The sequence below is a fragment of the Lynx canadensis genome, chromosome C1 (genome assembly GCF_007474595.2).
Source record: "Lynx canadensis isolate LIC74 chromosome C1, mLynCan4.pri.v2, whole genome shotgun sequence".
NCBI classification, from domain to species: domain Eukaryota; kingdom Metazoa; phylum Chordata; class Mammalia; order Carnivora; family Felidae; genus Lynx; species Lynx canadensis.
In genome coordinates this window covers 213,863,471-213,919,236 of record NC_044310.1, presented here as the reverse complement: position 1 = coordinate 213,919,236, position 55,766 = coordinate 213,863,471, and the positions used below count along the sequence as shown (strand labels likewise).

At 49.8% G+C, this 55,766-nt stretch overlaps 1 protein-coding gene across 1 annotated transcript; it reads right to left on the bottom strand.

The window, feature by feature from the left end:
- Positions 1–3,178: 3,178 nt before the first annotated feature.
- On the bottom strand, positions 3,179–44,939 carry EFHD1 (EF-hand domain family member D1). Its single transcript, XM_030327412.1, has 4 exons — positions 44,635–44,939; positions 21,778–21,925; positions 13,179–13,313; positions 3,179–4,390 (listed from the first exon to the last, which is right to left on the bottom strand). The coding sequence occupies exons 1-4, from the start codon at positions 44,922–44,924 to the stop codon at positions 4,256–4,258; spliced, it is 708 nt and encodes a 235-aa protein (XP_030183272.1). The 5' UTR covers positions 44,925–44,939; the 3' UTR covers positions 3,179–4,255.
- Positions 44,940–55,766: the final 10,827 nt, after the last annotated feature.

Below are 55,766 nucleotides of genomic sequence, written 5' to 3'. Positions count from 1 at the left end.
GTTGACTTATCACTTTTCCAGTGAGAAGAATGTCCCTATAATCTCCGCTATCCTCACTTTCAGAGCTGTTCCCTCAGGCCAGGCTTCCAGGTCAGGGTGCCTAGAAGTCACCTGTTGGTGACAGAGGTCCTCCCTTACCCATCTCTCGTGCAACAAACCTGGCTTGTTCTTGTGAAACAAATCCACAGGGGAGCCTGTCACTGGCTGAGCTGCATGCTAGGGCTACAGCAGTGGGTAAGGCAGAGTTCCTGCCCTTCAAACCGTGCCTTGTCCAGAGGAGGAGAAAGACAAGAGAAGGATACTGCATAATGCAGTGAAACCCTGAGAGGGAGCACCTCACCTCACCTGGGGGCATCAAGAAAGCTTTCTGAAGATAATCTCTGAGCTGAGTCATCAACAATGAGAAGTCTTTTTGGCAGGGAAGGGAGGGAGGGAGTGCCAGGTGGAGGAAACCGCATGTGCAAAGCCCTCAGGAGCTTTCTAGGAACCGGCAGGTATCACCTATACCTGGAGCACAGTTTGGAAGGAAGAGAGGGGAGGGAGGAGGGGCGAGCAAGGCAGGGGACAGGAGAGGTGGGCAGGGACTAGATCCTGAAATGCTGAAGAGATATTAGGAACAAATGTTATTCTAGCTGCAGGGGGACAATCAGGGCAAAGTGAGGGCAGAGAAACTAGTCACGAGGCCACTGTAGAGAGCCAGAAAGAACCAATGAAGTCCACGGCCACAGAGGGGGATGATGGGAGCTGTGGGTGAGAGGCATGAAGGGAACAACATCTATAGGACTCTGTGATCAAGAGGCAGGGGCTCCTGGGTGGCTCCGTCGGCTAAGCGTCCAACTTCGGCTCAGGTCCTGATCTCCCAGTTTGTGGGTTCTAGCCCCGTGTCGGGCTCCGTGCTGACAGCTCAGAGCCTGGAGCCTGCTTCAGATTCTGAGTCTCCCTCTCTTTCTGCCCCTCCCCCATTTGCACTCTGTGTCTCTCCCTCAAAAATAAACATTAAAAGAAAAAAAAAGAAGCAAAGAAGTCCTTTCCCTGGTCTCTAGTTACGTGACCCAATATTTGTCCTTTTTTGTCTTAAGCCCTTCTGTGTTACATTTCCTATCATTTGTAATCATGAGTGTTTAGCTCTTGCATGGGCTTGGTTGTCCAGAGGCAAGTGAATGTTTGAAGTAATTACACTGTTGTCTCCATTCCTTCTTTTTTTCCTTTTTGCTCATAGACTTTCTTTTTAAAAAAAAAAATTTTTTAACATTTATTCATTTTTGAGAGACAGAGAGAGACAAAGCATGTGCGGGGAAGGGGCAGAGAGAGGGAGACACAGAATCTGAGGCAGGCTCCAGGCTCTGAGCTGTCAGCACAGAGCACGACACGGGGCTCAAACTCACAGACTGTGAGATCCTGACCTGAGCCGAAGTCGGACGCTCAACCGACTGAGCCACCCAGGTGCCCCCATAGACTTTCTTTTTTTTGAGGGAGAGGGCACAACTAAGAGGCAGAGAGAGGGAGAGGGAGAAAGAAAGAGAATCCCACAAGGGGCAGAGAGAGGGAGAGAGGAGAGAGAAACAGGGCTCACACAAAACGGGGCTCGAACTCACAATAGTGAGATCACGACCTGAGCCGAAGTCAGATGCTTGACCGACTGAGACAATCAGGAACCCCTGGACTTTATTTTTCTTAGTAGTTTTAGATTTGCAGACTAACTTAGCAGAAAGTACAGAGTCTCCGTATACCTCTCTCCCTGCCGCCTGCCCCTTCCCCGTTTCTAACATCTGGCATTAGCATGCTACGTTTGTTACAACCTATGTACCCATATCAATACCTTATTATTAACTGAAGTCCAGGTTTACATTAGGGTATGCTCTTAGTGTTGTACATTCTGTGTGTCTTGGCAAATGTATAATGACCACTATAGAATCACACAGAGTAAGTTTCACTGCTCTAAACCCCCCTACTCATCCTTCCCTCTCTTCCTCTCAACCCCTGACTTTTTACTTCACAGTCTCGGAGTTTTGCCTTTTCCAGATGTCATAGTTGGAATTAAACGGTGTGAACCCTTTCCAGATTGGCTTCTTTCCCTTAGCAATATGTATTTAAGTTTCCTCCCTGTCTTTTTATGACTTGACAGCTCATTTCTTTTTTATTTTTTTAAATGTTTATTTATTTGAGGTGGGGGGTGGGGGGGTAGGGGCAGAGAGAGAGGGAGACGCAATCCAAAGCAGGCTCCAGACTCAGAGCTGTCAGCACAGAGCGGGACGTGGGGCTCAAACTCACGAACTGGGAGATCAGGACCTGAGCCGAAGTCGGACGCTCAACCGACGGAGCCACCCAGGCGCCCGGACAGCTCATTTTTCATCACTCATACTTCTTTCCATTGCTGAATTAGTATTCCAGTGTATAGATGTACCAGTTTCTTTATTCACTCACCTATTGAAAAATCTTGAGGGGCGCTTGGCTGGCTCAGTCGGTGAGGCATGCGACTCTTGATCTCGGGTTTATAAGTTTGAGCCCCACATTGGGTAGAGAGATTACTTCAAAATAAAATCTTAAAAAAATATCTCGGTTGCTCCCAAGTTTTGGTAATTATCAAATAGCTGCTGTAAACATTCACGTGCAGGTTTTTTGTGTACACGAAGGTCCTCAGCTTGGATGAGAAAATGCCAAGAAGCACGCTTCCTGGATTGCATGGTAAGAGTGTCTCCACCCCTTTTTCTTGTCCGCTTCCTCTGGCGGGGCAGTTGGAGGGTGACCCTACCTGGAAAAACGGTGCCCGAGAATTGTAGGTCTTAGGTTTGTGCGAAACGGAAATGATCCTCCCTGGGGAGCAGTGGGTGTTCCCTTAGGACTGAGGTCCTTACTCCGGTCCCCAAATGCCCGAGAATCCACATGAGAAGGAGGGAGGGGTCACTGGCTCTCCTCAGAGTTTCAAGGGGTCTAGGAAGCAAGAGAAATTAAGGACACATTTTACCTGCAGCTGAGAGAACCCTCAGGGAAGGGAAGGGGAAGAGATACTGACACCCCCAATGCTCAGCATGCCCCCCAGCAAGGCCACAATCTTAGATACCACTTCTGACTCTACTTCTGGGGGGGGATGTCCGACAGGAGCCTGGGCTGGGTGTGGCTCCTGAAAAAACACTCTCCTCTCTCCCCCATTTGAAAGAAGACTAGAAGAACACTGATGTGACGGCAAAGTCCACTTGCACGGTTTATTGGAAAAAAGAGGCAGCTGTGAAGTAGAAATGCAGATGTTCCCCTTGTAAAGACAGCAGTTACAAAAGAGAAGTAATAAATACAATGTTAGGAATTCTTTAAAAAAAAAAAAATACAACAACCCCCTGGTATTCGTGAGCAATCCCAAGAACACCCAACATCTAAAAATTTGTGCTGGGGGTAAGAACAGCTTCACCTCAACATCTTGGGGCAAAAGTTGGAAACTGGCCAGATGAAGATGGTCAGGACTTTTGGGATTTTGGAAGGCTCTGGATTTGTCACTTGGGAATGTAGGGGTCCACGGTAATTTATTTGCATAGTAGGAATTAATAGGGATTCTTCTATGCATTAATATCACTCCTGATTATTCTCTCATTCTTGCAGGTAAGTAGCAGGGTATTTAAGAGTAGGAGGAAATGAGAGGACAAGAATGAAGGGGTGAAGAGGGTGGGGGGGAGGGGGAATGCTAAGTGGACAGGAGAAAGGTGAGAGGAAGGAACGGGGCTTCCTACCTGTCCCCTATTTTGCCATCTCAGCAGCATGCACCCCCAGTGCAGAGGGGGCAGGCACTGGTCCAGCCTGGCTTGCCTTAAACCTCGCTGTCATCAAAGCACAGAAGACACCAAAGCAACGGGCAGAATCAGGCTCAGAATGAAAGCAGGGAAGTTGAACAGGAAACCAAGAGGAGGGGGACCCCCTAGGGGAGAGGTGCGGAGAAGGGGAGAGGTGAATTCCCTGGGAGAATGGGTAACATTAACATCAGAACCCTGCAGGGACAAGGAAAAAGTGCAAGTTGCTGAGTAGAGGCACGATCTGGCTACAGAGGAAAGAGGGCAGGAAGGAGAAGCACCGGGGAGCAGTTGGCTCATCCCAGGACACTTGGGAGGGGCTCCCACCCAGGGTTGAGAGCCACCCCCTGCCACTCCATGAAGCTAAGGAGTTTGCATCGAGTGGTGGGTGTGGAGGCCGGTTGGGGGGGAAGATGCCCAGCCAGCTCTCTTGGGGGCTTCTGTGAGGCACTGTGTGGACGGAGGTCAAGGTTGCCTGACTATGTGCTGAAAGCAGCTTTGAGCTCTCGGAAGGCCGCCTGGCGGAGTCTCCTCTTCTCCTCCTCCTGCTTCCGCTCGTCTTGCTCGGCTTTTAGCTCGGCTTCAAACTTACTGGCACAGGACAAAGCTTGGACCTGCGGACAAAGAGCAAAAGCAAACCACAGACTGAGGGAGGGGAGGAGAAACTTGGAACGACCCATCCGACAGAACTCCGTTGGCTGGAGCCAGGTGACAGGGGAGAACCCTCGCCCCCTGAGAACCAACACTCCTCTTCACAAGTCTGTTTAAACTACAGCGAGGATACGATCTCTTTATTTGCCGCTGTGTTCTACGCCGCTAGGGTTGCTCTTTCTACTTCTTTTCCAGGATACTCTCTAACATCCCCGCCTAGCCTATTACCCACTTCCACTTTCAACCCTTAATTTCACAATAATATGCTTTTGTTCTACGGGGAGAAAACAAAGACAAAACCAAAATGAACTCCTTGCTGGGATGCTGATTGCAATCGCTTCAGTCTGCCTATGGCAAAGGAGTACCTTTACAGTAGATCAATCATTCTGAATTTACTTCCAAATATTACATGGTGTTGTTGATGTTGTGAATGGGATTTGGTGCCATTTCTTTTAAGCCTAGTTTATCTTTAAGAATACTGTATCAGATAAATCCATCTTAAAATCATCTCTTCTAGAACTGATTCCTTTTTTCACCCCCCTCAGTGTCTCATCAGTTTGGTAGAAGTCCCAAACACCCTGGGTGTGCACGCTATTTTAATAAAGATTGCCAAATTGCTCTCCAAAGTAGCTGTTCCAATTAATTTACACCCCCACCATCATGGAATGTGAGTTCTCATTTCCCCACAACGTCCCCAACGTTTATCAGTAACCTTTTTCCTGTTTGCCAATCTGATAGGCAAAACACATACACACATACACACACACACACACACACCAAAAAAAAAAAAAAAACAAAAAACAAAAAAAAACACCCTGGCACCTTCTTTTATTTCCTCTTTGGTAAATTACCCATTTCACTGGGGTTTTTCACTTTGCCATTCTTTATATAATTTAGGCGTAGTCCCTTGTTATATATTTTTTGGTTACTCTTAGTCTTTTGATTGTCTGTTAACTTCAAGGTATCTTGGGCCAGGTGAATCTTTAAATTTGGATGTCATCAGAATTTCCAACCACTTCCATTCTGGCTTTTGTCTCTCTCTCTCTTTTGGTGTTTATTTATTTTTGAGAGAGAAAGAGGGCACGAGCAGGAAAGAGACACAGAGAGAGGGAGAGAGACAGAGAATCCAAAGCAGGATCCATGCTGTCAGTGCAGAGCCCGATGTGGGACTCGAACCCATGAACAGTGAGATCGTGACCTGAGCTGGAGTTGCACGCTCGACCTTTGAGCCACCCCATATTATGTCATGTGTAAGGTCTCCTATACCCCAGGGCTCTAAAACCATTTTCCTCTCATACTTTCCTGGTTTTATTTTCCCATTCAGCTCTTAAAGTCACTTACACTGTATTTTAGTGAAGGAATATATATCATTTAAATGACTTTACTTCATTTTCCTAAGCGGAGAGCCAATTGTCTCAACACCTTTTATTGAATAGCCCATTATTTTTCCACTGACTGGAAAGTTATCTTGTTCATGTACTAAATTCCCACATGAAGGGGATCTGTTTTTACTATTTTCTCTCCCATTCCACTGACCTGTTTATTCCTGCACCCGCACTACATTATTTAATATTACCGCTTTAGAAAACCTTGATATTTATGAGGAAAGTATTCCTTCATTATGTTGACTAAGCACATTGCTTTCATATTTTTAAATGTCTTATTATGAATATTAAACTTCACCAAATGTTCTGAGATGTCTCACTGAAGGGATCACATTTTTCATATTTGATACCTATGAGATATTTATCTATCTATCTATCTATTTATTTATTTATTTATTTATTTATTTAAAGTTTATTTATTTTGAGAGAGTGCACACAGGAGGGGCAGAGAGAGAGACAGAGAGAGAGAGTCCCAAGGAGGCTCCTCACTGTCGGCAGGGAGTCTGACACAGCGCTGGATCTCATGAACCGTGAGATCACGACCTGAGCTGAAACCAAGAGTTGGACACTTAACCGAGGGGGCCACCCAGGCGCCCCATGAGATCTTTAAAATTATCCCTGCAGACTGAACATAAATTTCAAATGTTTTAAGATTCCTACAGCTATATTCATTAGATTGATACAATTTTTTGATGTGTTTTTATCCGATTGTTATCAGAATCATGCCAGCTTTACAGAACGAATGTGATATAATCTTTTCCAATATGTTTGAACTAGTTTGTGACATTGAAAAAAAAAAAAAGTAGAACATTGAAGAATTAATCCCTAAATTCCCCAGCACTTAACTGTTTGTGGGGAGTTCGGAGTTAACCATCTAAATGTCTTTACAATTCATCACAAATCTTCTTCTGTCAAATTTATAGAAAAGCATTACCTTTCCTGTAGTGTTTAAATGATTTTAAATTGAGGTGTCAAACCTCTCACAATTTTTAACTAGCATGTTCCTGGGTCCTTCATCTTTTCTCCATTTCTCCTTTTCCCCGTCGTAAGCGTCCACATTTGGGTGGCTCTTTGTCTACTCTCTGGTTCACTCAGTCACTTCTCTGCCGTGTTGAGGCTAAGATTTACCACCTCCTCCTACCAGGCTCTTTATTCAGTCCATTCTGGTTGTTAATCCATTACATCCTGTGTAGCAAAATGCAGGTTCTCACATCTCAATGAAAAAATTATAATGCCCCTTTCCTAAATTCTTCCTGCACTGCACAGGGTCCATGTCTGAACATAGGACACCTCTGAAAAATGATGCTTTTTTACTCTTTCCCTAGGGCCCAACTCATGCTGACTCTTATGACCCTCTACCCCCTGACTCAGGTTGCAAATTTGGACCCCAGATCCCCTTGTCTAGCCTGAACCCCTCTCTTCCTCACCTTTATCTTTTTTTCCTTGTTGTCTTATTTTATTCAGGAATTTTATGAGCTGGCTGTTAAATATTAGAAGGTAAATTATATAAATCTATAATTAAATTATATTAGAAGCAAAAGTATTAAGTACTAAAAAGTCATCGCTTCCTGATTTATCTTGCTATATATTTTACTCTATCTGTGCTTTGGAGATTATCTGTTTCCGTTATATCTCTAAGGCAGAAATCCTACATGATAATCTGCTGTGAATCTTCCCAAATCCACACTTAGCAACATCCTGTTGGAAGCTTGAAAGCAAGTGGTGGGGGTTTTACACCTTGGAAACCAACAAATGCTACAAACTAGGCCTTGATTTATTGTTTCACTGACTACCTTTTCCTAAGAAAGTGTTGGGAGATGTTAAAGATGCAGATTAAGCTGAAAAATGTGTAGTGTCTGTAGCTTTTGCATTATGAATAGCTCCAAAGAAATTCAGGGAATATTCTTCCAATATTTGAAAAACTATTATCAAATTCAGCAAGGGAAGTTGCTCACTGAAGAATGAATGAAGTTCTGACATATGTCCCTTTACTTTTTTTTTTAATATATCTTTTTAATGTTTATTTATTTCTGAGAGAGAGAGAGAGAGAGAGAGAGAGAGAGAGCGAGCAGGGGAAGGGCAGAGAGAGAGGGAGACAAGAATCTGACAAAGAGCCCGACGCAGGGCCTGAACCCATGAACCATGAGATCACGACCCACTGAGCCACCCAGGCACCCTTTTTTCTTTTTTTAATGTTTATTTTTGAGAGAGAGAGAGAGTGAGAGTGTGAGTGGGGGAGGGGCAGAGAGAGACACACAGAGAATCCCAAGCAGGCTCTGCACTGCCAATGTAGAGCCCAACATAGGCCTGAAACTCATGAACCTCGAGAAGTCAGACACTTAACCAACTGAGTCACCCAGGTGCCCCTCCCTTTACTTTTTCTTTTTTTTTTTTTTAACGTTTATTTATTTTTGAGACAGAGAGAGACAGAGCATGAACAGGGGAGGGGCAGAGAGAGAGGGAGACACAGAATCCGAAACAGGCTCCAGGCTCTGAGCGGTCAGCACAGAGCCCGACGCGGGATCTCACGGACCGTGAGATCATGACCCGAACCGAAGTCGGACGCTCAACCGACCGAGCCACCCAGGCGCCCCTACTTTTTCTTTTAAATCAACTTAAATGCAATATCAACCAACATTCACATCGGAACTAGATTCTGCTGTCAGTTGCAAACATAGGCTAGTGACAGATACAGAGCCCAGCAAAAATCCATGAGCCGTTCTTAGAGAATCAATGGACTGTGTGGAATTTGCAACAGAAGAAACGCATACTTTATTATTTATAAATTGTGTGCTACCTATCCCTTAAAACATTTAAATTTATAATAAACTTATGCATACATGTATATGCACACTTTGTTCAAAGAGCCAGTTGTTAAACATTTACCAACAAACCACTGTCTAAGCCTCAAGGTCCCGCTCCACAGAGTGGGATGCCACCACCTCCCTCCAGAGTGTCTGTGGGGGCAGTGGAGAAGACAAGAACCCGAGACCGCCTGCTCACCACTGCTGGCCAGGCCAGAGCGGGAGGGGCCCTGGCAATTCTCTCACTCTGGGTTCTTGTTCTGCACTACAAAATTCTACCTTTTCCCTCGATTTCATGGAGTCCTGTCTTGCCTATCACCCCACTCTGTGTCTTCGTGTTTCCTTCTCTGTGGACCACTTCCCTGTGACCTAAAAATACCAGCATCTATCCTCTCTAGGTTAAAAACAAACAAACAAAAGTCCTTTCCTGATCCCAAGCTACTATCCCCATTTTGTCCAGGCCTCCTCGGCCAGCCATCTAGACAGAAAAGTAAACCATCACAGCTCTTTCTTCCCAGTGCCCACTCACCTCTCACCCTAGTGCCAAATGCCCTCCACAGGGAAGCTGGTCTCTCAAAAATCTCCACTGACCCACTTGCGAGACCCAAGACCACCTCTCTGGCCTCATCTGACTTCATCTCGTCTCGTCCTCCACAATAGCATTTTCTCCATGGTTTCCTTGTATCTCCAATTCCTTGCTTCCCCACAACCCAGTCACCATTATGTTCTACCATTAGTCACTCAACTCGAATTCTTGAGTTGCTACTCGAATCTTGTGAAGGTAGCTCCTGTGGTCTTTGTAGTCTGGTGTCCCTGAAGCATTCACTTCCTCCCTTCTTCCTCTGAGATGTTCCCCTGGCGCATGGCCCAAGGCTCTGGGGAGGCTGACCCTACCCACGGGCTCCAGGACAGAGCCCAATCAGAGTAATATTATTCCAGCCCTTCCTGTGCTCGGTTCAGCAAGGGACAGGTGTGGAAGAGATTATTCCACGACCCTCAGTATCGAGTGTCCCCATCCTCCCTAGTAGCAGAATTACAGTTGGGCACAGATCTCCAGGAAGAAAGGCATTTTGTATTCTCCCATGCAGCCAGGAGTGGCCAAGTTCTATACAGCATGACATGAATGAAACCATTTGCAACTAGCATTGTGCCCTTCAAATGAAAGGCCACACCATCCCCTTCCTCAAACCATTCCCATTGTTGACGGGGGGCGGGGGGGGGGGGGATTGGTGTCCCTGCCTTGATTTTTTTAAACATCATCCAGCCCTCTCTACACAGCTCCACAAACCTTGTGGCATTTTACCATCCACCTCCAAGCAAGCGGTCATAAACACTGAGAATGCTACTTAGTTTGGGATTCATTACCACCTCCAGCCCAGCCCCACTGTCACTACCCTGTGGGATGGGCCCACAGTAGTTCTCCCGACATCTGTGGAAGCCTCCCTGACTCCAGCTCCTCCTCAGAGAAGCCCATCCCCAGCGCCAGGTCATGTCCAGGCCCCCTGAGGGCCCCCAGCGCCTGCAACCGCACTTCCCAAGCCTGGCTGTGGATTGCAAACACCTGCTGAGCTCTTTCCGCTCCACGCTTCCTGGGCTGTGCCCTGGAAAATCTCAGCTAGGTGTGGGTGGGGCCTGAGAAGCTGGTGTGCAGGTAATTCCGGTGGCTAGCAGGCTGGGGAGGCCTGACCTTCAGGGGAGACCAGAGCTCCCTGTGCAACATCATCCGGTGTGGACGGGGGCCAGCCTCCAAGTACTCTTTACCCTCCGTGCCTCGGAGCCTTTGCTTTTGCTGTTCCCACGGCAGGAACGCCCTCCCTTCCTTGATTACAAGGTGAATCCCCATTCTTCTCTGAACATCTGTCGCAAATGTCAGCTCCTTTATGGCCCTCTTCGAGATCTGAGTGATGATTCCCTACATTCGTCATTCATGCAAACGTTTATTGAAGGCGATTATGTGCCAGGCTCTGTAATTACAAAGATAACACACCTACTCCACCTTTGAGTCTGGGTTGAGGAGGCAGCCATACAACAAGTTCAAAAACTTATGTTGTTATGCTCCTAATCTTTTCTGCTACTTATAAAAATAATGCACACGCATTATAAAACATTCCAAAACTAAAAAATAAGTCCCTCAGACATAACTATTACCAGTACTTTGGTATGTAATTACCCAGGTTGTATTGAATATTTAATAAAATTGAGTTTCATTTTTAAAACTTTTTAATGTTATTGTTTTTTTTTTTAATTTTAATGTTTATTTATTTTTGAGAGAGAGACAGAGACAGACCATGAGCAGGGGAGGGGCAGAGAGAGAGGGAGACACAGAATCCGAAGCAGGCTCTAGGCTCCGAGCTGTCAGCACAGAGCCCGACGCGGGGCTCGAACCCACGAATTGTGAGATCATGACCTAAGCTGAAGTTGAACGCTTAACCAACTGAGCCACCCAGGTGCCCCAATGTTTATTTTTTTTTGAGAGAGCGAGCGAGAGAGAGAGAGTGAGAGAGCGAGAGTGGGCAGGGGAGGGGCAAAGAGAAAGACACACACAGAATCTGAAGCAGGCCCCAGGCTCCCATCAAAACTGAGTTTCAAACATAATGTTTTGGGGCACCTGGATGGCTCAGTCAGTTGGATCTTGACTTCACCTCACATCACGATCTCATGTTTCATGAGTTCGAGCCCCGCGTGGGTCTCTGTGGTAACACCTTGGAGCCTGGAACCTGCTTCAGATTCCATGTCTCCCTCTCTCTCTGCCCTTCTCCCTCTCATGCTCTGTCTCTCTCTGTCTCAAAAATAAAACTTAGCCCCGAACTGCTCTCCAATAAGCTGGGATGATCTGTACTCTTACCAAAGGTGTCTGAGAATGTCCTGAACAGATAAATTATTATTTTTTTGGATGTTTATTTTTTTTGATGTTTATTTTTTTTTGGGGGGGGGCAGGGTAGAGAGAAAGAGAGACACAGAATCCGAGGCAGGCTCCAGGCTCCGAGCTGTCAGCACAGAGCCCAACGCGGGGCTCGAACTCATGAACCACGAGATCATGACCTGAGCCGAAGTTGGACACTTAACCAACTGAGTCACCCAGGCTCCCTGTGCAGACTTTAATAAGAGCATTTGGTATGCTGTGCTACAGGAGTGGGTTGAAGAGCATCGTGCTAATAAACTTGGGTCTCAATCTTAGGCCCCTGCCCGAGGTATCACAAAAGGTCAGCAAGCATTGGCTCAGGTGATGAAATGGAGAGGACCCATCCCTCCAGAAGTAACCTATCCCTCTTCTCTATTCTCTCTCTCTCAAGGCTGAGAGTTTGTTTTCCTCACTAGACTGTGTGTCCTGGGGAGGGCACAAGCTTTGTCTACGACCTCCTTGTAAAGGAGCTGTATTTTCAGAGCTTAACGTGCTGGGCCTTGCCAGAGCTGGTTGAATCAACGTGAAGTCATGAAGGAAGGGCCAAACCACATCCAATTCTGGAGTGGTTGGCCTGTCCCGGAAGTTATCAGACGATGCCGGGAGGACTGCAGGTGTTAGGAGTCCATCATGATTCACAGTTTATATATTGACAGAAAGATGACTGAACCTGTCTCTAAGCAGCATCACAGAGAAGTAAGAACAGAGTCCTATTTAGGGGCCAGAGTGGTCGGGATGTGTTGCCGGGGACACGTTGTCTCTGGGCAAACTCCTAGAATAAGCCAACACTCCCCAAAAGGCTGGCTTCTATCTGGAATGGCTGGGAGTCCCAATAGCTCCTATCATGTATCGAGTGCCAGGTACTTGCTACACACTTTACATACGTGAATTCATGTAGCCTCATGGCAAACTAGTATTGCCTCCATTGTACAGATGAGAGAACTGGGGCACAAGGGTAAGTAAGTGGAGGAGGCAGAATCTGAACCCAGGCAGCCCTACCCGCTGCACTCCCCTGCTCTGGTTGACAGGGGATGTGGAGGGCTCTCTGCTTTCTCTTTCTGCAGGTGTGCTCTGTGGAGATGAAAACGACAGCACCCAGCCAGGGGTAGGGTCTCCATACATGTTTGATGACTCTGTGAACGTGTGCATGAATGGAAGCACCCGGAAAGGCTCTGGGGCCATGCACTGGAGATTGCTTCCCAACTCCCAACCACTGTCAACGGAGCAAACACCGGTTCATTTCGGAACGGGCCACTGAGGCTTCCTCCTCTGACCCCAGCGTTCATTTACACACAGGTGTTTAAGTTGCAAACGTGGAGGCATCTGCTCAAGTAATTCAACTGGGGCTTGGGGTAGAGAGGAGCTCTTTAGGAAGGTCTGGCCAAGCACTGATCTGGGAATGCCGTGCCAGCAAGCCATTTGAATCAGAACCCAGGATGGAACGCGTTTACCGTGTGATTGTTTTTCCATTTTGCTTTTAATTTTCAGATCGTGTGCAGACACGTTCATTCCCCTTCAATCACACATGACAGGCAGACTTATTAAGCTATTGCTGTTCTGATTGTTCTGAGCGAGTGGATGAGGTAGTCACCGCGGGGAAGCCCATGTCGGGTAGAGTGAAGGGAGAAAGAATGGTCCTGTACAAGAAGGAGTCACCTACCTTGGCCTCAAAGAAGTCCTTGGCACCTTTCACGCCCTCCTGGGCCACGTCGATCTCAGAGAGCTTTGCCAACGCCATCAGCCCGCTGTCTTCCTGTAGCTCTCCCGCTGCGGCCTTGTGGAATATGAGTAGGAACTGTAGGAAAGGGTTGAGTAGAGTCCGGGTCAACCTCACTGAGACTTACGGCGGTCCCCTCCAGCCCAAGGGAAAGTCATGCCCGCCAAGCCTACGAAAAGGGTGCAAACGTGTGCGTGTGACCAATTATTTTTTCCCTTATCACACTGTCTGAAATCAACACATGCTCGTTTTCCACAGGAATGTAGGGAAATGGGTACCTTCACATCCAGTGGAAGGGAAGGCAAACCGATTCAAATTTTTTGGAGGCCAGTTTGGAAATATTTACCAAAAAATAAAATGCTTCCAACCATTAATTCCACTGCTGGGCATCTGTCCCTCAGAAACATTTGCACAATAGTTTAAGAAGCATTGTCTATAAAAGCAAAAATCACTGGCAATGTCCTAGTTTGTGGCCATGAAAAAAAAAAAAAAGTCCAATAGACCTATATACACTATTTCTTAAACCTAAATAATTGCCAATGTTTTTAGTCATCCATATTTTCTGTTTGTGTCCCCTTTTTGCATTAGATTACTCTTGCTTTTTTTTCCTTTTAAAGATTTTTTTAACTTATTTTTTTTAATGTTTATTTTTGAGAGAGAGAGAAATGGAGCGCGAGCAGGGGAGGGACAGACAGAGAGGGAGACACAGAATCTGAAGCAGGCTCCAGGCTCTGAGCCGTCAGCACAGTGCCTGATGCAGGGCTCAAACTCATGAACAGTGAGATCATGACCTGAACTGAAGTCGGATGCTTAACCGACTGAGCCACCCTGGTGCCCCTAAAGATTTTATTTTTTAAGTAATCTCTACACCCAGCGTGGGGCTTGAACTCATGACCCCGAGATCGAGTTGCATGCTGTACTGACTGAACCAGCCAGGCACCTCTCCCAAGTGTTTTCTAAAAGATCTTTACAGAACTTGGTATATTTCAAATACTTCCCCTGTCACTTACCTTTTCATTGTGTTTATGATCATTTTTGACTTTCAAAATTTGTATGTATTATTTTTAAGACACAGAGAGACAGAGTGTGAGCGGGGGAGGGGCAGAGAGAGAGGGAGACAGACTCTGAAGTAGGTTCCAGGCTCTGAGCTGTCAGCACAGAGCCCAACGCAGAGCTTGAACTCATGAACCGCGAGATCATGACCTGAGCCAAAGTCGGACGCTTACTCGACTGAGCTACCCAGGCGCCCCCTCAAAAATTGTATATACATTATCAGTCTTTTTCTTCTCTCTCACCAGTGCACCCGTGTTATGCGTAGAGAAACCTTTCTTGCCATCAAGGTTACAGAATCACCTATATTTTCGTCTATCGCTTTTATGACTCCTTTTTTGTTAAACGTGTAAATATTTAATCTCTGAAATTTATTCTGATCTATCCCGTGAGGTTGATCATTAACCCTATTTTCTTCCAAATGGTTAGTTAGGAATCTCCATGTCATTTATTGAATAATCCATTCTTTTCCTGCAGGTTCCAAATGTGGCCTAAATGCATTAATCTTTAAAGCCAATTTGTACCAGGGCCTCCACAGGATATATTTTTAAATGAATAAATAAGCCAAGCTGAAATGGCAGGTCCCCCTTCTTCCAGACTTTCTCCCCCAAAGCGATTTTAGGACTTTTACTTCTTTAAAGAATTCTGGCCAATTTGTTCGTCAAACAACCGCTGCCCAAACTTCTAGAATTTAGTTTTCCAAGTCAGCACAGAAAGGAGCTTCTCCAGGTTTTTAGGTGCTATGTAAAACACATCTGTCTACAGGGAATTTTGAGTTTTCAGGGTATTTTTCATGACCATCCCCTCTAAAGAATGGCTTCCCCAAGGGAAAAGAACATTACCTAAAGTAGACTGAGAGGTCAAACAACATCAACAGGCTTTCCAAATTCCAACCAGGGTATCTTTTCCTGCCAAGACTCTTAATCCCTAGAGGAAAGTGTGTTTCATTAAGTGGGAGTCTCGGCTGTTGCCGCCGCCCCAAAATGCCTTGCTAATGAACCTTCCTTGGTGATTCCTGTTTCAGGGCTCCTGATTCCACTGTGGACTTTGCCCAACGCAAAGCAAGGGAGGAAGCAAGAAGCTCAAAGATCCGTGGCTTTGTGGAGGCTGCCTGCCGTCAGCTTGGCTCCACAGAAGTGCCACGTTCATCCACCTGCAGCTTCAAACTCTCTCACTAGAGGCCAGCAGAGACTCAGTTTCCTGCGGGCTTATGGGAGCCAGGATACTGCCTCCAAGTCTTGGAAAACAAGCGTATTGGAGGTGAGGCTCCCAAGAGTCGGATGGAGGGCAAGGGGGCTTGGGGGGACGGTCGTGGTCGGGCTCTCCTGGAAGAGAAGGTGGCAGCAAAGACACCAGCACTTGCACACGTGAGCCACGTGCAGAGGGCAGAAGTGAAAACACCTGTCCCTCAGCACCCTGCCCACCCTTAAAATATGGACAGCGGTTACAGAACACTCCCGCCTCCCCACCCCTGGCCCCTTAAGGCAAATACAAAACAGGTAGCCCTCCACACCGCGAGGGCAGCTCAAGAAAGATGAGCCTCCCCCCCCCCCCCCCGGCCTCGCAGCCATGCCAGTGACCGTGGTGGGGGTCTCCTCATCCCCGAGAGTCATTTTTCCCATATCTACTGGTGTTTACAGAAGGGCTTAAAGTATTCCTCAGGGATCTTTGCTCACTCTCACTCTGCCGGCTCCCAGATGACCAAGAGCATCCCTATCAAAACTTAGGGGTCTCTGCCCCAGCCAGTTGAAGGAAAAAAAAAAAAAAAAATCCGACCCAACCTGAAAATGTTCAGCCTCCCGTGAAGCATGCCAGGCATTCCCTTTCCATTTTATGATAACCACCAACTCCCGAATGACAATTTCTCCGACTGCCCAGCTTTGTTTGTCTTCCTATTTATAGTCCACAAAGACTGGTATGTTGTGGAGAATTGGAAAGTGTCCTAGCTGTGACTATGAGCAAACAGGGGAGGGGGGAGAGGAGAAGGAGAAAACAAAGAAACAGAGAGAGAACTAACAAAGCCGAAAACAAGCGATTTCAGACACAAGCTATCAAATGCTTTTGGTAAATGTGAAGAATTCTTTTTATAAATACATATTTTTTTATTTTTTAAGTGTTTATTTATTTTTGAGAGACACAGAGTGCGAGCAGGGGAGGGACAGAAAGAGAGAGGGAGACACAGAACCCGAAGCAGGTACCAGGCTCCGAGCTGTCAGCACGGAGCCCGACATGGGGCTCAAAACTCACAAATCGTGAGATCATGACCTGAGCCGAAACCAAGAGTTGGATGCTTAACTGACTGAACCACCCAGGTGCCCCAAATTTAAGAAATTTAAAAGAAAAAAAATTTTTTTAAGTAAATCCTACCCCCAACCTGGGGCTTAAACTCATGACCCTGAGATCAAGAATCTCATGCCCTACTAACTGAGCCAGCAAGGTGCCCCTAAATTTAAGGAAATTTTTAGGGGCACCTGGGTGGCTCAATTGGCTAAGCATCCAACTTCAGCTCGGGTCATGATCTCACAGCTCATGGGTTCGAGCCCCGCGTCAGGCTCTGTGCTGACAGCTCAGAGCCTGGAGCCTGCTTCGCATTCTGTGTCTCCTTCTCTCTCTGCCTCTCCACCGCTCACACTCTGTCTCTCTCTCAAAAATAAATAAAAGTTTTTTTTTTTTTAATTTGTTTTAAATTAAAAAAAAAGAAATTTTTAATTCCATGTCTCTTGGGATGTAAACACCTCCCTGTATTAGTTAGCATTCTAAGATTGTAAGTGACAGAAACAGACATGTTGGCTTAAGCAAAAAGGAGGTATTTGTCATATAAAAAGGATGTCCCAGTCGGTGGAGGGTGCAACTCTTGACCTCAGGGTTGTGAGTTCAAGCCTCATGTTGGGTGCAGAGATTACTTAAAAATAAAATCTGAAAAGAAAAGACAAGAAAAGAAAAGGAAAGAAAATGAAAGGAAATAAAAGAAAAAAAGATGTCCCAAGGGCAAAACGCACTAGCCCAGAAGAGGCCTGGGACTGGGAGAGACAATGCCCTCAGGGCTGGAAGCAACATCTCCTCTAGCTTCGTGTCTGGTCCACGTGGTGGGAATGGCTACCCCACCTAGACTTATTCTTGCAGGAATAGCCACCTGCAGAACCAGTTTGTAGTACTTCACCCCATTTTCAAATTCCCAGGATGGGGGGCATCTGGGTAGCTCTGTCGGTTGAGTGTCCAACTCTCGATTTCAGCTCAGGTCATGATTTCACAGCTCATGAGTTCGAGCCCTGCATCAGGCTCAGTGCTGGCAACGTGGAGCCTGCTTGAGATTCTCTCTCTCCCTCTCTCTCTTCCCTTCCCTGCATGTGCTCCCTCTCTCTCTCTCAAACAAACAAATAAGCAAAGCAATAAACATTTAAAAAAATTCTCAGGATAGGAAATCAAGTGGACCTAGTCTGACCAGCGGCCCATCCATGGTCCAATCAACAATGATGAGGCCGATGGGCAACCCAGCACTGCCAGGGGTGCCAGGGCCCCACCCAAGGGAGGGGGTACAGTAGGAGGAGAAAATGGGACCCACGGGTCCCAGTACTGACAGGTATCCAGTAAGTCCATCACCTGGCCTTTGTGCAAAACCACCGCACATGTGGCCTTAGAGCAGTTCTTCTTTGAGATAGATGTCAGGGGAACTAGAGAGGAGTACAGGAAAAAGAGAGGAGGCTATTAAGGCTTCTCTGCCCACCTCCAAAGGAGAAAGAGGTAGGGAGTGCCTAGGATCTAATTCCAGATCGCTACAGCTACAGGGATCGAACCGCTAACCCTGCTCGTTACGTTGTCTACATTTCCTCTCTGGTCATGAAAACACTGCTGCATCATCATTTTGAACAGCTCCACATAAGCCATTTCCTAAAATGCCCTGAATGTGCATGCACTATTTTCACGATTGGAAAAGAAATGGTTTAAAAGAAAGATCAATTGCTTTGTACACTGGGGAAAAGTAAAAGTAGCAAAATTGTGCTTAACAGAGACATGCCCTCTGTACCAAAGAGCTTTTATGGGGATGTGACTTGCTTTGGCTAGGTTAATCCAAAGAGAAAGAAAGGCAACGCGAAGCACCTACTAAAAGCCAGGGTGCGAGGAAAGAACCGTAGAAGACGGCAGTGTTGTTCACCTGGCAACCTGGCCCCCACGGGACGATGAAGTTGGGAGTGTTAACTAGGGGGCCCTGTGGCACGTGACTTGGACCGAGCCCATCACAGGACCTTGGATGCGCTGGCTGGTCCGGGAGGTGGGCAAGTGTCCCTCATGGGGCCCATCAGAGGCCTTCTGAGACTCGTTTAGTCCCCGCTGGACTGCAGCAACGCACCCTTGAGCTGCTGGCAGCCACCTTGGCAGGGGGCAGGGACCACATGCAGTGGGGGAGGAAAAGGTGAAGTGGACACAGAAGAAAGCCCCGGTCAAGACACGGCAAGAGAGCCCCACGTTGGGTGTAGAGACTACTTAAAAATAAAATCTTGGGGCGCCTGGGTGGCGCAGTCGGTTAAGCGTCCGACTTCAGCCAGGTCACGATCTCGCGGTCCGTGAGTTCGAGCCCCGCGTCAGGCTCTGGGCTGATGGCTCAGAGCCTGGAGCCTGCTTCCGATTCTGTGTCTCCCTCTCTCTCTGCTCCTCCCCCGTTCATGCTCTGTCTCTCTCTGTCCCAAAAATAAATAAACGTTGAAAAAAAAAATTAAAAAAAAAAAATCTTTAGGGGTGCCTGGGTGGCTCAGCTGGCTGAGCAGCCAACTCCTGATTTGGGCTCAGGTCACGATCCCGGGGTCATGGGTTTGAGCCCCACACCGGGCTCCGCACTGGGTACGGAGCCTGCTTAGGATTCTCTCACTTCCTCTCCCTCTGCCCCCCGCCCCCCAATAAACAATCAAACAAACAAACATACGTACATAAACGTTTTTAAAACATAAATAAAACAGCATTAAAAAAATAAAATCTTAAAAAACAAAAATAAAAAAGCTATGACAAGAGAAAGACGCTGCGTTACTGTGCCTGGTGCTTCTCCTTCCTCTCCCAGGCACGTGAACCAACAGTTGTTTGTCCTGTTCTTGTTTCAATTAGCTGGCGTTCTCTGTTGCCTGCGATCAAGAGTTCTAACTGACCCGCGGGTGCGGGAAGAGAGCTTCCTTCTCACAACAGTCCTGAGGGAAAGCTATTAACACCCCCACTGAAAGACAGAAAAACCGAGGCTCTCAGAAGTCAAATAACTTGCTCAAGTTACACAGCTCTGTGTGGAGACCCAGGTCTGTCAGCCTCTTTTTGTCACCTAAGCAGAGCATCGACACCCCGGTGGCTCCCAACACCAGAGGAAACCAGCAGAATGACAAAACAAAAGCAGGAGGTCGGGCGTGGGGCATTAATGGCAACCGCTTCCAAATCCTGTGCGTCTGGGCACAGCTGCGAGAGACGGGACCACAATGGGACTCTGAACCGACAAAGGACAGACACGAAGGTCACTGAAGCTTTGTAAGCGGGGGTGAAAACCAAAGGAACACTTTGGAGATCTCCAAACCTCTGAGGTCTACCATCTGTAGGAAATACCAAACCCGTAGGTAACCAAAAGCTAACCAGGGGTCTTGGATTCCGGGAGAAGCATGCTGGAGTGGCTCCTGGGTGAGACAGCGGACAGGGACTGCATCTTGGCCCGGTTGGTGACCTGCACAGACCTCTCAACACTCTCGATTTCTGTTCCCCACAGGTCACAACTTTGCCACAGAAGCTCTTTCCCCAGTGTTGCCTCCCGGGTTGAAAGAGCCAATGCTGAGCACAAATGATACCAAGGAACCGAATGAGAGGCGAGGGAGCCAGAGGGACACCTGCGAAGGTGAGCGTGGCGGGTGACGGTGGGAGGCCGTGGGCACAGAGGCTGCCTCCCAGGTCCAGCCTTCAGCTGGAGCGTGAGTTCAGGCAAGTGCTGGCTGCTCTGACCCTCTAGCTCCTCAGCTCCGAACTGAGAAGCCTGGCCTAGATTGTCCTGAGGGTTATGCCCAACACAGGTTTTCCGTGATCTTCTCTCCCCGCATCTGCCAGCTTGGGAGAGGAAGAGAAGGGGGGATCTGGAGTTGACTTTGTGGTCAGTGAGAGAGGCAAGGCCAGTTTCATCGTGGCTGGGGAGGGAACTCATTGTTGCCAGTTCAGCCACAGGGACCTCCGGAAGAGTGTCCCAGGGCCCTATCTAGTCTGGAGAGAAGACAGGTACTTGGCCAAAGCTCTCACCATCAGAAACCAGGACGCCAGAACACCACTGTTTCTGGAATAACCAAGGTTATGCACCAGGAAGCAAGTACAGGGCTCTCTATTCCCAGCCCCCGAGGGCCCAGCTGACAGAGAACAAGACCGCAGCAGCTGGGCTAATGCCGAGCTTCTAGCCCGGATGTTGTTCCCAAAGCTGTTCTAACGCCAGGGCGCGCTGACACGTCTAAAGCCCTTACAATAAAACTCAAGCACGTAAGACACGAAACCCTTCTCTGTGGGGCCACATCCTTGCCTTGTAAGAAACACACTGGCCTTGAGACTTCCCTCCAGACAGAAATGGCCTTAAATCACCAAAGTTCTCACACGTTTAGAGATCAGACTTTGAGTCTATTTGCGTCTTCCAGAACGACATCTGTACACACAAAATTTTGCCTGCAATTTTAGGGATTCAAAGGCCAAAAAAGCCCATACTTGGATTGTTATGGGGAGGAGGGGAGATCCATGACCCCAGAGTAAAATCCTTTAATTGTTTTTTACTATTTTTAATTTTTTTTAAGTTTGTTGTATTTATTTTGAGAGAGAAAGGGAGAGAGGAAGAGAGGGAGGGAGGGAGGGAGAAAGAAGAGAGAGAGAGAGAGAGAGAGAGAGAGAGAGAGAGAATGCACATGCATAAGCAGGAAAGGGGCAGAGAGAGAGAGAGAGAGAGAGAGAGAGAAACTCCCAAGCAGGCTCTGTGCTCAGCACAGAGCCTGAAGTGGGCCTCGAACTCACAATCCGTGAGATCATGACCTGAGCCAAAATCCAGAGTCAGACGCTTAACGAACCGAGCCACCCAGGTGCCCCCGTTGTTTTTTTGGGTTTTTTTTTTACTATTTTTAAATACTTAGTATAACAATTTTTAAGTTTTAATGTATAAAAAAGTATAAAATTTTTATAAAAGTACCAGAACTTTGTACCCACAAATATCCACCATGAGTATCTTGGTAAACAACCCTCCCGATTTCTCAGCACTTACCATTTCACCCAAACGAGGCTGTCCCACCCACAGTGACTTTCAATGTGCTTACTGAGCATTTGCCCATGCCAGCACTGGGGTTATTAGCTTCTTAAAGATATTTGTAAAAGAACTCTAGGTTAACTATCCACCAGCACTCTGCAGGGGCCGAAGCCACTTGTGCTCCAGGGGACGGTAAATGTGAGTCTCCTCTCAGGGGGCCACTCCCCGCAGGGACTCAGGGCCAGCAGGACACACATCAGCAGGTACCTCACGGAAGCTGAGCTGGCCGTCAAAGTCCTCGTCCACCTCCTTGATCATACTCTTCAGGCCCAGGTGGGTCTGGGGGGCCCCCAGTTTCTCCATCATCAGCTTCAGCTCCATCAGGTCAATGAAGCCGTCCCGTCCAGCGTCATACCTGCGGGGATCAAAGGAAGGCTGCTGACGAGGGACCGCCATGGCCAGCCAGGACAATAAGACACTTGTCACTCTCCCAAACACTTCATTCTTCTGGCCTCATTTACTGAAAAACAATTCCGTTAGTTACCTGCGGCTTTGCAGTGCCCACCTGGGTCACCGTATCAGAGGGGACCCCCTTCTAGAAACACCTTCTGGATCTGCACAATACGATTCAAAGGGGATCTTGAACTTCATGGATGTTTTCGTGTCTTTTATCTCCTTATCTAAGCCCTAAGTTTCTTGACGATGAAGAACATGCCTGTTTACCTTCACCTCCCCCAGTTTTGGTCTACGAATGCCGGACAACGAAGGAGTGCAGGAGCGAGCCGTGAGCATCCCCTACATTCTCCCGGAGCCGCTGGCAATTCCAGGAGCCTCCTCTTGGGTCTCTGCCTCCCGCACTTCCACAAACCCCTCCGCTCATCCTTCTGGTCTCCTGCCTGTGGGAGCTGGTTCCCACCCTTGCATGCACCTGTGTAGTAGGCTGGCCCCGGCTCTCTGGTTTTAAGCTTTGCCCTCTGGCGTGCTCATCTAGCGTCCAGGTCCGAAAGGTCACGTCCATGCCAGTGACTGCCGAGGGGGGACCTGGCTTTGACCTGTTGGCCGAGCTTTATCACAGAGCCAGCATTTCTGCCGGCTGTCCTTCCAGCCGCCTTTGTCCCCCGCCCCGGTCCCCTGGCTGGGAACCAACCCTGCCTCATCAAGGTGGGAGCATGCTGGCCCCGCCCTCTACTCCTCAGCGCCGGGGTATCTCACAGGAGCCTTCTTCAGCCTTCTGTCCTCTGCTTTCTCCCAACAGCTCTACCCCCCACTTCTTAACACACCTGGGCTGTGACAGACTCCCCCAGCTCTCCTCCCTTCAAGTCCATCCCATTTTCTGCTCCTGAGAGGTCCCTTGTTGCTCAGGTGCGAATGAACATCTTGCTTTAAAAAACAAATCCGGGGCGCCTGAGCGGCTCACTCGGTTGAGTGTCCAACTCTTGATTTGGCTCAGGTCATGATCTCACGGCTCATGAGTTCGAGCCCTGTGTCGGGCTCTGTGCTGACAGCTCAGAGCCTGGAGCCTGCTTCGGATTCTGTGTCTCCGGCTCTCTCTGCCCCTTCCCCCCCCCAAAAAATAAATGAACATTAAATTTTATTTTTAATTTAAGAAATTAAAAATTAAAACAAATTCTGTCTCTCTCTCCCTCTGCTTCCCCTCCCTCGCTCACGTGCACCATCTCTCGAAAATAAAAACAATATTGATAATAAATAAAAAGCAAATCCGTTCGCGACAGCCAAAAGGTGGAAACCACCCAGGTGTCCAGTGACAATGAATGGATAAACAAGATGAAGTAGACCCATACGACGGAATACGGTGTGTTTATGATTCACAGCAAAAAGGAATGAAATTCTGACACGTGCGACAACACAGGACCAACCTTGACAACATTACGGCAGGGCCGAAATAAGCCAGACACAAAAGGACAAACACTATACAGGTGCTCTTGTATGAGGGACCTAGAACAGTCAAGTCACGGAGGCAGAACGGTGGTTGCCAGGGCACAGCAGGGCCGAAATAAGCCAGACACAAAAGGACAAACACTATACAGCTGCTCTTGTATGAGGGACCTAGAACAGTCAAGTCACGGAGGCAGAACGGTGGTTGCCAGGGCCTGGGGAGCGAGTTTCGCGGGTTAGCGTTTCAGTTGGGACGAGGAAAAGGTGCGGAGACAGATGGTGGTGGTGGTGGCAACACAAAGGGGGTGTTTGCACTGAGCTGTGCGCTCACATGGTTAAGGGGGGCAGATTTTACGTGCATCCTACCACAGTAAAAACAGATAAACAAAGCAGGCTCCTGCACTGTCCCCCTCCCCACCCTCCCGACAACAAAAGCCCGCCATTGTTGGCACCCACACCACCACCCACCAAGGAATGCAGCCTGTGGGCAACCAGACATCTAGCCCTGAGGGCTGGTGGTATTTTTGAGGCCCACGTGGTGAGGCTGGAGATGAGGCCCAGGACGCATCTGTTCCAGCCACAGCAGCCGACTCATGCCATTCCTCCCGCCCAGAACACCCCCCCCCCCCCGCCACCACCCTGCTGTCCTCAGTGGCCCTTCTGTCCCCTCAAGCTCAGGGAACTGCCCCCTTCCCTCTCTGATGGCCAACAGCCCCAGTGTCTGCCCTCTGCTCCTCAGCAGTTACCACCTCCCGCTGCTAGATATTTCCTATGGCGGCAGCTCTGGGCTCCCACAGCCCCAAATCCTGAAAGAGCGGAGCCACAGTCCCTCCAGCCTGTGACGCCCTTCTCCTCTCCAGGCCGACCCCACACGTTGGGGGATGTGGGCCTGGTCCGTGGGGGGCCCCCACGAAGGTCGATGGACCATGTCAGAATGGGCGTGGAAGGAGGAACTGGCAGCATCTGGCCCTGGGAGCAGAGCGCCGCCTTCAGATTACGCATTTAAACTTCCCAGGAGCATTCCCAAAGAGCAGCAAGGTCTGTGCGGGGACATGACAGAGCTGGCCTTTAGCCACCACAGGGAAGAACTTCCTGGCAAAAACAGCCAACCAGAATAAGACCTGGGGTAAGAAGAGCTCTTACAAACAGGCTGGAGGGACAGTGTTACAGGGAGTCCTAGTCAAAATAAACAGGCTTCTTTAGGGTGGAACTTTCCAGAGCCTTCCATATGGTCATCTGAAACCTACCAGAGGGAAACAGAGCACACGGGCTCATTTGATCACACAATCCTCTGCCTTCGGGGACTTTCCACTAGAAGGCGGCACTTGTTGGTCGCCGAGCGCTCCAAAGAGCCCACAACAACGCATCTCACGACAATTTGCTGTTAGAAGCACTGGGTTAAACAACCACAATGCTACCTGTCACGCCGAGATTTTGAATATATGTCAATAAGCAATGCACACGGCGCATGTTCCAACACAAAGTCTGCAGAGAGCAGGAGCCCCGAAGTTCTGAAGGCCGGTGCATCTCGGATGTGAATCACTGAGGGCAAAGGCAAAGATGGTTGGGGTCTCTAAAGGGAGCAGCAAAAGCCTAGGTGTGAGTGAGGGGAGGGCCCAGAATGGGAGAGAAGCTGGGAAGGAGGATGGAGGAGAGAAGAACAGGTCAGGGTGAAGGACCGACCAGGGTTCCCTGCTCACATAACCTACAGCAAGCACGACCTCCCCCAGGGGACCCCAGTGGGGCTGGTGCCACGGGCTCATGCACAGGGAGGGGGCTGAGATGTCAGCCTTCTGTTTCTCTTCTGGGGTTCTGACCGACACGAGTCGAGAAGGTTTGGAAAAACTGTTTCAAGCCTGAAACATTCCCCAGGCCTAAGAAAAGGGACAAACATGTCAGAAAGGGCGTCAGCAAAGTCTGGAAACAGGCTAAAGGAATTTAAAGAAATCTTCTTCTTTTTTTTTTTTTTTTAATGTTTATTTTTGATAGAGGGAGAGTGCAAGTCGAGGGGAGAGGCAGAGAGAGAGGAGACACAGAATCTGAAGCAGGTTCCAGGCTCCAAGCTGTCAGTACAGAGCCCAATGCGGGGCTCAAACCCACAAACTGTGAGATCATGACCTGAGCTGAAGTCAGAGCCTTAACCGACTGAGCCACCCAGGCGCCCCTAAAGAAATCTTTAAAGAGGCAGGCAAAGGTGACCACTTTGGTGAGTCAGTGCCAGGAAGAAGCCGACCCAGCACTGCAGCGGGCAAACCCCAGCTGGAGCAAAGGGCCGAAGGTGTATCTAGGCAGGCCTGTCTATGTCGCGCGGGGGGCCATCAGCCTGGCACAGCAACAAAGCCAGCGTGTAGATGTGGAAGGGACATCTCTGAAGCCGAGCAGGGCAGGGAAGAGTGGGGTCACGAGCCGGCTACCACTTTCACTCCCCGGGACTCAGGGAAGGCTGCTTGCTTGCCTTTGTTCCTGCCTGAAGCACTGGCCGGGGGCCATGTATGTAAGTCCAGGCAGGATTAGAAAGTGACACATTAGTGGCGTCCTCACCCCTCCCCGTGTAGCTGGGAAGTGCGTCCTTTCCCTCTTCAAAGTGATCCTCCACGAGGGCTTGTCCACGGTCACTTCCTTCAGGACCTGGGTTTGCGAGACAGGCAGGAAAAACCTCCCAGGGCCCCTTCGTCATCTTTCTGTTTTATCTGTTCCTCTCAAAGCACCCCATGACCACATGAGCGGCGCACACCATGGGATGCAAAGCGCCCAATAACTAAACCTGGCCTGCTCTGCAGCTCACCACACATTGTCTCATAAACTAATCCTTTTCATCTTTACAACAGCACTGTGAAGAATTAATAATAGCCGCCTGTGTTTATGGTTTATTGAGAGCTTACTAAGTGCCAGGCACTGTGCAAAATCACCTCGTTTAATCCAACAGTGCTGTGAAGTGGTAATTAGTCACCCCATTGGATAGATGGTGATAGAAGTATGCAGTGAAGCCACTTCCTGGGGATGAGAACTAACCTGGGACTTCCAAGCAGGTCCTTGGCTTTACATGGAGCAGAGAAGGCCGGGATGATCATTAACTGAGTTTATACTATGTGCCCCACGACCCCGTGAGAGCTCAGGGGCCAGAGAGGTCACTCAGTGTCCCAACAAAGAGACCGCTATTGTAACTGTAAGATGCATACCGTCTGCAATTGATGCCCAAAGGCTTTGGCAGAAATGATCGGAGCCACGGTGCAGAGTCCCGAATAGGCAAAGTCATTAGTTTTTGACCAAGAGAATTTCAGTGTTGCCATCTTGCAAACATCTGGAGAAACAGTCTCGGCAGCCGAGCCCTTCGAATACATTTCATCTGATTTGACCCGCCCTTCTGTGAGGGGTGTAGGACTGATGAAGAAACTGGGACCCATGGAGGTCAACCAGCCCCAGGTCACTAGATCTGCTGAAGTTAAGCCGGTGGACCCCTAGCCTGATGCCCAAGCTCTCACCCCAAACCCTGGGCAGGGCCACCCAGTCACCGGGGATAATTTGGGGGGAAATAAAACTTGATATTCAGGCAGTCCTAACAGAATGCCAAGGTTGCCCTCCAGTGACAGCAAAGGCAGAGACTAGTCAAAGCTAAGGTAGAGAGAAGATTCCTGGGGAAGTAAGGTATTTAAAAAAAAAAAAAAAAAAAAAGGCCTTTATCTTCAGAAGGTTCTAGGACTACATTATCACATCTCCACGTGGGGGTGGCTGCAGGAAGCTGAGGTGACAAGGAAGCAGAGGTCCTCAAGGCTGGGCCAGGAGGCAAAACCGTCATCTACTCTGCTCAGAGCCCCTGGGGAGAGGCTAGTATGGAAGCAGCTAGTGTGGAAGCACCTTTAGACAAGGCCTTCTGCAAACTGGCTATCTCACACCAACGTTCAGACCTGTGGGAAAGTGCATGCAGTTGGATTTGTTTTCTGCGTTCCGGAAACCTCCTTTGCCTCCCCCCCCCCCCAAAATGCTATCACCTTCCTTTTGATTTGGAATCCAGCCCCGCGGTAAGGGAACAGCACCTACCCAGGTCAGGCCCACCTGCACAAAACAGCTGGCAGGGCCACCCACTAAGACACCCCCACGCCCCCAACCCCTGCCACCAGGGACAGAAGGCCTTTCCCAGGCTGGGGGTGTGGGGCCAAGCTTCAGGGGAAAGCATGGAGCTCTAGCCCCAGGCCCATCTGGGGCTTTCTTTCTCCCTGCAAGCCCAGCCTAAACCTGCATTCCCCTCCCCCTATTTCAAACCATGGAAATATTCCCTCTCCTCTCCACAGTTTCTGTCTTTCAAATGCTTGGCAGGCTTGTTGGGAGTCCCCTGAAGCCCTCAGCTCCTCCCCTACCAACATCTTAGCTCCTTGTACCAGTTTCTTTTCAAGAATTTAAATTTTAACCCCTATTTTTCTTATTGAAGGCAACCCAGGATATCAAAGAAAAACCACCCATCAACTCAAGACCCTGATGCTTGTTCACTTCCTGGGATTTCCTTCTAGCCCTCCCCCCCCCCCACCCCCACTCTGAGTTGCTGAACTTTTCCCATGGTTTTTGCTTTCAAAGGCCCTCAGTCCCGGTCATCTTTATACTCTCCGGGATCTGCCCGGGAGAGACTCTGGTCCCATCAGCACTGGAGACAGCCCTGGAGACACAGGCCGGCCTTGACACCCAGTGCTGCCACTGGCTTGGGAGACACTCAGGCTGGTGAGCCCTCTGCAGACTGAGTACAAGGAGAAGAGCTGTTTGTGCCCTGCAGGGAGATAACAGGCCTGCACTCAGCCCCTGGCACCCAGTAAGCAGCCAAGGAGAGGGAGCTATTTTTAAAAGTAGTACCTGTCTGCAGCCATGAAGAGGAAGACAGCTTCCAGGGCGCCTGCTCTGAAGAGCTGCCCACTCTCAAACGGACCTCGAACAGCTGTCGCCATCTTTAGCATTCTGGGGGAAACCCGAATCCACAGCCTGCCGAGGTCCCTTATTCAGACTCTCCGTGAAGCCCGTGCTCAGTGGCAGCCCAGCCCAGCCTGTGTGAGAGGGTCAGGTCTCTTGCCAGGGGTCACTCAGAAAGGCTCTTTACTGACTGGGGCCGGCACTACATGCTGGGGTGGGGTGGGGTGGGGCGGGGTGTGGCAGGCTGGGATCCCTCACCGGCATGCCCACAGCCGTGGGCCGATGACCTGGGAAAGCCCCTGGCCTGGCCAAAAGGGTCCCGGTAACCCCTAACTTCAACCCCACCAAAGTCCACTAGGGACGGGACGAGGGGACAGTGGCAAGGGTGCAGGGTTAGGTGTCCAGTGTCCATCCAGTGCTCAGCCCCTCCTGGTTCCGTGAATCACTTGCTCTCTCAGCTTCCACCGTGCAGAGCCCCTGGGTTTTCTTGGTTTTCACCTCGCCAGAATAACCCTGCCATTAGGAAGAAAGAAGCCAGGCGGCCTTTGTCTGTCTGAGGCTCAGCCATGAGAAACTCCCCCAGGGACCCTGGCGGGGGAGGGGGTGGTTCTCGGGAGGATGGCAGTGCCCCAGAAAATGTCTTGGTGTGGGAGGGTGGCATCCGCTCCAGCACCCTGGGGCTCCCCTGCTTTTCTTTATAGCGAAAGGCCTTGTATGGAAATCAGGCACTGCCTTTTCAAACAGGCAGGCACCGGCTGCTCCGAGTGTGGTCCCTAGATCAGTGCCATCGTGGTCACCCAGGATTGTTAGAAACGCAGAATCTCAGGCCCTGCCCCAGACCTGCTGAATCAGAACCTCCATTTTCACAACACCTGTGGTGCCCAGGCACTTCCAAGTCAGAGAAGGGCACCGTGCCAGACTGTCCCCAAAGCCAATGGCCTTTCCAGGGATGCTCCTGGCTCTCCGTGGATGTCCCTAACGGTGCCTATCCAGATGAGTCTCAGGACGCCCCAAGGTCACAGGACAGTTGTTTCTCCTCCATAGCCCGGATGCCCAGGTCTCTGAGTTTCTGGTTTCCTATCTTTATTTTTTTTATTTTTTTATTTTTTTATTTTTTTATTTTTTTTTTCAACGTTTTTTATTTATTTTTGGGACAGAGAGAGACAGAGCATGAACAGGGGAGGGGCAGAGAGAGAGGGAGACACAGAATCGGAAACAGGCTCCAGGCTCTGAGCCATCAGCCCAGAGCCTGACGCGGGGCTCGAACTCACGGACCGCGAGATCATGACCTGGCTGAAGGACGCTTAGCCGACTGCGCCACCCAGGCGCCCCTGGTTTCCTATCTTTAAAGGGTCCTCCCTAGCTGTCAAATCATCTGCTCCTCCCTCTCTCCCTGGACAGAAACTTCCTTCCTCCATTCTTCCCTCCCTCCTTCCTTCCCTCCAATTTGCCTCAGGCTGGGAGCAGGCCCGGAAACCAGATCTCCAAGTGTGTTACAACTGCGTGCAAAGTAAGAGGAAGCAGACTCTGAAGGGGGGGGGGCAGGGGGGATGTACAACAGTGACACAGGGACTGAGGAGTTAAGTTAAAGCTCGAGCCCAGAGTCTTTGATTTCCAATCAGTTCCTGGCTCGCCCTGATTCCATTCATCTGCTCACTCACCACCTGGCTCCCGTCTACCTGGGGCCTCTCCAGAGCTGAAGCAAAGCACAAAGACCAGTCCCGGCGGGCAGGCAGATGTACAAAGAGGCTGTTGAGCGGCGATAAGGCCGGAACTTGGGCAGAGCTGGAGGGGAGGGAGGCGGCTGGCTGGGACTGCAGAGCAGGAACGACAGGGGAGCACAAGTGCAGAGGCCAGGGAGGGAGCCACTGTCACCAGTCCAGTCCAGAGGTGCGGGGATGTCCCAGAGGGAGGGAGTGGAGTCTGCTCCCACAAGGCATTCTGGGAGATTTGTGTGCTCCCCAGGGCAATGGGGGTGGGGAGGCTACCTGGGTTCTTCTCCCCAGGAATGTCAAATTGAGCAAGGTCAGTCCTTTGCTGGGAAGGTGCGGCATGGGGTGCCTCCCCAACACTTCCTATAAAAGCCATGAGGGGCCAGGAAACAAGGCCAGAGGTGCCCCCCCTGGAAACCTGACTCTCCAGGACGTTCCCAGGAGCCTTGTGGATCTGAGGAGATAGCTTCCCCCAAACAACCCGAGGCTTCCACACCAACTCGGTCAGGACTGCGGCAGCCCTAGCAGTGCCCCCACTGCTCCTCAGCCCTCAAACCCAGGAGTCAGAGAGACAAAGAGCAGGGGAAGGCCCCGAAGACGGGGAGGCCAGGGGCCCCAGGCCCAACTCAAGTGGCCTGTGGGAGGGACTCGGCCGTCCCTCCAAACAGGAAGGAAAAGCACCCGGGGCCGCAGCCTCTGGGCCCTCGGTCTCCATCTCCGTCCCACTACTTCACTGCCAGCCAGTCCTTTTCCCGCATCCCCCGCTCTGGGCCGGCACCACCTCAAACCCAGCAGTTCGGCTGGGGGCCACGGGACCTGCAGGTCCGTAGTGGAAAAAACATGGGGCTGGAACCAGAGGGACCTAATTAAGGCTCTGACTGCATGCCGAGCGGTCACACGATATGGGGGACAACCTGAGAAGGTGGACATTTACCTGTGTCCACATCTCACTTACAGGCCTGTGCCTGCATGGCGTGTGGTCAGTGGCACCACTAGAGGGAACCGCATGGCCCGCACGATGGCCCCCCTTTCCTCTGACAGCCTGTGAGCTGCGAAGCTCCCCAGAGGCAGTCACCGGGGCCACAGTGCAGCTCCAGAGGCAGAGCTCAGCCCCTCCACAGGGGTCAAGTCACCCTACCCTGGCCCTGGGGTGGGCATGGGGACTGGGGAAGAAGTTAGCCCCACTCAAGCATAAAGACCTGTGCCTGCGTTCCCAGGACAAACCCTATGGAGGGAGGGGAACGTCACAAGAATCAACAATACTAAGTGCGATCCATTAGAAATTGGAGAGTATGGAGAGTCGGGGTGAGGGGACGGGCAACAGCCCAGTAAGAGCAGGGCCAGGCCGGTGCAACTGGTAACAGCAGAATGCGACACCCGGCAGGGACCGGTCTCACAGGTTATCATGAGGAGCCTGGACCCTATCCCATGGGCAATGGGGAGCTATGGAATGTTGTATGTTGTCCCCAACCCACAGAGGATTCTGAAGAGGGATGCAAGGTGATGAGACCCGGGCTCTGGCAAGAAGTCACAACATGTAAGATGGATAAGGGGAGGCCAGCTGCCCCAGGCAACCTGCAGGGGCGATTCCAAGGACGGCTGAGATCTGGAGCCTGAGAAGATGGGGGCAATAATGACATTAATGAGGGAGGCTAGGGGCGCCTGGGTGGCTCAGTCGGTTAGGCATCCGACTTCGGCTCAGGTCATGATTTCACGGTTCGTGGGTTCAAGCCCCATGTCTGGCCCCACGCTGACAGCTCAGGGCCTGGAGCTGTGTCTCCCTCTCTCTCTGCCCCTCCCCGACTTGTGCTCTGTCTCTCAAAGATAAATAAATGTTAAAAAAATTTTTTTTAATAAAAAAAAAAAAGAGAGAGGCTAGTGGCACAAGGAACAAGAGTACAGGCCTCCTGGGTTCAAATTCCAGTTCTACCTCTTACGTGATGGGTGACCCTGGGCAAGCTACCTAGCTTCTCTCTGTCCCAGGGTCCCCATCTGTGAAACAGGGTGACAACAGAACCCACCTAATGGTGTTTGAGATGCAAATGCTAACAGCAGTGCCTGCACACAGTAGGTACTCTACAAGTGGTGACTGCTAGGTGTTTTGGAGGAGCGGGGGGAGCCCAGGGCTCAGTAAAGCTGACCATTGTAGGGTGGGGTGGGCAAAGCATGAGGAGGCATTTAGGGAGGGGACAGAGACCCTATCACTGAGGCCAAGCAGGGCAGCGCTGGATCTGGGGACAGCACTTCTCCAAGGCCAAGACACAAGACAGAGTTCGCCAGGTCCCCATGGACACAGAGGTAGGGCGGTCAGCAGCCAGACCTTGTCAGTAGAGGGTTGATGCCAGGACTGCCGTCCCAGGCACAATCAGTGTTCCCTGAGCAGTGCCAGGTGGCCTGGGGGTCCCCCTCGGAGGTGTCTAACCCCAGAGCTGGTGTCAGCTGCAGCCTCAATCCGTCCTCTGTTCCCACCAGGAAGGGGCAGAGGGGCCAGCCCTGGGGACGCAGTTTGAATGTCTTAGACAATGTCCTCCTACTTCCTTCCAATCTGATCCAAGCCTGCAGAAGGTTAAGTCTTTGTCCACCCAGAGGCAGCCACACTATTCACACCATTCACTTCAGAATCAGACCCCGGTGTGGCTGGGAACAGTCCACTGCTCCCCGCCCGTCCCCCTACACTAAGGCTCCGCCTGGCCTGGAACCAGGAACCGGCACAGGGAGGCTGCTGCTGGCACTGGCTCACCTCCAAAACCAAAGACTTTATTTTCATCCCACAACACAGGGGGGCAGTTAGGCTAAGACTGAGAGAAAATAAAATCAGGCCTGGATACCCTTCCACCCATCCCTCCTACAAGAGAGGGGCCCCTCTCAACACAGTACTAGAAGACGCTAAGTGAGATGTGGACACAGGACACATCAACGCATGTGACTGCCAGCCAAGATGGCGGCTGGTCCCATGCACTCACTGCGTATCCACCTGTAGACCCTTCTAAAAGGAGAGGAAATCAGAGAAACAAGAGTCATGATGATAAAGAGGACAAAGGAGGTCTGAGGAGGGGGAGCTTGAGAAAAGGAAGGCATCAGCAAACAATCGTCAAAGACAAAAAGCAGAGGAGGAGTGTAATTGGTGAAATCTGCCCAAGGAAGCCAGTTGGGCCCTCCAATCCTAGAGTTGAGATGGATGGTGTTCGGCCAAACTCTTTGTTAAAATGGAAGGATTACTTGAGGCAAAGTAGGAGCTTTACGGAAAGTTGGCTTAGAGAGGGCAGTTGACACAGACACATCCCCATCCCCAAATACGCAACACTCTTAGCTGCCAGGGATCTACAGCCACAGGCAAAGAGAAAATCAAAGGGGGGGGGGCGGGGCGCCTGGATGGCTCAGTCGGTTAAGGGTCCGACTTCAGCTCAGGTCATGATCTCACAGTTCTTGAGTCAAGCCCCGCGTCGGGCTCTGTGCTGACAGCTAAGAGCCTGGAGCCTGCTTTGGATTCTGTGTCTCCCTCTCTCTCTGCCCCTCCTCTGCTCATGCTCTGTCTCTCTCTCTCAAAAATAAACATTAAAAAAATTAAAAAAGAAAGAAAGAAAGAAAGAAAGAAAGAAAGAAAGAAAGAAAGAAAGAAAGAAAGAAAGAAAGAAAGAAGGAAAGAAAGGAAGAAATCAACGGGACTCTTGATTAAAATGGTGGCAGTGAGTGTCCCAGAGGAAAGACTTCCACATTAGGCATCTAAGAGCTCCCAGTCATGGGCTGCTCCCTGCCTGGTCTTCAGAATCCAAGCCCCTCCTATATATACAAAAACAGAGACGGACACAAGAGAGCCACGGTCCACTGGTCAGGAAAAGACCCAAAAGGAACACTGTTGGGCTCCACCCCTCCTTTTCTCCCTTACAAACCTCCATTTGGCCAGGTTCCTGCCCCTCAGGGAAGGGCAGTCACTGGCCCGGGTGGGCCCTTGACCCAATGCTGGCCAAAGGGATGCCAGAGGCTGGCTTAGGGGATCCATCTGGGAAAGACTTCTCATTTTTTTTTAATGTTTTATTTATTTTTTGAGAGAGCATAAGCAGGGGAAGGGCAGAGAGAGAGAGAGAGAGAGAGAGAGAGAGAGAGAGAGTGTGGGACAGAGGATCTGAAGTGGGCTCTACACTGACAGCAGCAAAGCTGATGTGGGGCTCAAACTCTAGAACTGCAAGATCATGACCTGAGCTGAATTCAGATGCTCAACCGATGGGGCCACCCATGCGCCCCAAGATTTCCTCATTGTTTAGAAGAACTCTAGCTCTTTCCTGCCTCTGATTTTGTCACAGCTGTATGTGACTTGGGGAACTCACCATCTTGCTACCCGCCCCCAGATGAAGGCAACACAAAGACTGGAGGGGTGGGGAGGACCGAACTCGGGTCTCCGACAGCAACCGCCAACTGTGCCCAAGGGCCACCCGGATGCTCTGGACACCCTGTTATACGAGATGATTCTTCACTGTTGGGTTCAGGGCAAGGTTTTCCATGACTTGAGCCAAGGGCCTCCCAACTGATACAAGGCAGAACGGTATATACAGTCTCAACACTCACGTTCAGCAACTGGTACCTAATCTGATGGCAGCCATCCCTTGGAAGAGAAGATCCTGCGGCTTCCACTCTCCACAAGTCGTAAATAGCTCTGCTATTTTACAAGAGATATTGAACAGGGACATCATAATTTTACAACAAAAATGATTAAGTTTTCTTTTAGCTGTGAGATTCTAATCTGTTCCCTCCAAACCAGGGGATCTCAGCTGTGGAGAGATGGGCCTTAAACCCCGCGAGAAGGTGGATGCCCTTAGCAAATGGGTGCCCACAACTCGCTATGTGATTTCAGAGGTTCCGAAGACCTGAGGCAAAGAGCTCTGGGGGCGTGTGAGGGGCTCAGTCGGTTGAGCCCCAGACTCTTGATTTCTGCTCAGGTCATGATCCCAGCCAAGGTTGTGGGCTAGAGCCCTGCATAGGGCGCCAGGCTGAGTGTGGAGCCTGCTTGAAATTCTCTCTCTCCCCCTCTGCCCCTCTCCCCAGCTTGTGCTCTCTGGATAACATAAGCTAAGCTAAGCTAAGCTAAGCTAAGCTAAGCTAAGCTAAGCTAAGCTAAGCTAAGCTAAGCTAAGCTAAACTAAACTAAGCTAGGCTAGGTTAGGATAGGCTAAAACAAGCTCCAGCTATCACCACAGGGCTCAAAGGAAACTTGAAGGTCAATACTCCATCCCCCAGCCTCCCTAAGCCCCGCCGCAAACTTCTCACCCCAAGGAATTGGGCGACCCGCATTCCAGTGAAACCCCAGAGAAAAGGCTTAACACCTTCCAGACAATTCTTTCCATTTCTCAACCACTCCAACCACGAGAAAGTTTTCTTCTCTATACTGAACCAAAGCTATTGACTCCTTTCCTTGTGGCCTCCATGGTCAAGTGGGTCCCCATCACTTCAAGCGGTCAGCTGTCACCCTCCACCCTGAGGACCCTCAGTCCCAGGGCTTCCCTTGCTCGAGGACCTGGATCCCCTCCCAGTCCCGGCTGGCTGCTCTTCCCCGACCACATCCAGAGAGACCAGGACCCCTACCCTGAGTGCAGCAGCCTGAAGTCACAGTGCTCCCCACATCTTCACGGGGGCCGCTAGGCCACATGAAGTGTCTTGCACACGGGTGGTGGCTGGCCTTTCCAGGACTTGCAATCCTCCTGTCCAGCAGCATCATTTATATCCAGCTCACCGTTGGGGCGCCTGGGTGGCTCAGTCGGTTGAGCATCTGACTCTTGGTTTCGGCTGAGACTGTGATGTCACCTCACCGTTTGTGAGTTTGGGCTCCATGTCGGGCTCTGCACTGACAGTGTGGAACCTGCTTGGGATTCTCTCTCTCCCTCTCTCTCTCTCTGCCCCTCCCCTGCTCATGCTCTTTCTCTCTCTCTCAAAATAAACAAACTTAAAAAAAAAAATCCAGCTCACTGTTAAGAGTTTGAGTTTCTCAAGGGCAGTGGCTCCTCTGGTTCAATCTGTGCAATCCCAGCACCCAGCAGGTGCTTAGCTGAATGAATGAATGAATGAATGGCTCACAAACAGTAGATAAGAGGGCTCGTCATCATCATCATTATGGTACCACAGCAGATTATGGTTAGCAAATGTATAGACATTGATGGCTGTGGGACCCCAGAGGTGAGAACACCGGGGAAGGGGTCACAAAGGGTCACGCAGCCTTGGAACCAACAAATCTATGTCCTGGCAGAGCACTGACTACGATCAAGTTTCATCCTGCAGGATAGTGTGGTCCTTGCTCCAACAACTCAGGTGTCCCTGTACCTGGGCCTTCCAAGGATCATCTAGGATTTAGGACCAGTAGTGCCCTTCGATCACTAACACTCAAGGGACACAGGAGCTGAAAGAAAGAGGCTTGTAGAGGCAGGACTATATGATGCGGAGGAGGACAGGCACTGAATGCGTGAGGATGAGAGTGAATGTGAGCACACATGTCACATGTGTGGACACACGAGGGTGCACACGATGCAGATATTCACGAAGCAGGAAACTGAAAGCAAACGTGTGCAAAGCCTGGAGGGTGTGCTGGGCTCCTCCAAAGAGCGTCTCTTCGCCGGGTCTGACGGCCGTGGCTCCCAAGGCCCGACTGAATCAGCACATTTTATTTATTTTTTTTTTTTTAATTTTTTTTTTTCAATGTTTATTTTCATTTTTGGGACAGAGAGAGACAGAGCATGAATGGGGGAGGGGCAGAGAGAGAGGGAGACACAGAATCGGAAACAGGCTCCAGGCTCTGAGCCATCAGCCCAGAGCCCGACGCGGGGCTCGAACTCACGGACCGCGAGATCGTGACCTGGCTGAAGTCGGACGCTTAACCGACTGCGCCACCCAGGCGCCCCTGAATCAGCACATTTTAGAGACCACTGGCTCAGCCACACCATGAGGACCCTCCTCAAATTCAAAGGAAGGAGATATTGCTTTTTTTTTTCCTTTCCTTTTATTTATCTATTTTGAGAGAGAGAAAGGAAGAGGGGCAGAGAGAGAGAGAGAGGGGAAGAGAATCTCAGCGCAGAGCCTGATGCGGGGCTTGATCCTACGAACCGCAAGATCATGACCTGAGCTGAAATCAAGAGTCGGAGGCTTACCCGACTGAGCCACCCAGGCGGCCCTGAAAGGAGGTATTTCTTTCTATTTACTAGTTGGACTATGGGTATGATCCGGCTAGAGTATAAATAGAGCCCCTGAGACCTCACAGCTTTAAAACCAGGCACTTATTAACTAACCTTGCAAGGGATTCATGAAATGAATCATGAAATGTGATTCTCATGAAATGTGAAGGCTCTGTAACGAGGGTGGAGGAGACTTCTCAGAGGGAGTGAGGCGGGGAGAGTGGGGAGCAAGGAAGAGGAAGAAACTCCCTGCAAAGATCTGACCGCCAGGAGCTGGGAGCCCCCTCCCAGTTCCCCTCCGTGGTGGTCAGCACACCTCACTTGGCAAATGGAAACAACCAGTGCTTGAACAGGTCTAAGAAATAGTTCCAAGTCAAGGTGTCTTTCTGCCAGAGACCAGGGCCCCGAAACAGAAGCCAGCCTGAGTTCTGGCTGAACGCCCCCCAGGAATTCAGACTAGCCCAGGGTTCTCTTGCCCCACCCACGGTCGGCAAGGTCAAATGTGCAAAATCCAGTGCGGGTGTGGGAATTTCAAATCTAAGGCAGGTCACCGTGGACTGAAACTCCAATCAGGAGCCAGAAGCTCTCGTCGCCTTTCTCTAAGGCACCTTCCTCATCTTGAAAGTCAATTCGCTCAGAAGATGCACCTGAGAGTGGGTGCGCTGCCTCCCCTCCCCCCTAGTAGCCCTCCCCCCTCTGCACCTCTACTGCAAATGCCTGCCCTCTAAGTCTACACCCTTTCTCCCTCCCTCAAGGAGGAGACTAAGGAGGAGAAAAATAAATGGGATAAGGGTGGGCAACATAAGAAATGAACAGTCCCACAACATCCTCGCCTTTTCTGGGCTTAGTGGTGACGTGGGCGTTGGAGGGGCATCTACGACATCACCATTTCGGATTCTCAATAAAAAGACAACTTTCCCAGAGCCAAATGCTCCTCTCTCCACCCTTTCTTTGGGGGAATGAAAGACAAACTTTTAGTATAGCTACAAAAACACAGCAGCCACATTTTGAGGTACTGCATTTGTTTTTGTTTTTGTTAATGTTTATTTATTTTTGAGAGAGAGAGACAGAGACAGAGTGCGAGCAGAGGAGGGGCAGAGAAAGAAGGAGACGCAGAATCTAAAGCAGGCTCCAGGCTCTGAGCTGTCAGTCAGCCCGGAGTCCAATGTGGGGCTCGAACCCACGAACCATGAGATCATAACCTGAGCCGAAGTAGGACGCTTAACCGACTGAGCCACCCAGGCGCCCCTGAGGTGCTGCATTTGGGTCCTACCCTTAAGTGGCCACCCTCAGTATCTCCTGTTGAAAGAGGCCCCCGGATAAGCCCTGGGTAATTAAAGTTTCCCGTCTAGCCTTGACCTCCACCAGCTTCTGTTACAGCCCTGGACACAAACCCAGAGTCAGTTTCTTCTGGGCCTTCTCACTCTTCGTTTAAAATCAGGCCACTGTTCTCTTGGCTCAGGCTATCCAGTAACACACTTGGAAATGAAGAGGGAGCTTTCTCTGGCCAGGACGATGATGCCTCTGGCTTCCCACACTCACTCGAAAATTCTCTTCCTCCTACAACACAGCATTTGGCAGCCAGGCTCATCTGTGGTAGGCCCCAGGGGTACAAAGACAAGTGACCCCCAGCCCAAGAACCCAACATCCTCACAGCTGGGTCGGGGGGAGGGATCCAGTTCTTTCTCCAAACCTTGACAATGCAAGACATCCCTAAGCAACACTTCCAAATAGAAAAATCAAACTTAAGAGATCAAAGCACATTCGGCAGTACCTGCATGCATTTCTCTAGCTCAGAACAAAAGGAGCAGGCGTACTTTACGCCCGTCAAGTCAGGTTTTGAGTGAACTAAGGCGACATCAGAATCTGGATCTGGCAACTCTGATTAAACTGAAATTTTTGCTGAAAGTGAGTGCACTCCTGGGACGACCGGGGGTGTGGGGGTGAAGGGAGGGGTGGTGGGTACTGCTGTCGGTTCTGTGTTTTGTAGTTAGATAGCAGCTCCATTTCCATTAGGATTGGGCTTTGGGAAGATCGATCCTCCTGCTGAGGGTAGGAATATGGAGGCTTTGGTTAAGGCTCTGACGTCCCCAAATCCGAGGGCCTCCTTGGGCAGGCCTGCCTACTCCGGCTCCCCAATCCCTCAGGAGGCAAGGAGAAGGTGGTCATGGTGCCTCAAGGACTGGGAAGCCCTGCTCACTTGCGGTAATGGGTTGAATAGGGTGCCCCCTGCCAAATTCACGGCCACCCAGAACCTCAGAATGTGATCCTGTTTGGAAATAGGATCATCACATATGTAATAAATTAAACTAAGATGAAGTCGTACTAGATTGGGGTGGGCCCCAAATCCAATGACTGGTGTCCTTACAAGGGGGCCATATGAGGACACACATATAAGGAGAACACCATCAAGAACACCTGGGCGGCGCAGTGGGTGGAGCATAAGACTTCGGCTCAGGTCATGATCTCGCGGTTCATGAGTTCGAACCCCACGTGGGGCTCTGTGCTGACAGCTCAGAGCCTGGAGCCTGCTTCAGATTCTGTGTCTCCCTCTCTCCCTGCTCCTCCCCAACTTGTGCTCTGTCTTGCTCTGCCTCTGTCTCTCAAAAATAAATGCTAAAAAAATTTTTTTTAATTAAAAAAGTAATAAATAAACATTTAAAAATTTTTAAAAAAAGGAACACTTGAGGCACTTGGGTGGCTCAGTTGATCAAGCCTCCGACTTCCACTCAGATAATGAACTCATGGTTCGTGGGTTCAAGCCTCACATCGGGCTCTGCGCAGTGATAGAACAAGGCAGAGATCGGAGTGACAGGTCTGTAAGCCAAGGTTATGTCAATGATTGCTGGTGACCACCAGAAGCTACAAGAGGCATGGAAGGATTCATTCTTCTTCCTTCAAGCTTCCGTAGCCTCGCACAGCCCTGCCGGTACCCTGGGTTCCGGTTCCAGCCTCCAGAAGGGTAAGAGAATGCATTCACGCTGTTTTGAGCCACCGGCTTCGTGGTACTTTGTTACAGCAGCCGGAGGACGCTAATCCAGTCCTCCAGCAGTGGAGCGAGTGACTCCCATCGACAGAGCCTGGAAGGGCAAAAAGTCAGGGCAGAGCCCCAGGGGGACCAATTACTCACCAAGCAGCTAGGTCGCCACTCTGCAGCTCAAACTGCAGGAGGAATCAACTTCAAAGGATCGATCAGACATTGCTTTTGAATTACTGAGCAAAAAAGGGACGACCCAAAATCTGCACATCCACCAAAACTACAACTATGTGATCATCTGAAAATGAGGGGTGCAAATCTCCTGGGCCCTCACCCAGGGCCCTAAATTGAGCTAACTTCGTCACATACATTAGCTTATTTAATCCCCACAATAACCCCACAAGGCAGGTACTGTTCTAACCACACTTGACAGAAAGGGAAACTGAGGCACGGCGCTCTTAAGTAACCTGCCCGAAGTAGCCTTCCAGGTAGCAAGAAATAGGGTCTGGGTCTGAACCCAGGAAGCCTGGCTCCACGCTCATGCTCTTTACAGCCTCAACCCTGCTTCGGCAGTGCATCAGGTGTGGAAAGCCAGACAACGGGAAATAAGTTGGTGTGTGACCTGTTCTTGGGGGTTTATAAGATGCTTATGCTTTTATTTATGTGTAGAAAAGCAAAGGAAAAAGAAAAAGGTTGGAAGAGGCCACACTTCAATTGGGGACAGAAGCACAGTATTGATCGGTGCTGGCTGGACCGGTGCTGTGGCAGGTGACACTGTCGCAGGGCAGGGAGGAGAGTCAGGCAGGGGTCGGCAGGTGCAGGGCTCCTCCAGGCAGCAAGGAGCCCGGGAGGCCCCAGTAAGAGGTTTCCTCGCCCGGCCCTCAGTGAGGGCCAAGGCAGCTGAGGATAGGGGTCAATGCAGGAGTGAGCCGTCAGGTTTTCAAGAGGACCTAACTATGCATAGTTTAAAATTTGTTGTTTTTTTAAGTCACGCAGGACAACAGGAAGAAGAAAATATGAAAGCGGGCCAGCAGAGAATCAGGGCTGGGCTGTGGGCAAAGCTGGGACCAAGGAGCTCCTTAGCAGGCTGCAGAGGGTCAGCAGCACTGCCAGGCTGGGGCAGGTGGCAAATCCCCGAACGGCCAGCCCCACAGCAGCCTTCCGGGTGGAGGCGGCCTGCCCCAGCCTGGGCAAAGGCAGCAGGGACAGGAGGCCCCTTGGGCGGATGGGCTCAGGCAGGTCCTGGAGCCAGCTGGCCATCTGGAGGGAGCTTGAGGTGGCAGGAGGGCAGGAAGCCCCCCAAGGCATGGCAGGGCGATTGGTCTAGCCTAGTGACCGAAGGCACAGCAGGGCCCCTTCACAAGAGGAGGGGTTTGTCCATCACCTAGAGTCACTTGCCGAGCCGAGTCAGAAGTGTCTAGGTAACAAATCTCCCAACCTGGGGCCGCTGACCCTAGTGGGGTCAGGACAACAAGCGAAATTGGGCAGATGCACCCTGAAGGTAAACCGATGAGCTAGGAGGGAGGATGCGGAGTTTGTGGAAGCCCAGCCTTGGGGTCATGCAATCCCTGTTTTTGTAGGAGGTGGGGAGCCTGAAGGTGTGACACAGGGCTGGAGCCAAAGTGGTCTCGCTGGGTTCTCACCAAACCCCTTGAAAGGAACAATTGCCTCCATTCTATGATGAAAGGCCAGAAGTGGTTAAGCAACTTGCCCACGGTCACAGTCACAGCTAATGACCCTGGAATAAGTGGGCTGTGTCCCCACCCTCCCCACACTCATGATGCATAACTGAGTCTTGACATCACGTTCCGGGGGGCCTTTCCAAACACAGTGGGGAAACAAAGACAGCATTCCCCAGTGGCCCCAGCCCCGGTAGCCACAGTGCTACCTGGCCCTCAGGGGAAGGCAGCGCTGTGCCCATCTTACCAGCAAGAAAACCAAGGCTTAGAGGGATCATGTAACTTGTTCAGGGTCACAGATCCCAGGCCCTGTCAGCCCTATGCTTGTCCGAATCCAAAGGTGACACTGCTCCCCCTGACGTGCTGGGGTCTCCAGGTACTGCTCAGCTGACTCGAGCAGCTCTGCCTCTCTCCTCTTCTGGGACACAGGGATGGTTCCCAGGAAGGCGTCTCCGCAGCAGCTGGGGCCTCGGATCCCACTCCCTGCCGACAGGAGTCATGCAATCCAGCCGTGACACTTGTGGCTGAAGGTAAACAAAGTGCCAGTGATCTGGGTCCAGGATGACCCAGGAAGGTCATTCACAAGCCACCAGCATTTGACCCTCCCTCCTCAGCAATAGCCTCCAGATTTGCCGGTGAAAGCCATTCTTCCCCAAGGCCAAGTCTGCTAGAGATAGGGCTGTACTCCTCCCTGCAGGGGTGGAGCACATGCCTAAGGCCTGGCCAATCAGAGCAAACAAGTCCCCTGGCCACAGCAATTGGTTGAGAGCCAGTAAGAAACAATAGCAAAGCTAAAGGGAGAGAGAGACAATAAGGCCTTTGCTGTGGTTACCCTTTCCCCCTGGACTGGAGCTGCTGTGGCCAGACTGCCACCACCAGGGATAAGCCACCTGAGAATGGGGACAACACAGAGAGGAAGCTGGCTTAAGAAAAAGAGAAACTAAGCACTGATAGTATCATCTGAGCGCCTAGGTCCAGCCATACCTGACACCAATTATGAGCCCATTAATCTCCTTTTTCTTTATGCCACTTTTGGTTGAAAGTGACAGAAAACCCAACCTAGAATTCTGACTGACACCGCAGCTCTGGAGAACCACCGTCTGGCACCACACACAGGCTGGACTGGCCAGCTCTCTTGGGACCCTGGACCACACGTGCCTTCCCTTGAGCTTGACCTTGTTCCGGAGCCTGCTTCCTCATGGATGCCACCTTGCTTGTCCTCCTAAGGCCCTCTATGTGGACTCCCTTTATGACTCTTATGTAGCCAACAAACAAACTCAACCTTTCAAAGATTGTTCTAGAAAAAAATAGAATAAATAAAAGAAACCCAAGTCATCCTAAAGCAAACTGAAGAAGGAGGTCCCCAAGATGCACCCCCCAGTCCAGCTGGACTGTTGGGAACTGCTGGGACATGGGAGCAAAGGAGCCAAAGCATACTCCCAAATAAATCAAAGGGGCCCTGACAAACCAAGTACCCATTGCTTTTCCATCTCCACTCCAAATGCTTTTTTTTTTTTTTTTTTTTGCCCCAACTCAGCTTTCCTTAATTGCCCAAACTAGACCCACCAGGTGTGAACACCAGAGAACAGTGCTTGCAAGCCAGGGACTGGGAAATCAGGGTGTCACGGAAACAGAGGAGGCAGGGAGGCTCCAGGTGCCAGCCTCCACTGACCTCCACACAGAGGCCGAGGCTGGACAGCAGCCCAGCCTCAGGAAGGGGCCAAGGCTCTGGCCACCCAGTGCCGGCCACAGAGCCTTTAAATAGAACCTCAACGCGGAGCACAAACACATTCCAAGCGCTTTTAAAAACGCCCTAAGTATGACCTGGCCGGAGGCCTTCGCTCCCCCAGGCATTTTTCCGGTCTTGGCCCAATTCTGGAAATAATATTAATAGCTCGGTTAGAAGCTTACGGTGTGCAAAATACTTTATGGCCTTAAAAGGCTGGGACCATCGCTGCTCTCTCTCTCTACAGATGAGAAAACTGAGGTCCAGGGACCTCGCAGGATACAAAGACAACTGGAGGGGGCTCTCTATGCTGCTTCCATCGCCCGGTGTTGGGGCGCGCCAGCAGCTCCCCGGCTCCGCGGGGCTTTCACAGCAGGACCCGCTGCCAGCTGCCACGTCCGGTTCCGACGGGCGCCTACTGCCCCAAAGCCAAGAAAGGGTAAAACAGATAAGGCGACGCCCCCAGGAGGCTCCCTAGTCACACTCGCTCCAGGAACGTCGTGATCTTTTGCAACGAGTTTAACAAACTCCCAGTTCTCAGCCTCTGTGGGTACATCAGACCCCGAGCGGCAGCCAAGGATAACTATCCCCTTTTGTTTTAAAAGATAAAAGGACTACGGGGCTAGTTTCTCCCTTGGGAGATACAGCTGGCAGGTGAGCCGCTGCGCGATTCTGTTTCCTAGAAGTTGCGCTGCGGGCAAATCTCGCAACCAGCGGCGCAGGGGCGGGACCCGTGGTCGGGACCCGGGAGCGTGGGACTCCGGCTCCGCTGCCCCGGGGAACTTCTGAGCTCAGTCCGGGAGGGCTGCGGCCACTGCCCTCCACTGCCGGGCCAGGCCCGCCCCCCCCCCCCCCGCGCCCCCAGACACGCCGGCACGGACTCGGGGCGCACAGGGCCTCGGGGGCGTGGGTTAAATGCTAAGGGCACCCCCGGAACTCCTAAACTATCCCACCCAGTCCCACAAAGCAGAGCCGGGAAACCCGCCCACCCCCACCTCCCCCCCACACACACCACGCCCCCACCAACCGGGTCCCCAGCGCAGGGTGCTCGGGGGGCGCAAGGCACAGGGCGGCGCGGGGCGCTCACTTTTTGAACATGCTCTCCAGGTCCCTGATGAGGCGGCGGCTGAACTCCGGGAATTCGGTGTAGGGGTTGAAGACCTTGCAGCGGCGGGGCCGCGCGGTGCCCTCGTTGATGTCCAGCCGTCGGTTCAGCTGCGCGCTCAGCTCGGCGTCGGCGCAGGCGGTGGGCGCCCGGGCGGGGGACTCGTGCTCCGGCGCCAGGGCTGCGCCGGGCGCGGGCTGGAGGCCGCCCTCCTCCACCTCCTCCCACTGCAGCCGCCGCTGCAGCTTGAGCGCCAGCTCCTGGCTGGCCATGGCGGCGGGCCTGGGGACCCGGGGGCGCGGAACCCGACGCGGGGACTGGACGGACGGCGCGCTCCTCTCGGGCTCGCGGCGCTGCGACGCTCTGCCAGGGCGGCCGGAATCCGGCGGTTGGGTGGAACCTCGGGCGGGGGGGCGGGGGGGGGCGGGGCGGAGCCGCCGCTTTAAAGGAGGCGCCGGGGCTCGGGGACCGCCCGGCCGGCCAGGGGCCGCAGGTGTCTGGGCTTCCGGGGGTCCCCACCCGCCGCCCCCGCCCCGGGGCTCGGGACGGGAGGCTGACCGTCCCCCGGGACACGGAGTGGACCCTCCGATCAACTCCGACCTTGCCGCCCGAGCCCGCTCGGAGGGAGACAGGGGACCCTGTGGTCCCCGGGGAAACGGCAGCGGGGAAAGTTTCCCGACCGCCCGGGCGGTTCCTTTCTCGTTCCACAGAAATACCCCGACTGGAGGTGCTCGCGGCCCAGGACCGGCTGGGGGTGGGAAAAACCGAGCTCCCTCAGGTGACACCCACGCGCCCCCATGGCTGGAAGTGGCACCCAGTGGCCGCGAGGTCTGGCAGTGGGAGGCGCCCGCTGGGGGGGTGGGGGGTGGGGAGGAGGGCTGCGTTTCTAACATTCGTTGAAAATAAATGTTGCCAAAACATACTCAAAATACTAAACACGAATAAGCAAACAGAAAAGAGGGCAAGCAAAGGAGACAAAACTCGTGGCTCCCCTGGAGGTAAGACCCCAGCGTGGCTTCGGGGGCTCTGGCTTTTTCTGTGACGCAAGAAAGAAGAGAAAAAGAAGCTCAAGAATAAATAAATAAATAAATCAGCACTTTTAATAACAAGGGGGCAAAACAAGTAAACTCGTCATTGTCCCTAAGGAAGGCTGATGCAGATGGCTGTTACATCAGCCAACCGTTGTAAACACTGGTCCGCCTCTGCCTGGATCGCTCTGCTCTGACCACCTAGTGGGCTGCTGACCTCGGGGCGTGTCTGTGACCCCGGCCGAGCGCTGGGGCCTGAGACTGAGCACCAGCTTTTGGTGTGTGTGTGTGTGTGTGTGTGTGTGTGTGTGTGTACTGGGCAAGCAGAGGTCCTGCCAGGGATTGGGGGCATCTATAGAGGGCTAATGAAAAAGAGTTATTTGGGGGCACCTAGCTGGCCCAGTTGGTGGAGCATGCAACTCGATCTGAGGGTTGAGCTCGAGCCCCATGTTGGGTGTAGCGATTACTTACAGATAAAATATATATGTTTAAGTTTATTTTATTTTGAGAGAGAGAGCACGCAAGCAGGGGAGGGGCAGAGAGAAAATTCCAAGCAGGCCTAGTGCCGTCAGTGCAGAAATCAAGAATCAGATGTCTAACCCACTCAGCCACCCAGGCACCTCTACAAATAAAATCTTTTTAAAAAGTTATTTATAAATACAGAGAACAGGGACACCCGGGTGGCTCAATCAGTTAAGCATCCGACTTCAGCTCAGATCATGATCTCACAGCCTGCTTGCTCCTTCTCTGTCGCTCAAATAAATACATAAAAAAACTTTTTAAAAATTAAAAATAAAATAATAAATAAATACAGAGAAAAAACAGGGATGCTGGAGGGGTGTCAAGTGGGGGGATGGGCTAAATGGGTGATGGGAATTGAGGGCACTTGTTGGGATGGACACTGGGTGTTATATGTAAATGATGAATCACCAAATTCTACTCCTGAAGTCATTTATTACAGTGTATGTTAACTAACTTGGATTTAAATTAAATTTTTGAATTTTTAAAGATTAAAAAAAGTTATTTAAAACAAAAAGGTATTAGGAAATACTAAGTTTTTAAATAAGGGTATCAAATAAAATCTTTAAAAATTTTTAAAAATGTTTATTTTTGAGGGGCGCCTGGGTGGCGCAGTCGGTTAAGCGTCCGACTTCAGCCGGGTCACGATCTCGCGGTCCGGGAGTTCGAGCCCCGCGTTGGGCTCTGGGCTGATGGCTCAGAGCCTGGAGCCTGTTTCCGATTCTGTGTCTCCCTCTCTCTCTGCCCCTCGCCCGTTCATGCTCTGTCTCTCTCTGTCCCAAAAATAAATAAACGTTGAAAAAAAAATTAAAAAAAAAAAGAAATGTTATAAAAAAAATGTTTATTTTTGAGACAGAGAGAGAGAGAGAGAGAGAGAGAGAGAGAGAACCATCATCCAGGGAGGGGCAGGGAGAGAGGGAGACAGAGGATCCGAAGCGTGCTCTGTGTTGAAAGCAGAGCGCCTGACGGGCTCAAACCCACCAACTGTGAGAATATGACCTGAGCCAAAATCAAGAATCAGATGCTTAATCGACTGAGCCACCCAGGTGCCCCTGTAAAAGAAATTTCTATATAAAGAAGAGAAAAGGGAAAGCTTGTAAATGTGAGAAGTCAGATCGTTTTCATTCTCTGTTAATTCTCGTTTTTCTGAATTTTCTACAGTGAGTATAAACACTGTTATCATCAGAAAACAAATGTTATGTTTAAAATCAAGTATTGGCAGGTGGATATTTTCACTGTAGAGCAGCTGAAAGTGCTTCTTCACCCTACTGTCCTCTGGTGAGCCGCTAACTTTCCCCTGGGGTGGCTAAAGGAGGTTCTGCTTTTCGTAGGGAGACCAAATGTGTTTTAACTCTAAGACTTGTTTTTCAATGATTGCTGTGTAACAAACCATCCCCAAACCTGGTGGCTCTAAAAAAGTACATCTACTTGGCTCACATGTCTGCAATTTGGGCACAACTTCATGGGACAAATCTCTTTCCTGACCCACTTGGGTTCAGTGGGAGCAGCTCCAAGGCAGGGGGCAGGAATGAATCTGAAGACTCGATCCCTCCCAGGTACAGAACTGATGCTGGCTAATGCTTGGTTCTTCCTTAGGGCTGTTGACTGGAACACCTATACCCGGCGTCTTTACATGGCCTGAGCCTCCTTATAACAAGGAGGCTGGGTTCCAAGGGCAGGCTTGCAAAGAAGGAGTCGCCTTTTATGATGTAGGCTTGGGAATAGCATAGCTGAACTCCGTTGGTCAACACAGTCAGTCACAAAGGAGAGAGAATATAAATCTCCATCTCTCGGTGAAGGAGTGACAGCATCACATCTAGGGATAGCATGTGAGATGGGATATGTACTATTGAGCCCGTCTTCGGAAAATACAATTTGCCAGTCCTCCCTCTGAGTCCTCTTCCAGTTCTGTGACATTTGGACAGGAACAGATACGTCTTTCAGCTCGGATAGTTGGCAGAGGTCTCTGGGCCCTCTGGGAAGGGCTGATCTGCAAGTCACAAAGAAGATGGAATGAACTAAATTCCAAAAAGGGAAAAACCTTTCCAAAAGAGCAGAAACCTGGGGTAGCGTCCATCCCTGGAGGCATTCTGTCCTGCTTATGTTTGCATTTCCAACTTCTTTAACAAGTCAAAACCTCAGGGCTCTGCTTTGTTTTAGAGGAACATGTTTGTCCTTTAAAAATTAATTGTTGGAGGGTCGCCTGGGTGGCTCAGTCAGTTAAGCATCTGACTTCAGCTCAGGTCATGTTCTCGAATTTCCAGAGTTCAAGCCCCGCGTTGGGCTCTATGCTGACAGCTCAGAGCCTGGAGCCTGCTTTGGATTCTGTGTGTCTTTCTCTTCTCTGCTCCTCTCCCGTTCACTCTCTTTCTGTCTCTCTCTCTCAAAAATAAAAACATTAACAAAAAATTTTTTAAAAGTTAATTATTGCTACCGTGTGCTCTTTCCAAGTTTCTTCATGCCATCCCTCATTGAATTCAAAGTATTCTAAAATGAGACAGTGATGATGGTTGTACAACTACATGAATATATAAAAACCACAGAATTGTACATTTCAAAAGGATGAATTTTGTAGTATGTGAATCACGTCTCAACAAATCTGGTATTTGAAAAAATGACAAGAACAACCCATTACATATTAACATACATAATGTGAGAACATTGTGTTCAGCTTTGTATATGTCTTTAATGTCTGCCTGAATAAAAAAAAAAAATAGTTGAATAGAGCATCCACCTCTGCATTTGATTTGTTGCTTTGTTTGAGGTACATGCAGAAAATCCAGCCTTCCACAAGTGGCTGGAAATACACCTGGATATTTAACCAGAAAAGGAAAGAGTATTTGAATAATCTTTTCAGATAATTTGGTTATTGTCTTCTTTGATACTCCACCAAGACTCAGATAAGTGATAGTTTCTTGAAGTCTAATTGCAACATGGAAACAAGACCTACAGTCCAAACTTTCGCACTCTGTTACAACGAATGGATTATCTATCTTGAGCATCGAGTGGACCCTTGATTGGTGCACAATTTTGTAGCATTATGTATTGGTCATGTTGACACATTTCACTTACATGATATTAAAGTTTTCCAAAATTCTAATTTTTGCTTGAAGCTCAAATATTGATGGCAAATGCTACCAACTGTTTATCCTGAAGTGACAGGTTCATTTTGTTCCTTGTTTAAAAAAGTGTCTCCAAATACCCCACTGTGATAACCATAGTCGGTCAGTTGTTCCTTCAAGTAAGAAAGAGTACTCGCTGGGAAAGGGGGCTGGTTCCGCTCGTGGCTCAGTCAGTCGTACAAATGCTATGCTCAGGACGACTTCCACACTTTGGTCTTTAGCAGAAGTGCCTTCCATTTCATCACACCAAATATTAAAAAGACATACACTGAGATCAATGGAACAGAAAAGAGAGCCTAGAAGTAAACCCACACTTATATGGTCAGCTCAGAAACTTTCATAACCGGCCTCTCTGCCAACAGGATAGACACCAAAAGTTTGATGGGAGCAGTTCAGGGAGGCACAAGAGACCTGCCAGAGAGTGCATGGTATTGGGTGCAGGTCGGTATGGGTTAGGCCTGTGATCTCGGGAGGGAAGGGACTGTGGGGGTGTGGTCTTCTAGGCATTCCATTGCTATCAGGGCTATTCTGGCCTGCCAGTTAAATGTTCCAGTCATTGTCGGGGCGGCTGGGTGGCTCAGTCGGTTGAGCTTCCGACTTTGGCTCAGGTCATGATCTCACGGATCAGTCTGTGGGTTCGAGCCCCGCTGTGCTGACAGCTCAGAGCCCAGAGCCCAGAGCCTGGAGTCTGTTCCGGATTCTGTGTCTCTCTCTCTCTCTCTGACCCTGCCCCATTCATGCTCTGTTTCTCTCTGTCTCGAAAATAAATAAACGTTAAAAAAATTTTTTTTAATTAAAAAAAAAAAAAAAAAGAATGCTCCAGTCATTGTCAAAGCCTCAAGAAAATGTGATGAGAAGTAACTGTTGGGGGGGGTGGTGCCTGGGTGGCTCAGCCAGTTAAGCCTCCCCAACTCTTGATTTCGTCTCAGGTCATGATCTCACCTGTTCGCGATTTTGAGCCCCACCTCAGGTTCTGCATTGACAGTGCAGAGTCTACTTGGGATTCTCTCTCTCCCTCTCTCTGCCCCTCCCCTGCCTCTCAAAATAAATAAACTTGAAAGAAAGAAAGAAAGAAAGAAAGAAAGAAAGAAAGAAAGAAAGAAAGAGAAAGAAAGAAAAAGAAAGAACTGTTGGGGTCTAGAGTTGAGCAGGAGGGCTCATTGACAATGGGGAAAAGACGGTCTCTAACAAATGGTGTTAAGAAAACTGGACAGCTACATGCAAAGGAATGAAACCGGACCACTTTCTTACACCACATACAAACATAAACTCAAAATGGATTGAGAACCTAAATGTGAGACTGAAACCATAAAAGCCCTAGAAGAAAACTTAGGCAGTACTTTCTTTGACATCAGCCATAGAAACATTTTTCTAGATATGTCTCCTCAGGCGAGGGAAACAAAAGCAAAATTAAACTATTGGGACTACACCAAAATAAAAAGATTTTGCACAGCGTAGGAAGCCATCAACAAAACAAAAAGGCAACCTACTGAATGGCAGAAGATATTTGCAAATGATACATCCGATAAGGGGTTAGTATTTAAAATATATAAAGAATTTATAGGGTGCCTGGGTGGCTCAGTCATTAAGCGTCCCAGTCTTGATCTCAGCTCAGGTCATGGTCTCATGGTTTGTGAGTTCAAGCCCAGCATCAGGCTCTGTGCTGACAGCACAGAGCCTGCTTGGGATTATGTCTCTTCCTCTCTCTCTGCCCCTCCCCTGCTCATGCTCTCTCTCTCTCTCTCTCTCAAAATAAATAAATAAACTTAAAAAATTAAAAAATAATACATATACAGAATTTATACAACTCCATACTAAAAAACCAAATAATCCTATTAAAAATGGGCAGAGGACACAAATAGACATTTCTCCAAAGAAGACATACAGATGGCCAATGGCCACATGAAAAGATGCTTCACATCACTCATCATCAGGGAAATGCAAACCAAAACCACAAAGACATATCACCTTACACCTGTCAGAATGGCTGGAATAAAAAACATAGAAATTACAAGTGTTAATGAGGATGTGGAGAAAAAGGAATCCTTGTGTGCGGTTGGTAGGATTGTAAATTGGTGTAAACAATGTGGAACACAGTGTGGAGGTTCCTCAAAAAATTAAAAATAGGGGGAGCCTAGCTGGCTCAGAGTTGGTGGAGCATGTGACTCCTGATCTCAAGGTTGTAGGTTCGAGCCCCATGTTGGTTGTAGAGATTACTTAAAAAATAAAATCTTAAAAAAAAATTAAAAATGGTAATATCATGTATCTGGTAATTTCACTACTGGGTATTTATATCCAAAGAAAATGAAAATATTAATTCAAAAAGATATAAGCACCTCTACGGGTTTTGTTTATTTGTTTAAAGTTTATTTATTTTCAGAGAGTGTGAGCAGGGGAGGGGCAGAGAGTGAGAGAAAGAATATCCCAACCAGACTCCATGCTGTCAGTGCAGAATCCGATGGGGGGGGGGGGGGTCTCGATCTCACAAACGTGAGATCCTGACCTGAGCCGAAAGCAAGAGTCAGAGGCTTAACTGACTGAGCCACCCTGGTGCCCCGTTTGTTTGTTTGTTTTTAAGATTTTATTTTTAAGAAATCTCTACACTCCATGTGGGGCTTGAACTCACAACCCCAAGATCAAGAGTTGCATGTTCCACCAACTGAGCCCGTCAGGCACCCCTGCACTCGTAGGTTTATCGCAGCAGCATTTACAATAGCCAAGATACGGAAGCAACCCAAGTGTCCATTGATAGGTGGATGGATAAAGAAGACGTGGTGTATACATACAATGGAATATTACTCAGCCATAAAAAAAGAGTGAATCGTGCTATTTGCAACAACATGGGTAGACCTAGAAGGTACGATGCTAAGTGAAATAAGTCAGCTGGAAGGAAGTGATTTCACTCATATGTAGAGTTTAAGAAACAAATGAGCAAACGGGGGGGGGAAAGCGGACAAACAAACAGACAAAAAAAACAGACTCGGGGCACCTGGATGGCTCAGGTGGTTAAGTGGCCAGCTCTTGGTTTCCGCTCAGGTCTTGATCTCAGGGTTGTGAGCTCAAGCCCCTTGCTGGGCTCTGTGCGGATGGTGCAGAGCCTGCTTGGGATTCTCTCTCTCTTTCTCTCTCCTTCTCTTTCTGCCCCTCCCCAGCTTGTGCTCTCTCTCTAAATTAATTAATTAATTAATTAATTAATTAATTAAAAAAAAGAAAAAAACAGACTCTTAAGTACTGAGAACAACCTGATGGTTGCCACAGAGGAGGTGGGTGGTGGGATGGATGAAATAGATTAAGAGTGTGCTTATCTTACAGCCATTTAAAAACATTAATTAATTTTAGTAATCTCTACACCCAGCATGGGGCTTGAACTCACGACCCGGATCAAGAGTCTTGTGCTCCACCAACTGTAGCCATCCAGGTGTCCCACCCAAGAATCCATTTATCCTGATGAGCACTGAGAAATGCATAGAACCGTTGAATCATATTGTACATCGGAAACTAATGTAACACTGTATGTTAATTACACTGCCGTTAAAAAAGACATGTACTGAAGGATCCAAATTTTTTAAAATTAAAAGTTCTCCTTCACCAACAACATTCTTATTCTTTTAAAATCTTTATTTTATTTTATTTTTTGAGAGAGAGAGAGAGAGCGCGAGAGAGTGGGGGAGGGACAGAGAGAGAGGGAGACCCAGAATCCGAAGCAGGTTCCAGGCTCTGAGCTGTCAGCCCAGAGCCCGATGCGGGGCTCGAACCCACAAACCGTGAGATTATGACCTGAGCCTAACCGACTGAGCCACCCAGGCGCCCCTCCTTCCTCAAAAACATTCTTAAGTGAAAGTGAACTGGCACCGTAGGGGTGCCAAACAGACCAGGTTCAGCCACTTGCCTCTGACAAATTCCAAAGGCAGAGGGAGGACAGTGGTGAAGCAAGGGAGGAATTATTTCCGTGAGGCTGACACCAGGAAGACAGAGGACGATTAAAGACTGTCTCCCAAGTGCCGAAAATACTTCCGGGTTTATATAAAGAATGTGGGGGTGACTGGCTGGCTCAGTAGGTTATGTGCATCCTACTCCTGGTTTTCAGCTGGGGTCATGATCTTGAGGTCAGGAGTTTGAGCCCCACTCCCAGCTCTGCGCTGACAGCTTGGGATTTTCTTTCTCCTTCTCTCTCTGCCCCTCCCTGCTCACGTGCTCAGTCTCTCTCTCTCTCACTCTCTCAAAAGAAATAAATAAAATACACACACGCACACACACACACACACACACACACACACACATTCCTTAAAAAATCAAGAAGAGGTGGGACAGAGATGCATGGGAGTGTGCAGGTATCAGTGAAGGTCAAATCCATCATTGTGTGGGGTGTGTCCCCTGGGGTCTTCCTGGCTCAGGACAGTACTTATTGCTTGAGGGGGTAGTTTAGGCTCCCATTAGAGGATGCTTTGTCTGCAGGGTGTTTTGCCTGACTTAAGAGATAAGCTGGAAAGAAGAATTTATCAATTAAAAAGTATGAAGTCATAAAATAAAATTAAAAAAAAAAGTATGAAGTCAAAATGGAGGTAGTTGGAATCCACTTCCAAAAGTGCATTAACAAAACAAAAGGAAGGAAAACAAAACAAAACAAAACAAAAACCAGGAGTGCCTGAAGGTGAAGAATACAATGACTCTAGTAGGGTTTGGTGCCACTGCCTTGATTTAGGCCAAAATACCATGGTTCAGGTGTCCCTGGGTGGCTCAGTCGGTTGAGCGGCCCACTTCAGCTCAGGTCATGATGTCACAGTCTGTGGGTTCGAGCCCCGCGTCGGGCTCTGTGCTGACAGCTCGGAGCCTGGAGCCTGCTTCTGATTCTGTGTCTCCCTCTCTCCCTGACCCTCCCCCACTCATGCTCTGTCTCTCTCTGTCTCAAAAGTAAATAAAAAAACATTAAACAAAAAGAAATTAAAAAGCACTAAAAAAAATACCATTGGTGCAAGTGTCAACCTATTGGAAGATGCATAAAGCAAATCATGTGTTAGTATCACAGAACAGTTCCCAGAGATCTGTGGACCACATTTTCAGAAACATTAATCAATCTTATTTCTTTTAATGGCAGCCAAGTAATCTACTCTCTACGTAGAAGAAAGCATGCCCTGTTGATAGGTGTTCAAGTTGATTCTGCCCTCTGCTGTCCACACAGCACCGGAGTGAGCCGAGCCTGTTAGGTTAAAAATTGTAAAACCTCATTCATTCATTCATTCATTCAACAAATATGAACTCAGGGCCAGGTCCCTGTGTAGTTGTTTCTGGCTATTCCTCAAAACGTAACAAGGTCCCAGCCCTCATGGTCTACATTCTAGCGGGGGAAGGGGTTGGGGGAACAGTCAACAAGATAAATGCAAACACGAGGTATATGTTAGATGATGATAAGGACCAAGACGAAAAGCAGAGCCGAGTCTAGGATGTGGGTGGGAGACGTGGTGGAACCTCAGGTAAACTTGAAGGTGGATTTCAGGTACTTCCATTTTGACCTCAAACTTTCTCGTTGATAAGTTCTCCTTTCCAGCTTCTCTCTTAATTCAGGCAAAACACCCTGCAGGCAAAGCATCCCCAGATGGGAACCTGAACTACCCCTCAGGCAACTGTGCAGAGCCAGGAAGACCATGGGACTGACCCCACACAATGATGGATTTGATCTTCGCTGCCTACCTGCACACACCCACATTTTCCTTCTATAAAATTTTTTTTAATGTTTATTTTTGAGAGAGAGAAAGACAGAGTGAGCAGGGAAGAGGCAGACAGAGAGGGAGACACAGAATCCGAAGCAGGATCCAGGCTCTGAGCTGTCAGCACAGAGCCCGACACGGGGCTCAACCCCGCAAGACATGAGATCATGACCTGAGCCGAAATCGGACGCTCAACCGACTGAGCCGCCCAGGCACCCTGCACGTTTTCCTTCTATGAACCTGGAAGTATTTTTGACACTTGGGAAGCAGTCTTTGAGCAGATGGCCAGCTGTCTTCCTGGTGTTGGCCTCATGGAAATAATTCCTCTCTTGCGTCACCACCGTCCTCCCTCTGCCTGTGGATTTTGTCAGCGGCAAGTGGCAGAACCTGGTCTGTTTGGGACCCGCGGAGCCAGGTGCTCTTGTACCCCTTCGAGGGGCTACAAAATGGCCAGCAGAAAGTGTCACCGCTAGGAGGTGACACTTAAATAATGGACAGCAGAAAGTGAGCTGAGTACTCAGAATGAGAACAATTCAGGCTGGAAGGATTCCTCCCTTGATGTCAGAATCCATCTACTTTCCTCTAACTCTTCCCTAGGACTCTCAATGACTTCTTCCTTTTCTCCAGGGATGTCCCCTCCAGAGAGTTTCAGGTCTTTGTTTTTGTTTGGGAAGCCCTGAAAGTGACTCCTATCCCCAGGCTGGCTGCATCCCCCTCAGGGCTGATGGGGGTGGGGAGCC

Coding starts and splice junctions, on each gene's coding strand:
- EFHD1 (XM_030327412.1), bottom strand. CDS start 44,924: ATGGCCAGCCAGGAGCTGGCGCTCAAGCTGCAGCGGCGGCTGCAGTGG. Junction 21,926..44,634: donor CTGGAGAGCATGTTCAAAAA/GTGAGCGCCCCG, acceptor TGATCCCCGCAG/GTATGACGCTGGACGGGACG. Junction 13,314..21,777: donor GCCAGCTCAGCTTCCGTGAG/GTACCTGCTGAT, acceptor CCTTTCCTACAG/TTCCTACTCATATTCCACAA.